Source organism: Oryza brachyantha, chromosome 8 (genome assembly GCF_000231095.2).
Source record: "Oryza brachyantha chromosome 8, ObraRS2, whole genome shotgun sequence".
Classification (NCBI taxonomy): domain Eukaryota; kingdom Viridiplantae; phylum Streptophyta; class Magnoliopsida; order Poales; family Poaceae; genus Oryza; species Oryza brachyantha.
This window is the reverse complement of record NC_023170.2, coordinates 13,467,805-13,519,213: the sequence shown is the minus strand read 5'-3', so window position 1 is coordinate 13,519,213 and position 51,409 is coordinate 13,467,805. Positions and strand designations below refer to the sequence as shown.

Genomic DNA, 51,409 nt, shown 5'->3' with positions numbered 1-51,409 from the left:
CTCCTCTAGTTTTTGTATTTTTCCTGCAGCCTATTCAAACAATTATTATATATTGTTGATATGTTTTTTTTATTATATATTCTTTTTTTATTCCTACGTTTCAACTCGTGTTATTTTTGTCAAAATCCACGTTTTTCTTCTTGATGCGTTTAAAAGAGACCCTCGTAAAGGGTCTAGACCGCTTTCCGCTTTGTTCGTTACGTTACGTAATCGGCGCAAAAAGATACAGTAGTGAATAATTAATTAATAGTTATATAAAACATAAAAAATAATTTGATAGGATCCTTTAACGTAACCGATCTGTAGAAAAATTTTAGAAAAACAAAAACATGTTCTTCGATAGTTTAGAAAACGACTAAGAGAACTCGGCCGGGGTACCATTGCAACAACGAAAATTACAGCAGGGCACTGTTACTGTGCACAGTCAATCCCAAAACTGCCTCTGATCGGATCGGACAGTTGGGTCTCTCGAGCAAAGCCCGTCGTGTTCCCACTGCCTTTTCTACCTGTCGGATCGGAAAAAGAAAAATCGCCGGCGACACAACTCCGTCAGAGTAGAAAGGAAAGAAAGACCCAGGTGGGTTGGTAGGCATGTGAAAATCTGAGCGACTGACGGCTGACGCCCACCCCAGCTCGGACGACGGGCTCGATCGAGCAAACAACTACTCCCTCTCTCGGTTACAAAGTTTCAAAATTTATACTATTTTTTATATTATACTTCTATGACTTTTTTATTTTTGTCTAGATTCATTGATGTATCAATATTATGTTTTATATATGTATCTAAATTTATTAGCACATATATGAATTTAAACAAAATTAAAAAGTCTTATAATATAAAATAGAGGAAATAAGTCTTTCAAGCATTATAAATTTATTATAATCCATCTGTTCTATATTATAATACTTTTTAAATTTGTCTAGATTAGATTTATCAATGTTTCAATGTATATATTTTATATATGTGTCTACATGTATTAACATACATATGAATCCAGACAAAATCAGAAATATTATAATATAAAAACAGAGTGAATATAATTTTTATATATATATATTTATTAGTATTTATATAAATTTAGACAAGTCAAAAAATGTCTTACTTATTTTAAGGTAACCGTATTTTTTAATCAAAATATAACTATTATATATTATTATAGTAATACCTGCATTATCAATTACTTTTCATTTAAACTATTTTTATTTTATCTCTTGTATCCATATCTATTCCTTATCTATTAATAATTAGTACAATTTTTCTCCTCCACCTTAATTTCTGCTAAATAATATAAAAATAATTATATTTTTACGAAAAAGCTACCACTAATTTGAGCAGCCCAACACAACAACTGTCAGAAAACGCCCGCGAGCACGTCCAAAATCGTCACTTTCGTCGGCTGCTGCTGCACCCACGGCCACTGCCTGGCTGGCTGCTACCCATCTTTTCATTATGCTCAGGGGCTTCCCGAGGCCTGTGCGAGGCAGACGACCGGGTCTCCAAAAATTTTGGGCCTCGAGATTTGTAAAGTATAGGAAAGTACATATAATAATTTTGGAGTTTTTTAATTAAAAATCAAACTAAGTTGTCTTATTGTATAATAAGTATATATAACAGTTTAGTTCTTCAAGATTTTTGTTTCACAAGAAAATAAAGGTCCGGTCTAAATTCTAAATTTCTTGAAACGGCATCAATGTTTTCCCAATACCACCATTGCATAAGCGTCATTAGTTTTTTTACTCGATATTAGACCTATACTTAGTGCTCTAAACCGAGCCTCATATTTTCACGGGACGTCGCTGATTATGCTTATACTTTTAAAATTTAAATTTTTAACCTAATATTTAGAGATGGTTTTATAATTTTTCACCGAAGCTTATTTTTCAGTTTGACAGAATACGTACGTAAATATTTATTTATATATTATTTTTCGTTCCGAATATATAGTTGGACCATGAGTGCAACAGGTCCATCACCCTCCGCATCATCGCCGGAGCCGTCCGTCGTGCAGCGTCGGGGACGCGCGCGCCTCAACGCGCGGACACCATCGGTCCATCACCAACCGACTGACCGGCCGGGAGCCCGCCCGACCCGCGTGGATGCTTCCCCGCGCACGCACGGTTGGTGAGGACCTGACCGAGGGGCGGCGTCACCGGTTGTTGTTGTTGCGGTGTGGGGGTAGCTGCTGCTGCTGCTTCCAGCTGGGTCAAACGCTCACCAACCATCGCCCTGTTTGGACTCCTCCGTTCAGTGGAATTGGAACCGGCACAACGGCGGCGCAGCTCAGATTAAAAAGGCAGGTGCGTTTTGCAGACCAGAGGGGATATACTGTGTGTTGTAGCGAGTGACCGGGTGAGCACCGAGCCCACTCGTGGGATTACGTTCATGTGGATTTTTCTTTTGGTAAGAACAGAGTCACGTGGATTTAGTGAGATAAATTGCTCTAAAATATAGGTAGCATTGAAATTAAGCACATACCGTTAAGAAAATTTATGAAATTAAATAGGAGATGTTATACGGTATGATTGGTTAATAAAAGGAAGAGTGTGAAAAACTTTGATGGTAGAAGCTTCTGATTAGTTAAAAAAATATGGGTCCATCTAGTGATCAAATGTTTAAAAATTTTAATTTCACCAATTAAATTCTATCACTACTATTGGATGATAATATGAAAACGTGCATGCAAGTCAAAAAAAAACATATAAACACCCTCTCCTAGCCTCATGTATTGGGCACGTGTTTGACAGAAGAACAAAAATCAAACGTTTGATTAATAGTAAAAGTGAAAATATATATATATATATATATATATATATGCATATAACTTTCATGCTCGAGAGCCTTACGAAGAAACGGTTGTTTCTGGTGCACACAAGGTTTATCAAACTATAGTCGATCATGAGACCTAATGTTATATGTAGAAAACTCTGTCGATGCAAAGACCAATCTGTTTAGAAGGGCTATGACTGATTCTATTGGAAAACAACATCGACAACCAACACAATGAGATTATCACATTTCTTACGTATCCATCTCTTAAGTTACTGTTATCCCCCTATTATAGAACTTCCTGCCTTGCAAATATTCATATATATGCTAATTAATCTAAACATATATACAGAATCAATGCATTGATATATAAATAAATCAAATAATTTAAATGGTCTTATAATATGGAATAGAGAGGGTACAAGTTAGTAATACTATTTTAAATGCCAAGTGATTTTAATTTATGCTTTTAAAAAAATTGGTAGAATTTTTTTACTTTTTAGCAGTCTAAAAATGGAAACAATGGCAATGACGAACAAAATCCCTAAGATTAAATTCTAATTTAAAACCAGGTTCTGATTTACCAGCTGAGCAAAATCTTAGGGCATGCTCGGAGAACTTTTTCTAGCTGCAGCTTTTAAAAAAGTTCCCCGAATAATCTGTAGTTATAGATTCTGGAGAGTAAACTAAGAATCAAGAATATGAAGAAGCTGATTTTAAGAGTTTTTTCAAATTCTCATAAGCTGGCTACCAAATAACTGCTTCTCAGAATTTATAAGCTGTCCAAACATACCCTTAGTTTTATGACAAAAGATGCGTTCACGCTCAGAAGCACGCGTTGTACAGTGTGAAATGTATTGTTCATGCTGCTTAATTGGAAGATTAATTTAACTTAGCCACAGTCTCAGCAACAGCAGCAACTACTCATCCTTGGACATGGTCCGGCGAATTGGTGATCTGGTCATCATCTTCCCAAAGAAAGTGAAAAAAAATAGTAACACCACTAGTTCAAGCTCCCCACCAAACACCATTGCCTCCACTATAAAGCGGAACTCTCCAGCTTCTTCTGCTCCTCAGGAGTTGGCCATTGTCATCGCACGCACTCCCATTCCCGCACACCAACCCACCGGAGAAGAGCTAGTCGCCTCGTCTTGCCGCTTCGCCGCCGTCGCCGCCGCCGACGCCGGAGAATGGGTTCTTTGCCGGAGCAGTTCGTCTTCCGCTCGAGGCTGCCCGACATCGCCATCCCGGACCACCTCCCGCTGCACGACTACGTGTTCGAGCGCCTCGCCGACCGCCGGGACCGCGCGTGCCTTATCGATGGCGCCACCGGGGAGACGCTCTCGTTCGGCGACGTCGACGCGATGTCCCGTCGCGTGGCGGCTGGGTTAAGCTCGCTTGGCGTTCGTCACGGTAGTACGGTGATGCTGCTGCTGCCGAACTCGGTTGAGTTCGCGGTGGTGTTCCTCGCGTCGTCACGGCTCGGCGCCGTCACCACCACGGCCAACCCACTGCACACCCCGCCGGAGATCGCCAAGCAGGTGGCGGCGTCCGGCGCGACGGTCGTGGTCACCGAGCCGGCGTTCGTCGCCAAGGTGAGCGGCCTCGCCGGCGTCACCGTCGTCGCCACCGGGGACGGCGCCGAGGGGTGCGCCTCGTTCGCGGACCTCGCCGCCGCCGACGGCTCGGCTCTGCCGGAGGTAGCCATCGACGTCGCCAACGACGCCGTGGCGCTGCCGTACTCGTCGGGCACGACGGGGCTCCCCAAGGGGGTGATGCTGTCGCACCGCGGCCTGGTGACCAGCGTGGCGCAGCTCGTCGACGGCGAGAACCCGAACCTCCACTTCCGGGAGGACGACGTCGTCCTGTGCGTGCTCCCCATGTTCCACGTCTACTCGCTCCACTCCATCCTGCTCTGCGGCATGCGCGCCGGCGCCGCCATCGTGGTCATGAAGCGGTTCGAGACCGTCAAGATGCTGCAGCTGGTGGAGCGCCACGGCATCACCATCGCGCCGCTCGTGCCGCCCATCGTGGTCGAGATGGCCAAGAGCGACGCCCTCGACCGCCACGACCTCTCCTCCGTCCGCATGGTCATCTCCGGCGCCGCCCCCATGGGCAAGGAGCTGCAGGACATCGTCCACGCCAAGCTCCCCAACGCCGTGCTCGGACAGGTAACCAGACCTTCCTCCCCTCTCGTCTCTGACCAGACAACACGAATTTGAGTATTTGACCAGACCAAATTACAACTTTTTTTTAACATAATGAGACCAAATCACAACCAATATATTATGATCTATTTCTATATGAAATGAATCTGATGTGAATCTGTTTGAGCAGGGGTATGGGATGACGGAGGCAGGGCCGGTGCTGTCAATGTGCATGGCGTTCGCCAAGGTGCCGTCGCCTGTGAAGTCCGGCGCGTGCGGCACGGTGGTGAGGAACGCCGAGCTGAAGATCGTCGACCCCGACACCGGCCTGTCGCTGCCCCGCAACCAGCCGGGGGAGATTTGCATCAGGGGAAGGCAGATCATGAAAGGTACGCATCAAAATTCACATTTTTGTTTAACTTCACGAAAAAAAAGGAGCATTTTTTTGACTGGTCGAAGCTGACACGTTCCTGGTCATGGCGGGTACGTGCAGGGTACCTCAACAACCCGGAGGCGACGGAGAAGACCATCGACAAGGACGGGTGGCTGCACACCGGCGACATCGGCTTCGTCGACGACGACGACGAGATCTTCATCGTGGACCGGCTCAAGGAGCTCATCAAGTACAAGGGGTTCCAGGTAGCCCCTGCCGAGCTCGAGGCCATGCTCATCGCCCATGCCGCCATCGCCGACGCCGCCGTCGTCCCGTAAGTTCCCCGGCGTGATCAACTTCGCACATGCGTCCACGCACGACACAGACTCTGAACATCGGCTCGACTGAATCATGTCTGAATTTCTCAACGCAGGATGAAGGACGATTCGTGCGGCGAGATCCCTGTGGCGTTCGTCGTGGCATCCGATGGATCAGACATCACCGAGGACGAGATCAAGCAGTTCGTCGCGAAGCAGGTGAGACCATGATCAAACTGATTGTCCCTGCAATTAGTCATTAACCTTAGCATCTGATCAAGTTGAACTAAAACGTCGTGTCTCTGCGTATCAGGTTGTGTTCTACAAGAGATTGCACAAGATCTTCTTCGTGAAGGCGATCCCGAAGGCGCCGTCAGGAAAGATTTTGAGGAAGGACCTGAGAGCGAAGCTTGCCGCCGGAATTCCTGCGTGCTGATGAAACTGGCATGAGCTGCTTTCCTGAGAAGTCCAGCTACCTCTTCTTTTTTTTTTTTAGTTTCGATCATACTTAAAAGATATAGAGAAATTTGAACTTGATGTAGTCCGCAAGGCACACTCCCTCTGGATATATATGAAAGTTTATGAGGTGATTTCACCAGAAACACACAAATTTGCCGCTAACCCTTTTTCTGTCACACGCATATGAATGAACTGAAGCCATTTTTTTTTCGTTTGAGAATTGAGACTCGAGAGTATATTGCATTCAGTAGAACTGTTACAAAATTACTGAATTACATACATCCTTATTTGACATCAGATATGTTGTTTCTTCCTAAATTGGAAGTAGTTGGAACTGTAGGATTATATGTTATGGGAGGGAAAAATGTGCAGTACCTGAGTCAAATGAACAGAACTGGATTGCTCCATGTTACAAACCAGGATGGGAGGGTAGCTAGTTAATCTAAACAAAAGAAAGTAAATGTAATAACAAACGAACAGAGCTGGTCAGCCGCCGGAGTGACATGCTGGTGATGTTGTAAATTGACCATCTTTGAAAGCATGAATGAACTGCTGGGGTAAAGAATGCTCGGCCTGCAAATGACAAACGAGGACAGATGCAGTGGATGTTATGCTGCAATCTGAGAAGATAAAAGTGATCATTTCTAGAAGTTGGACATTTCAAATGTCCAAGTAACAATTGATATTGGCTCAATTGGTAAGAGATTGTGGGTATACCCTCACCCAGGTTAAGACTTAAGAATGACTAAAATTTAGGCCCCTTTCTACTATTTTTCTCATTGAGAAGACAAAAATCGTTCCTACTAAGTTATATTTCCTCTTAAAGTCTAAGTGCGGCATAATTTTGACTCGGAAAGAGGGAATATTGATATATAAGGTTCAAATATAAGAGGTTCAAAAGAATTTAGAGAAGTACTCACCCAATCACCATCGCTGTTTGCATCTGGAACAAGAGCATTAATTTCACTAGATTTAGCAGTCGTTATAGATGTCTCTAAAGATTCCTTGCTTAAATAAAGTTGGCAGCCAGAAGTATTATCGATTGATATAGTTGGAACTGAGCCCTGAAAATCATTAAATAACATATGAGGCTGTTTTCATCGATGAGGCCAAACCCCAACTACTTTATGCAATAAGTATTTGATATCAAGAAAGCAGATCTCATCTACCTCACATTGGACCTCTACACTGTTACAGTTTACAATTTCACAAGCGGCAACAACACCCTGAATTATACGAAGAAAATTAATAAGGAAATCAATTTGCATTAAAGGTGGTCTATTACTCAATAATATACCTTGAACAGTAGTCCCATTTTTCCACACTTATCAATAGTTATGTTGTTCACTTTTCCTGCATAACATTATAGAGAAGCGTGCTTAAGCAGTTCCTATAAAAATGATGCATCTAGCAAGTTCTTTAAGTAGATTGATGCAAAGTACCTTTGACTTGTAGCACACAATCCTTGCATCCAAATACATATACTGATTGCTTGGTGTCACAATCTTCAATTATTAAGTTCTTGTTGCCAATGTGGTGTTCAACGATCCATCTGAGATAAATGTGTGAATGATGTGAGATTATTTTTCATCCATTTTCATATTTCTGGATACAATAATTCAGAAAGGGAAAGTGTAAATACTTGCGACCCATTTGGAGTTCCAATCTAGCAGGGGATTTGGTTGAACTTGAGTAGGGTGCCTTGTGAGCCTCTTTACGCTCTTTTCCTTCAGTGGCTACCACACCAGTTCTATCTGTTCTATTTTTGCTCTTCATGTCAGCTGTCACCGTCCTAAGACCTGTAGAAGATGAAGCACTATTCATCGCATAAGAGTACATAAATCAAGAAGGTGAAAAATGTGACCACAGAAAGTCAAACGGAAATCCAAATTTATTGACCTTGTGTCATTGATTTCCCGGAGCTGATTTCAGCAAAAACAGCCGACATTCCAGTTTTTGGCTGAGATGACTGAGATGAAGAGGTGAAAAGAGACGCAGAAGGAGGGCAGGGAGCAGAAGGTGCCTTGCTTGTTGAACTCCCAGGAGGTAGCCACACGGGACCTAAAGGGTAAAACTTCTTCACATAGTCACGCAATGTGGGTACAAAGAGCTCTTTTAGAGCTTTCGCCCACTCTACATGATCAGAATCCTTATTTTTGTACTCCACAAGCACCTGAAAAAAAATTGCCGTTTGATACAAATGAGATCAAACCTGTTCTACTATGAGTCTAAGTAATACGTGTACATGTGCCGGTCAGCCTTTAAGGGTGAATTGATGATCAATGCACCATTTTCTCATCTTTTCATCCAGAAGTTATTGTCATTTTCCTTATATTTTGAGCAAAGGAAACATCTAGATTATCTTACTGTACTGCTGTCTTCCACATTAAAATTAGAAACAAGAAAAATAATAGTTTCTTGTTAGTTTTTAAAGCTCTGAACAAAGGAAAAATATTGAGTATTTATTGTAGGATTTTTTTTTATTGTTGTACAATGTTTTGTCTGATTCACACCAATCCTCCCCTTTAAGTTAAAAACAGTAATACTATTATACCACTGAAATTTAACTCCCGTTCGGAACCAGAACCACGAGTTATCTAAAACTGATTTACCTTATTGCTGTAAAACTCTGCCATTTGCCAACTCTCTTCTACATGGGCAATTGGAAGTGGCATACCTGAAAAGAGAAATCCACAAACCAATTAATCCACAATGATCGAGCCACCGTATCAAGAAAATATTGGCTTGCTTTAATTGAACTTGAAAACCTTGGCCCTACCAAAAGGTTGGAACTTGACACTAACCACAATCTTTTCCGGTGTACCCAATCCACGCCAAAGCGGACAAGCTACCGGCGGCTGCTTTCAGATGATTGCCATGGCTGGATCTCGTCCCCTCCGCCAACGCGTTTGCCTCCAATATTGCCTCATTCAGAGGCCCCATGAACGCTGCCATGGAATCCATGGTTGGTTTCTGTGTGCCGAATCGATCCAGCACACAAAACACAATCAATCAGAACAATGCCAATGTACATATACTCAATGATTGACCAAATCGGTGCCATCTGCGACGAATTCGATGGAAAGAAAAAAAAGAGAGAGATTGGGCGAGCAAGAAGCACACCGGAGTTTCCTTGGTCCTGACAAGAAGGTCCTTGCCAACCAAGAACGCCTTCTCCATCACCCTGGTCACATCGGCGACCTCCGCCCCGATCTTGCCCGCCGCCGCCGACACCCTCCCGACGGCTCCGGCGACGAGCTCCTCGAACGCCAGGACCGCGGGGTCCTGCTGCGCCGCCGCATGGTCGACCTGGCCGCCGCCGCCGCCGCTCACCGTGCCGGCTCCATTGAGAGCTTCGAGCCGGGACACCGCGGCCTCCAGCCTGCCCACCAGGGATTCCTCCATGACGCCCGTCCGTGCGCTGCGGATCGCTAGGGAGCGGATGATCGGGCGCGCATTTGAGAGGAGAGAAAATGGCGAGGAAGTTAAGCGAGCGAGAGAAATGGCGGAAGCTGATCCGCTGCCGGGAGAGCCGGGCACGTGGACATCTGTGCGTACCTGAGCCAACAGAAGGGGAAACTGTTTTAAGCATTTCATGAAAATCGACTCGAATTACATATTATTTAAATAGTCATCAAAAATATAAAAAAATTTATAAAGATATATTAATATGTGATATATCAACACATAAACATGCAAGTTAAAATATAACTTCTATAGTCCATAGCAAAAATAACAAATATATGATTATGAGTATGTGTATATTATTTACTGTTTAATTTATTATTTTTTTATGAATTGTACAAGTCATATTTTAACTTGTATGTTTGTGTGGTGATATATCACATATTAATCTATTTTTATAATTTTTTTATATTTTTATAACTATTTGATATCATACAATTGACGAGAAGCTGATAAGCACATGTCCACTCGAGAGTTTAGAATCCACACTCAGGTGCAGCGTTCTCTCCTTTTTCCTTTGTTTCCAAATATACTATAATTTATATACTGTTTAAAACAATTTAAAGATGGAGAAATAAACTATAATGCCTTTTAGTTATATAAGGAGAAAAGAATGTTTTGAGTAAAATGGGAAAAAATTCATGGAAGATGATTAATAAGACGTATAGTAAGGAGTAGTGTATAATCCAATATGTTGTTGATTAACAAAATTCAAACTTTAGAATATCTTACGTACAAGGACCGAGGGAGAAAGTAGCATTTCCGATGTCCGATCTATACGGCGATTGCAATGGTTGTCACCAAAAACTACTGATACGTTTTGGATTATTAAAATTAAAATTTAGTTTGAGTTTGCTAAGAGGTTTGCTAACTTGGGATGTAGTAATTGATTAAAAAAATACAAACAATTGAGTGTTTTGTTGGTTTTGTGAACCTGCTCCCCAGGACGTGGTGGCATTGGTTTTTTAATAGAATGGTCTACTTTGGAATAGATTCGATTTTACCTGATTTTGGTGGAAATTAAATAAAATCATGTGTTTCAAAGAACCCTGATATGCCGTGGGATGAAATGGTTAAGTGACACTTCCTCCGTTTTATATTGAGTTTTTGACATCTTTTTTCAAATATACTCCCAAAGAGCGTTGTTTCTACTTGGAGAGTGTACAAATATCCTCCTTCCATTTCATATTATAAGATATTTTTATTGTTTTAAAAGTCAATTATTTTAATGTTTAACCAAATTTAGAAAAATGTAGCAACATCTAGTCATCTACTGTACTAAATTAATTCTATTAAATAGAGCATTGAATATATTGTGAGAGTATATTTGTTTTGTTGTTTCTACTGGAATTGGAGATTCTTGGATTTAGAATGTTTGTATATTTTTTGTTGGATAATTCATGATGAAATGGGAATGTACAATATGACGCTCTTGTCTGTTATATTTTGTAGGCAACATGGAGCTCAACATATCAAGGAAGTTTGGTATTTAACATGAAGTCATGGAGCTCAAGGCTATGGTAACTTCAATCTTGAACTAATGGATACCTGCAACAGAGCAACTACACTCATTTTTTCACTTCTACTTATATTTAGAAGTCAAATTTAAAATTTTCAACCTTAAATTTGTTAAGTTGATTTTAAGGTCTTTTATCATAGTTTATTTTTCAGCCTTTACCTTTTAGATTACTAAGAACATACACATATAAGTTTTATTTATGAATTATTTTTTGTTTGTAAATATGACATTTGAGCTTTTCAAAAGAAATACAACAAATGACCCCAATGTATCATCTACTTTTATTCTTATATTCATTTCCAAACAAAGAACTCAAAAGGTAATATGTTGTAAAATGCCCATTACATTGTGGGTATACCCTAACAATTCCATTGTCTTTACACGCAAACATCGAATAAAAAGGTTTAAAAGATTGGGGAACTTTAACTATTTACAATTCTTAAAAATGACAACTCTTAAAACACTACTCTTAGATTTGGTCTTATATTTTTACCACTAAAGATAGTAAATTACTTAATATTTTATCACTTTTGTCTGCGTAGCATGACACATTACAATACCATAGACACGATACTACAAAAGTCTAACATAGGACACGGTACTTGAAAAGTCCAACATGGTAGTACCAGCTAACAAAATCAGGTGGTATTTAGTTGGCAAAATTTTTTGGCAAAAACATCACGTCGAACGTTTGACCGGATGTCAGAAGAGATTTTCGGACACGAATCAAAAAACAAATTTCAGATTCCACCTGGAAACCGCGAGACGAATCTTTTGAGTCTAATTAATCCGTCATTAGCATATGTTGGTTACCGTAGCACTTATGGTTAATTATATTATAATTAGACTCAAAAGATTTATCTCATAATTTTCCTCGTAACTATATAATTAGTTTTAATGTTTATATATATTTAATGTTTTATTTAAGTGTTTAAAGATTTGACGTGATGTTTTTGGAAGGTCTCGTTCTAATTTTGGGTCATTAAGAGATCGGAAGTTCGGAACCACTGAGCTGTAGATGAGCATAGCTAACGAGGATACCTGTAATTTTGGTTAGGTTCACCGGCGAGACGACGAGAGGAGAGGAGACAGCAGAGTATCAGAGAGTTCAGAGAGGAGGACAGCACCAACCAAACCCTGCATCCAAACTGCCCCTAAACAACTACGAGTAGTACGCAACGCGGCCCAGGTCGCGAGATCTGGATTGATTCTGAACCACGCCGGCGCCGCGGCCGCGCCGCGCCGCTGCTCTTCCCCCTCCCCCGCCGCCGATGGAGATCCCCACGGACGCCATCCACCGCCTGCGAGCCTCCTTACGCGAGTCCGCCCCCACCGCCGCCTCCGCTCCTCCCCCGCCCTTCCCCGCCGTCCCCGACGCCGTCGCGGCCTTCGACGCCCGCGCCGAGGGCCCCTCCGCGCTCCGGTGCGCCCGCTGTGGGGCCGCGGGGGGCCTCCTCCGCGGCGCGGCCTCCGCCGTGTGCGTCTACTGCGGGCGCCCCAGGCGGGAGGAGTGCGGCGGGATTGCCTTCCGCGGCAGTGAGGCCTACCGGTGGCTGCTCGGATCGCTCGGGCTGGACGGATCCGTGAGCTCTCTTCTCCCTTGCTCATTTTTTTGTCCTTGGTTGATCTGCTCCTGTTGCAATATCGTTTCGATCGCATTGAACTAGGCAGCAACTCATTGCAATCTGAATCACAAGCAAATGCCGAACTTCTGATTTGGGCTCTAATTAGTGACATAATTCAGTGGGATGAATTAGTTACCATGAAATAGGGAGTGGTTAGTTGGGGGAAAATGCTTGCTGGTAAATCTATAAGCCTGGGCCTTTGTTTTAAATGAAGAAAATTTACAAGGTGGAAACTTCAGCAAAAGTTTTGCTGAAAAGCAGTTGGGCAATACCTAGTGTCCTTTCTAAAAGATGTAAATTTCCCATATGGAACACTTAATTCAATTTGTATACTGTATGTTGCCATGCTTACTCCATATGGACGATTCAAAGCTACTTAGAAAAAGAACATGGGTAATGTATATCTGTATGGATATTAGTAACCTTGAATCTGCCAACATGATTTATGGATAATCTGAACCAGTAGAAATTTATGCTCATCTATCATTATCTTTACTTCCCCTCCGTTTTCAAGATTTCATCATAAATAAGGTTATATATTTCTTTATAAATTGCAACATATCCATGTTCAGGTTTCTTATTATTTCCTTTTTCCCATTCAGGAGCTTGTAGAATTTGAAAATGAGTCTACTGATTCAAGTAAAACCAAGGAAGCACCGAAGAATGGGATGGTCTTATCTGATCTACTGGACCTTAAACTGAGTTTCCCTCCTGAGAATAAGGAAACACATGAAAATACCAAAAGCAATGAACAGTCATCATCTGCATATACACTAAATTTGTCTGGTGTTAACCTAGACTCATTTTTCGCTGAAAGAATGGAGAACACAACCGCCATGGTGGTTCCTACTCAAACACATACTGTGGTGCAGGAAAAGCAAAGCACAAATAGCAGAAGTCATGGTTCTTCCAGCTTGGAGGTGCACTCTAAAGTCATTTACTCAACTGGAATGAAAACAAGTTCCCAAAACACAAATCAAATAGAAGTTACTCCAGCATTTGCAAATTGGGATGCTGACTTTCAGTCTGTTAGTTCAGAAGATGTCAGCAAAGACTCCAAGAAAGCTAACCTATTTAACAGTGCTTTGACTGTCAAGACTTCTAATTTTCCAGCACCTGTAACTTCCATCAACCCAGTAATACCTAGTGGTAATGAAACAGATATGAAAAGTATGAAGCTTGAAGATTCGAAAGATTTGGCTTCAGCAAGTGGCAGGTTAGTTAAGGATGAAAGTAACAGTGGAATATTTCCTGAGAACAGTTCTGCTGAGCTAAATGAATCCTCCCTTAGCAAGAGTTCAATGCAGAGTGATCAATTGCCTGTAAGGGGTGATACTGGAGCCAGTATAGATGAAGCTTTTGACGACTGGCAAGAACTTTCTGGTGGAAATGAGGGAAGCCTGTCAAATTCAGGAGAACATATGGAGGGGCCTATAGAGAGCAATCCTTCTGAAATAAAAACCAAAGATACCTGGCTGGTTAGTAGCATGGAATCATGCAATAATGTTAGTGATGAATCTGCTGATGACTGGCAAGCTTTTACCTCCAGCTCTGGTCAAGGAGGAGATTTGATGAAGCCAATAGAAGGACCAGATGCTGGTCAAGGAGGAGGTTTGGTTAAACCAGTTGGAGAAACAACTAGCATCTCATTGGAACATTATTCAGAAGCTAATCCTGTTGATTTGTGGCCTGTGGACAATATTAAAGAGCTTCATAATACAGAGGTGCTGAAGGAAACTAATGATTCTTTCGATGATTGGCAAGATTTTACAACCTCTGGTCAAGCACAAAGTGCATCACATAATCAAGTTGGAGGCATGATGGAAGTCTCACATGCCACTCAGAAAGAAACAGATGATGACTCATGGTTCACAGCAGATGTTAGAGGAGAAAGAAATAATGATTTACTGAATTCAAGTAATGTTGTGCTGGATGATGTGCAAGGCTTATCTGGTTCAGATCTAGCACAGCAAAGTTCATTGAACATAAGTGGAGAAATGATGAATATTTCATTTGGGCAGCATGAAGTAACTGATACATCGCAATCATGGATGGATAGCAGCAATAGCATGGGTACAAATATGGCCACAACAAATACTGAAGACAATTCATTTGACATTTGGCAAGATTTTACCACATTGGGTCATCAAAAAGAAAACTTTTCTAAATTTGAGAGAGAAACAACTACCACATCATCAGAGCCAGCTAAACAATCTGATCCAATGGATTTGTGGCTAACCAGCAATGCCCAGGAATCTAATAGCAGCAAAGATGCTAATAGAATTGATGACTCTGGTGGATGGCAGGATTTTGCTAATTTTGGTCAAATACAGAGTACAAGTTTTCCTGGGGTAGGACACTCCTTGAAAGATTCTTCAGGAGCCGAACCTTTGGATTTATGGGCCTCAACCAATGCTGCTGAACTTAAGAACCATGAACAGACAACTGAAGATAGTGACCCATTTGATGACTGGCAGGATTTCAAGAACTCACGCCCACTGGATACAAACTTGCAAGTTCCACCAGATGCTTCAATATTCGATAATCCTTCAGTAGTGAAGCCTGATGTTCTACAAGGACTGGAATTTGGGAGCTTTGCACAGTTAATTCCATCCCAAAGCCAAATAGATAATAAGGACAATTCTAACGAAGCAAATACAGTTTCATCTGATGAGCACTTGGGAAGGTCAGTGGTTTGTAACTTTGTATATAATATTAGCTTTTCCACATTACAATGCATTTTGATTTATGTCTGAGGACCAAGATGGATAAACCCAAAGTATCAAAATTGAGGACCATTTGTTGTTTGAATTGTAGATGTATTTATGAAGTTACTCTAATTATGATAGAAATTCCATGTTCAAATTCCACCTTGAGAGAAGCAACAATGAGACAATTCTGAGAAACAATAAAATCAAAAGGAAAAAGAAGGGACAACTTTTAGTAACTTAAACGTTTTGTTTTTGTTTCTTCCAACATACCTGGAGTTGAGCCTCAAATTTTAAAAGTTAATACTGGGTTAGCTCAGATTACATCGATATTTTTTGGATGTTGATTTGCACAAAATAGAAGTCTCTGGTGCGGTGGTGCCTGTGACCAAATGATGCTTGTGCATTTGATATCTAGCTCTAACTACTTGGCAACGTTGATTGGTTGGAAGATGATTAGTCTAATCTATGTGGTAAAGGAAATGTCATGATTGTTTCCCTGATAAAGGTAGCTGCTTTTTTTAGAGGATTAACTTTCTGCTGCATGTTAATACATTGGATCTTCATTAAATTTCAATCTTCATCCCTGATCACCTATACCCCTTTTAGTAACATGTTTACTCTCTGTTATTTTTACCTTTATTGCTCTTTTGTTGTTGTACTCCCCATTATTCCTGAAATGCTGATTGTTTGTAGGATATATGCAGTTCTTGTTGCATAAGAATTCCATTTGTTGATATATTCTTCATCACATAAGTATATAACGTTTCCATCATATGCAGGATGAAAGGCGATGTCGATTCGCTGTCTTCAATTTGGCCAACTACAAGTCATGACACCCAATCTGTTTCAAAACCTGAGTCAGTTGATGCAAACGTAGAGAGACTTCTGTCACAGATGCACGATCTATCCTTTATGCTCAAAGTTGAACTGTCGATCCCTGATAAACCTGTAGATCATTCTAAGCCTTGAAACCATGTGCGCTTTGCTACGTTCTGCCAAGGTTCACCGATGTTGGAGTTCCAGCCTTTTGCTTGTGGAACCTAACATGGGAAATAGCTCGCTGATGTAAGTGAAGTGGCAGGCAATCTTGTTCTCACTTTTGCAACAGCCCTTCTTTTGAAACCTACGTCACTGCATTGACTGGCAGAGATATGTATTGGTATTCTCTGTTGTTTGCATTGGTTAGCAGAGAAATGCAGCACCTTGCTCCTTGCTCCTCGCTTCAGATTCAGATCCTAAAAATTGATTACTGCTTCATTGAGGCGAGCGACGCATTGTTGTTTCTGCAATGTGTATGTATGTACCAATTCACGGCATGTATAAATCGTGTATGAAACACAAAAAATGAGCTGTTCAATTCATTTTCCCCCCTCTCCTGTAAGATCGTTGAGTATTAACATTACTTTTGTTGACCTTGTTACACCTTACCTTTAATGTTTGCAGCTGACATCTTGCACCTTGTCGGCATCGTCATCCTACGCAAATCATGCTGCTGTCTAAAGATTATTTTTTTTTTCAAAAGGTTCGAAAACAACACAAAACAAATTAGTCACTAGTCAAACTTTAATTCCTCTCTTCTGACAGTTGTATCGGGGAGCAAAATCCTTTCGCTGTTTGCCACATTATCTGGTTTATCAATCGCACCTGAAATTTAAATTCCAAACTTAATTGTTTAAGTCGTTTTAAAGGTTTTAATCATATTTTAATTTCTATCCTTGATTTTTATAATACATAAAATACAAAATAAAAATTTTACCCATAAATTATGTACTCAGATCAAATGAATTGTCTCTTAGCACAAGCCTTAACATACCACGTACGATTAGATAATTAGATAGATATCATGGATCAGATAGTTAGAGCAGGGAGCCACCGCTCATACATGAGAGAGTTTTTTTTTACACAAACTCCAATAAATAAAGAGATAAGTGGATTGTGTCCAAATTAATGAAATAATTACAAATGGTGTATTGGGGTTAGTGTATTAGATATAGTGTGTGTTAATTTATAATTGATAAGTAGATATGAATAAAATTAGAGGTAGCAATATCTCTAGTATAATATTTCTCTATCTTATTATTAGCCGTAGCTCAATCAATCAGAGTTATGTATATTATTTTATATTTGTTACCATTAATGCCTGATCATGCACGTACTTGCGGTGGTGGACCAGGTTGTGAACGACGTTCGCAGTTTGGAAGCATTTGCAGGACGAAGAGGCATGTTGGTTGGGGACCAACCAAGAGGCTGCAAAATACCCGCAAAAATGGGGAACCAAATTGATTCTCGTTTATCTTTTCTTTTTGGCGTTAGTTAGAACATCGCTATCTAGTTTGAACTCACGCTTTTTGGCCCAACTAAAAAATCCAGGTCAAAGTAAGATGGAATTGCATTGAAGGATTTGGATGAGAATTTCTGTCTGAGGTGGCAAATATTCTAAACACTGTCACACAGGCTTCAGCCTTCAGTTGAAGCTCAACCTGAGTTTTACCTGGTTTAAGGTCCGGGAATATGATTTTGAGTCAGCTTTTAAAAGGTTTTGCAAGAGTACACTCCATAGCACTTCATTTTTTTTTTAAAAAAAGCTGAGCTCGGAATAATACACCACTATAATATTGCTTAAGAAAAGAAATATTATGCAACCTTGATCAACACATGACTATAGCTTTCATAGAAAACTTGGTTATGGTTATTTTGATTTAGATTATTATAAGGATTATTCTCGTGAATTATTGATTTGATTAAAATAAATTAAATATTTTGAGAAATAATCGTAACGAAAAGGTTGAAACAAGTTGCTCATTAATGCAAAGGAAGAGAAGTTTTTTAATATCATATTTTTCAAAGCGTAGAGTAAATAATTTTTCTATGAATTGAGCAAATTATCTTACTGAATTTCTATTAGGCAATGGCTTAAATTTGATACAATGTCAGTTTCTATGTAGTAATATTTTCTTTTAAATTGATCAGATTAAATCTGCATATAACAGGGCACAGATGGGAGATGGCAAACCGTGACAACCGACAAGCAACCAAACACAACAACGTGCCGCATGCTTGCAAAAGTTGATGCAGCGAATCAAGCACACGTTCAACTCCAACGGCTGCATGTGAAGTAAACCCAAGACAAAACTCGGTTGACTTCAATGTCCCCTAAAGTCAACTAATGAGACTAGGAGAACATCTTAACATGATTTTCTAAATTATTACCGTAGATTATCTAAGAATAAATTGAACATCAATAAATAAACTTGGCAGACAAATAGAATAAATGATCTAAGTCGAATAGAAGCATGGATGAACAATTAGCACCAATAATTCCGATGAAAAGGATAAAAAGGAACATTGTTATCAACAAATAACTAAAAACCCTTGTTAAATATCTCTGAGATTTAGAAGCACGCCATCCCTATCCTAAAAAAATGGGTGTTTCTTTAGCATAAGAAATACTATCTCCATTTCATAATGGAAGATGTTTGACTTTTTTTGATTGCAACATTTAACCATTCGTCTTATTTAAAAATTTAGTATAAATATAAAAAAAATCACAAATCGTGCTTAAAATTCTTTTGATAATAAAGTAAGTCACAAGCAAAATATATAATATTTTCATAATTTTTTGAATAAGACAGGTGATCAAAAGTTACAAAAAAAAAGTCAAACATCTTACATTATGAAACATAGGGAGCACTAGTCATTGCTGAACTTATCACCGTATGATCCCAGTCATCACGACTATAACAAATTCTATGAAAAATGATCATCATCTAATACTCTCTTTGTTTCATATTAATGATAATAAATTTAGACACATATATACATTAATTTATAGACAAAATAGGCATAAAAACTTATAATAAATGCACGAAATAGAATATTAGTGAGCCTATAAATTTATATTGATTTGATGTTTTAAGCGTATGTTAAGAGATACCTGGTATATGCACAGTAATAGTGTGTGCTATTCTTTCGTACCACTCGTTTCAAAATATTACCACATAATTCGATAACGTGCTAGAATATATGTTTATGTCTCAAAAGAAATAACTTTATGTAGTAGATATTTAAAATAAAAGGTAAAAGTTATTATGAGAAAGAAAAGGTAATATTACGAGAAGGAAGGAGTAGCTAGAAAAAAAGAAATCTGTTTTCTTTCCCATTGAAATTGATTTTCTTCCCTTTCGTCGCCGTCATCGCAACAGTACAATCATTGTCACCTTCCCTGGCCCCTGCTCATCCCGATGCTTCTCCCTCCTCAGCTCCACCCTCTCTCTCTCTCTCTCAGGCAAGCGCTCCTACCTTGCCTCCGAAGTAACCACCGCCATCGCCACCGCGGCAGCATCTAGGTCACCGAGCCGGGCGGGCCCACACCCTCCCCTCCCCCTCGCCGGATGATCGCCGCCGGCGCCGCCTCGATGGGCCGCGCCACGACCACTCCGGCACCCGGGGCCCATTCGCGGTGGCCTCGCGCCGTCGCGCGGCTCCGCCTGGCGTTCCGCTCCCCTGCGAGCGGCGGCGGCGGCGGCGTCAGCGCGCGGTGGACAGGCTGCTTCCGGCCGGCGCCGGCGCCAGCGTCGGCGGCGGCTGTGAAGGAGGCGAAGGGGAAGCGGCCGGAGGTGGAGGAGGAGCCGGCGCGGGGCGGAGGGGAGGACGTGTGGAGCGCGCAGGCCGAGGCGGAGGTGGCGCAGGGCGGGGAGTTCCCCGAGCATCTCGTCGTCATGGTCAATGGCCTCGTCGGGAGGTGGATCCCTGTATACTGCTTGTTTTTTGGTCCGTGCTGTCCGCTCATGGCATTGATTTGCAGTTCTAAATTGGCTTACCTTAGTTTTTTTACAGTGCGGATGACTGGAAGTTTGCGGCGGAGCAGTTCGTGAGGCGGATGCCGGAAAAAGTGATCGTGCATCGTGAGTATACCCAAATCTGCAGGCAAATCTATCTTTTGCTCAATTCATTTCTCTCTGAATCGTGGGTTGCAATGAGAAGTAAACGATTTCCATTCGTGTGCCTGTTTGCATATTTTGAGGTGATATGAAGGAGTACTGCCACGTCTTTGAAGAAATAGAGTGTAGGATGGACAATGTCCAGCAGTTGTTTTTGGTGATCAAACTGATGCTAGAGTGCAGGCTGTGATGAAGAATTCGTTTGAGCATGCGGGGTGACAACATGTAACAGATACTTATTCATATAGGGAAAAACTATTATCATGTGCATGCTCCAACTTGCTAATACTACCTCTGTTCTAAAAATACTTCATCTTTGGCTGATGTTGTTTGTCCCACAAAGACTCTATTTTTTGAGAAATTATTGCATTGGAGTTTGGTAAAGTAGGGGACAAATGCGCTGGAATTTGAAAAAGTAGGAGTCAAATGCATTGGAGTTGAAAAAGTGAAGGGCATTCTAGTGCATGTTTGTTTCCCAGGGACTTTTTTTAGTCCCTGTCACATCGAATGTTTGGACACTAATTAGAAGTATTAAATATAGACTATTAATAAAACCCACCTCATACTCTGGACTATTTCGCGAGACGAATCTATTACGCCTAATTAGTCCATGATTAGCGAATGTGATGCTACAGTAAACATTTGCTAATCGTGGATTAATTAGGCTTAAAAAATTTGTCTAATGAAATAGTCTTTATTTATGCAATTAGTTTTGTTATTAGGCTATATTTAATACTTCTAATTAACGTCCAAACATCCGATGTGACAAGGGACTACAAAAAAGTCACTGGATCCAAACAGGCCCCTAGTCTTTGTAGCTTAAGAAAAGTATATGTAACGTAGGCTAAAAATAAAGTCTTTTTTGGGACGGAGAGAGTAATTGTGTAGTAGGGCCCAGCGGAAAACTGTTTAGTTGGGTGAGATTGTGGGAGGATTGGTAGTTCACAATTTTTCATTACATGTATGCTTAAGTCACTATTTGAGAGAGAAACATAGTGATATATCCACCAACCAGTGTCACCAAATACTTGCGATTCTGTTGGAAGATAATTACATCTAATAGCATAACTTGGAACGGAGATGAAGTAACAGAACTTGCTAAATACCAGCATAAAGAACAGTAAGGATTGCTATGACAAAGGCTGCATTGGCCGATGTTAGCTTCATGTTCTTTATTCCCATGTTTTCCATCAACTAGTTTCATGCCAAATATTAACTCTGTTTGTCTATGCCATCTATCATTAGAATTCTGTTCTTCTCATTCCATTGAAAGAAACTCTTCAAGCTCATCGTCTTTATTTGCACTCCTTTTTTTATATTGTTTAAGTTGCTATTCTTGTTTTCTTGTAAAGAGAGATTTAGACTGCCACTTTGCATGCAGGAAGCCAATGCAACTCAGCTACCCAAACATTTGATGGAGTTGACCTGATGGGTGAAAGGTTGGCAAATGAGGTACTTGTTGATTTACTGCTCAACCTTTTACATACTCTACTTTTTTTTAATCAATCCATGGTGCACTTGGCTATTTATTTTGTCATTGGATATGCCATATAGAGTTCTGCTTTTGCTATACTCATCTATTTATTATACTTTCTTAGTTTGTATATGATAGATGAAATGCTGTCTGGTCTGTAAGTTGATCAATTGAAAACTAGATATAGTTATTAGGCAAAAACATAAGATGATAATGGTGAAGTTGTTGCTTTTTTAAAGTTTTATTCTACATAATTCATTACTACCATTTGGCTGAAAGCGTAAACTCAATTGATCTACATTGATCCTATGATATGTGAGTTTGTTTTCATAGTTGAAACTTGTATGCGCTATATATTAAGGCTGCACCATTTCATGCTGGAAGCTAACTGAATTATTATAGGTTCTATCAGTTGTAGAACAAAGAAGAGGCGTGAAGAAGATCTCATTTGTGGCACACTCTCTAGGTGGCCTTGTTGCTAGATATGCTGTAGGGAGGCTTTATGAACCTAATAACAGAAATAAACCTTCTTCCGGGAAGAGCAGAGATGACTTGGAGGGTTTCATTGCTGGATTAGAAGCTATGAATTTTATAACCTTTGCATCACCACATCTCGGTTCAAGTGGAAACAAACAGGTAAGACTAATATCCTTTATTGTTTATAGACCAGAGTTAGATTAGTATACCTCCTCTTTCCCTTTTTAACTTCACATGACTACCCACTTAAGTTGCCTCTTCAATAATGGGTTAATTGGTACCACCTGTTAGTTGCTACTATTATTTAGTTACAAATCTGAAATTATTGAAACAGTATGTATCTGGTTCAAATATAAGGTATGCCATAGTTTTGGAGACAAAATGGTCTGAAAGTTCTTAATCATCGTACTACCACATAAAGATTAATCTATATGAATTTTGTTTGTTGATTTTAGCTTTCCTACAGAGCATTTGCAAATATCTGGGTACCTTGGTTTAACCAGAAGTGTAACAATAACATTTAAGTTTTTCAGTAATGTTAGTCTCTGGTTTTAATTGTTTGCTATGGCATACTTTTGTAGAAAAAAAATATTTCTGAGGTAGTTAATTTTTCATACAACTCAATAAGTTTTTCTTTTTGGATTTTATTATTTTTCTCTTTTAGATTTCTTATAGAGTTTGCAAACATTAATCACCTTGGTTTAACCTGAACTAGAACAAAAACATTTAAGTTCTTCAGTAATGTTAGTCTCATGTTCAGATTCTTCCACCAGCTCCCTTTCTTATGCGGCCTGCCTTTCCTGGAAAGAAGAGCTTCGGAAACTGCACATTTGCTTGTTGGGAGAACTGGAAAGCATTTATTTCTTACAGATAATGATGATGGAAGACGGCCACTTCTCCTCCGAATGGTTGACGACTGTGATGATATAAAATTCAGGTTATTTTCTCTATGCATTATGTTTGTTCAGTGTGCTTAAAACAATTGATAAATGTAGCTGCATAGCAATGAAGTTCATTTTTTGTTCCTTCAGTTTCCCCAAATAATTCAAGTGTTTAGGGTATCATTTCTAAAAACAATGTATTCTTTATGCAGGTCAGCGCTGCGCACCTTCAAACGACGTGTAGCATATGCTAATGCAAATTTTGACCGTATCCTTTTAACAATTAACTGCTTCACTATTTACTCTGAATTCTAGTTTTTTATATGATCTGCACTTAACTAGAAAAAAAGATATGGTTGGGTGGAGAACATCATCAATCCGCCGCCAACATGAGCTGCCAAAGGTATGTGCTACAACTATGCTCATACTTAAAAACCCTACTGACTTAATATATTTTATATGTTTTCTTTCATTGTTGGCTTACCTTTCTTCTGGCTCTTTCAGCATCGACTTCTTGTTCGTGATGAGAAATATCCCCATATTGTCCATGTTGATAAGGGAGTGACAAACAACGATGAGGCAGAAGCTCGTTCTGATCTTTATGACCCAGAAGGTATATTTGTCACTATGTTTAGTTTGTTAACATCAATAATTAAAATATTAAATGTACGTAGTGGTGATTTTGATGTGTTGCTCAATTTCTTGCACATCCAATGTAAGCTTCATTTTGTTTTCTTCTGATTAACTGTTAGTTATCCCAAACTGTTGAAGTTGATTGTTATCAATAGCTGATAAAAAATCCTTGTTTGCAGAGGAGATGATTAGAGGCCTTACACAAGTACCATGGGAACGTGTTGATGTGAGCTTCCAGAAAAGTAGTCAAAGATTGGTTGCACATAACACAATCCAGGTCTGAATTTGTTACTTTTCCAACCTGCAGTGTACATTTTGAGCTAAGTTGTGTTCCCTTCTACTGGTGTCTAAAATTTCGAATAGATAATTGCTTTATGTGACATCTTTAACTGTGCTATTCTAACAAAGTTGGGATATGCACTAAGAATGCTTCAGCTTTTGCGTGGTTATGAACTGCATCTAGTGAAGTATTTTGTGATAAGACTTCACAAAAAAGATAGTATTTGCATGGAATGACCTACTTCATGCACGAACTGGAGAAATTCGTTATTATCCTTCAAACTTTCAATCTGGATGTAATTGATAGCCACATTTTTACATCTTCACATGAAAGAAGAAAAAAAAAGTGAAGTGAAAAATGATCAGCGTAGGGGCATCAGGGCATGTCTTCTTGCATGCAAAGATGTCATCTGTGTTGTAGTATGTTCCTTCTTACAAGCCCATTAGTACTGCTAAAGTCTTTTCTGTCTTGAATCTTGGGAAACTATTGTCGATACTTTAATCCACGTTGTCAATTCAAGCATGAAAATAGCATGGTCTGTCATCATTTTGTTCCACAATATTGCCGTTAGCTGATCCATCATTTTATATTGAAACAACCTGTTCTGCAAATATATATTTTTTTCAAATCTGACCATATTTCTATGTACTCTGACTGCTATTCAGGTGAAGAGCTATTGGTTAAACTCAGACGGCGAGGACGTTATCAATCACATGATGGATAATTTCCTCGTCTAGCCCATGAACTCCACGTCCCTACACTGTAGCAATATTCATGTGGAGAATTTGAGAGAGTGGCAATTCAATTTTGCTTAGGTATTACTTTTACTTGTAGGTTACAGTTCTCATAGCTAATATGATTCAATTCTTTAGGTTTCACTTCAAATGTTTCTGATCCTCATTCCTCCCCCTTTAACTTAGCTATCACATCACATCCAAAGTGTATCATAAACCTGTACCCTCTACTGTATTGAACTGGAGTACAATGAATGGAACTATAATCGATATTCCCCGTTGAATTTTATTCGAGTATTTTACATGTGCAAACCGTTCCACAATTGTCAAACATGTGAGCCCATGTCGTTCTCCTAAAGATAAGTAAAAACATGAGATGTGTGGAAATGGATTGAATTCAAGTTGTCTGATAGGCTCTGTTTTTGGGGAGCTTATTGTGATAAGCAACCGGTGAGAATACAAAGAAGCTGTACAACTACCAATCCTCAAATTAAATCTAAATATTATTTGGGGAGCTGTGATGATATTCTATGAGAAGTCATAGTATTAAATCTATGTGTTATTTGGGGGAGCTATGATGATATTTTCTGTAAGAAGTCATAGCTGCTAGAAGTTCCCCAAACAAAACCTAGTATGCATAAAAAGTCTTGCTTTTGGGATAAATGTTCCAAAAGGGAAACCTGAGCCGAGTATTCAGCTAACTTTTTTAGTGCTTACTTCGTCTCAAAAATAACTATATATAGGATTCAATTTTCATCTCGATGTACAACTAGTTCTCCACGACTCCACCTACATCTTGAACAAATCACAACCTTTTTCTATTTAATTTCTTTATTATTTTCTCATCTCAACTAATCAGAAATATCGTTAAAAAAAGGCATAATCCCAGTATTCTTCAAAACACTCATTAAATTACAGATAATAATATATCAATGTGTAACTTTATCAGGACCTTTTGTGGACTCTACTAGACGCCTATCAACTAATCAAAAATATCTCTAATTAAAACCTTAATAATTCTTTTAAAAATGGCATAGTCCCAATATTCTTCAAATCACTCATTAAATTACGGATAATAATATAAGGACCTTTCCTGGACTCTCCTAGACGCCTACCAAGTTGGCTTCTTCCCAAGCCATCCGGCCCACATAGTAATCCGGCCCGCACAAGCCCAGCCCATTTCCGAATGCATACATATCCAGCACCTTCTCGCACCGCTTCGCCAGAGAGTGTGTAGTCTCCTCCTCCTCGCCGCTCCGCGCCGCGCCATGGCGACCGCCGCCTCCGCCTCCACCTCTGGCCCCTTCCCGTTCTCCTCCTCCCGCTGCCGCCCGCCGGACGACACCCTCTTCTACGCCGTCTACCCGCTACCGCTCCCCACCGGCCTCCCGCCGGCCGACCTCCACGCCGCGCTCCGCTCCCTCCACCTCTCCCTCTCCTCCCACCTCGCCCCCTTCCTCGCCGCCCACCTCTTCCACCGCGACCCCTTCGCGCTCACCGTGCCGCCGGCCTCCTCCTCCTCCCCCTGCGCGCTCTGCGCCTCACCCCCCGTCCCGCACCTCCACGGCGCGCTCTGCTTCGGCGACTCCCTCGCCGACGAGTGGCTCGCCGTCTCCCTCCTCTTCGCGCTCACCCGCGCGTTCCCGGGCCTCGCCGCGCGCGCCTGGGACTCCGACGGGGAGTTCCTCCTCATCGAGGCCGCCTTCGCGCTCCCGCGCTGGCTCGACCCGGACACCGCCCCCAACCGCGTCTTCATCTTCCGCGGCGAGCTCCACATCCTGCCGCCCTCCCTCTTCCCCGATACTCCTTCCCTCGAGGCCGCTCTCGCTGCCGTCCATGACGACTCCGTCGACACCCGTGCCCCCGACGCCGTCCAGGCCGCTATACAGCGTCGCATCGCTGGGCTGCCTGAGAAGGCATCGGAGAACCTCCACACGGCCCGCGTAATTGTCCCGGCGCCCGTGGCGAAGGTGCTCAAGGAGGAGCCTTGCCTGATCGCGCGCGCCGTCGAGGGGTTCTATGACCGGGACATAGACACCATGAAACACGCGGCGAGGATGGAGAGGTTCCTGAGGGGACCTGGCGGAGATGGCGTTGAGATGGTGAGGACGTCGGTGCGCATGACGCGGGCAATGTATGCGCAGCTCGTTCAGCAGAACTTCCAGGCACCGAGGGGTTACCCCATGCCAAGGAGGGAGGAGGGGCCGGAGAGGTGGATGGAAGCAGAATTGGGGATGAAGATTGCCTGTGGATTTGAGATGATGTATCAGGAGAGGCGGCGCGAGGGGGAGGAAGGGAAGGGGAGCACGTGGGAGGTTTACAAGAAGAGCTTGGAGGCAACAGGGTGCTTCGATGGTCTGCTTCCTGGGTCAAAGGAGTATAAGAGGGTTATGGAGGATGCAATGCAGTATTACAAGAGCTCTAGTTTGTTTTCGCGGACAAGGTAGTTTTTGTATATCTTTTCTAATCTCATGAATTCAGCTATCTATTTAATTTTTATGGGGAGTATAATCTGCAACCATTTCAAATATAAGTAATTTGATTTCATTTCCCACTTTCAACCCTAAAATATTCTTGTATCTTGATAACTTGATGATCAGTTGTTCATTTCTAATAACAATTTAAGCTGCTCACTATCAGTAATCATGCCCATGTGAAGTGTGAATACTAGCAGTGTTCTAATAATGTTTATGGTATGCCAGGGAGATCCTAAGTGCGCCTGTCCGTCGTATTGATGAAATCCTTGCCATGCCATACTCAGCTGAGGAGTTTGAAGGCAATGAGCTTCCTCCAAGTGATGATGACTCTTGGTTGTATAACGGGGAGGATGAGTTAGCTGCAGAACTCCGTGAAAGGCAGAAGGAAATGGAAGAGTATGAAGCTGCAAAACAAAACAGAAAGGGTCAAAAGAAAAATGTCCCAGGCAGTTCTAGCTCTCAGCCAAATGAGTTTAATCTTGGAGAGATTACAGAGTCCATGCAAGAGTTTGTTCGCAAAATGTCAAGCTTTGAGGGAGCTGAAGTTCCTGCAAATAGGTTTTCTTCTACACTTAGTGCCCCTCTTTCATGGTCTATTCTATTAAATTGAGGATGATCTATATTAGTGATCCAGCTTTAATTGTCAGTTAGTCTTTTTCTTAGTCCCTCCAGTTCGATAGTTCTCATTGTTTTGGACAATGACACGGTCTTCTAAATCTATCTTTGACTATAATTTTCTATTAAAACATATGGGAAAAGTAAACAAATGTTTACTTTTATTAAAGTACTTTTATAATTCATTTATACATGTTGTTTTCAAACTAAATATTTTAAAAGTTATTAATAGTCAAAGTTTTAAAAAGTTGACCACACCCTTGTCCAAAACTACAAGAGTTATGGAATTAGAGAGAGTAGATAATTTAGCTTTTAATTTTATGGATATCAGTGCCACATTTTTTAAATATTTTGCATTATCAATAATTCCCCTTTTGCACTTAAATTCGACCACAAGCCAAAATTCTAAACCACCATCAGAATAAGTAAGTGATGAAGTCTGTGCTAACATATGAAGTATGCACTTTCATTTGTCAACAGAAGAGATGCACTATAGCATATCAAATCCTATTATTGTGAACCTAAAATGACTAAAGTGTGTACTTCTATATGATACCTGGAAAGTGGAAGTGTACAAATTTTGTAATTATTTAAGTCTAATTTTACTGCACCTTTGTAAATTATATTTTGTCTGTTTTCAACTGATTGAGTGAATTACCTAGTTACTATTTGTATATGATTTTTCCCTTGCTTGGAACCTACTTCATGCTTCTGTCTGCTGATTTTATTCGATGCACTTATATAGAATTTTTCCCCTGAGAAGCACATTTGACTTTATCACACATTGTTAGGCTAGGTTGTGCTTGTGCTAACAGTAAACCACATTTTATTGTCCATATCCATTTTAAACAGTTTCAGTTTTCCATCTCGCACTTTGTATAGCATGTTCCTAATGGAATATCAAACTTGAGCATTTTATTGAAGAGAAGAAAGAAGAAAAAACATATACTACTTGTACATTATCTTATGGGTACTTCAGGGATGGCAATATAATTGCTCACTAGGGCTTTATTCTGTAAAAAAAATTACATACAATAACACTTTATATTACTGTTTTATGATACGCCTGAGACATGTCCTACTGTAGATGTTCTTTCCTCCTTGGGTATTCACCAAGTCATTTTTATTAATGTAGGAAAGACATGGAATCAGTGGATCTGGATGTCAACCAGTTCTTCAAGGCCATGGAGTCCGTGCTAGGTCATTCAAAAGATGACGCTGTCAATGAAGCCAGATTTGATGGAAATTCATCATCATCTGACATGGACTTTGGTATTTCTTTTCTTTATGTCATGCACATGCTGTTTTATTTTACCGCATTATTCTGCCATGTGCTAACTCACATAGCTATTTGTATTGGTTGGACTGGTAATACCTCATGAACAGACTAGTTTTTTGTTCATCTTTCTTTGGCTATATGTGTTATGGGCCGTGATCTGTGGTTTCATATGATTCAAGGAGTGCTACTGAATTTCAAACCGAGAACTGAAGCAATAGATATTAACTTCATTTTTTCTTATGTCTTCTTGGTTGGGGTTACCTGATTGGAGATCACTAGAACGGGCGCACTGAAATCTTCTGCTTCTTCATTGCACATTTTGTACTACCAAATACAATGGTCAAATCTATGTCATACCAATCCTATTTCTTTGTTCTTGACTATATAACTGGTAACTGGACAAATGTTTCCACTGCTTAACTGCGCAAAGGGTGATGAAGTAATCTGTGGTTTGTTTGGGATGGGTGGAGCCTTAAGATGCAGCTGTATGGATAGTTGTCTTAGACCATGAATATACATAATCCACAAATTTCTTATTGATTAGTCGGTCACTTCGTATTCTGGTGTGGTGTGAACTGGATCTTACTAATTAAGTATGCTTTTGACGGTGCAGAAGAAGGTTCTGATTATGAGAGTGATTTTGCTAAAGAATCTGGTGAGAAGGATGTAGATAATGCTTTTATGGAATCATATTCTGATGCACTGAATAAAGAGCTCAGTATGACCACTATAGAGAAAAGCTTTGCTCGTGTGCCACACCCTGATACCAGCAATGAGGTAATTCTTTCCCATTTTATCTCATGATCTCATCCTCTTATGTTTAGCACATTCAATTTCTGAAATTACACAATAAGTTTTAAAAACCATAGTTGGAAATGCATGTTATGCACATACTTGTTTGTTTTAAATCATTCATGGATGTTTGTTTATTACTCCCTTCGGTCAAAAATATTCTGCCGTTTAGGACAAGATTTGTTCAAACTTTTAAAATTCCGACAACCAATTTTTCGTTAAAATAAACTTATACAATCTAACAATTTTATGGTATTATGATAGAACTTTCGAGGAAAATTTATGTATATAATTTGTTTTGCATATAAACTAAACATTTAAAAAGTTATTGACAACCATAATTTTAAAAGTTTGACCAAATATTGTCCTAAACTATAAATATTTTTGCCTGGAGATAATACTTCCTAAAACACTAAGGTTAATTTGTTTTTTTAGGAAAAACAAAGAATTTGGATTCCTAAGAAATAATTCATATGAGTGCCATTCGTTTTGTAGGAACAAATTATCGGAAACCAAAAGAAGCCTTTTTTATAAATTGTAGAGATAAAACAAAGGAAATTTTACATCCACTCTAATCTCTTAGAAAATTTCTATGGATTGATGTGTGTGTGTGCATTTCTATTCTTTTTCTATTTCTATGGGTTAAAATTGCTCCAAACCGAATAAGCCCTAATAATATTGAAGGGTCCTAATGACTCCCACAATATTCAGCTTTTATTTCCTTGTGAGTAGTGAAAACATGCTGTAAGCGGTCAATGAAGTCCAAACAGAATTAATCTTTCTCCCGCTTTAAACAAGTTGGGATAATGTGATGTCTGCTGTATCAGACTCTCAAAAGGAACCTGTTTATAATATGGTTTTTTGTATTACCCTGTTTTGTTTGACTAACCCGAAGCAAATTTCTGGTACATTTTGCATTTCAGGGTCCATCAAATGCTGCAGATACTGATGGGGAGATGATCCCAGTTGATGTGGACCTGAACCTTGTTGAGAGCTTTCTTAACTCTTACTCCTCACAACAGGGTCTTCCAGGCCCAGCTTCTAATCTGCTGGGACTTATGGGTGTAAAAGTACCTTCCGATGCTAAAAAACCGTGATCCTTTGATCCTATACGTCTAACTTCAGGAACTATAGGAAGAAGAGAACACACATGATATTTATGGAAAAACATAGGAGACTATGGTCCAGAGTAGTTTCTCAACTTTGTTGTGATACGCTATCTTGTATTTATTCTCAACACTTGTTCAAACCTCAGAGGGAAAGAAATGGGAAGTATGGCATGTGTGAGCTCAACCGATGGTCTCTCAACACAACCACTATTTGGATAACTAAATACTTTTGGCCCGATAAGGATAGTCTCATTGGGGTTTCAATGTTTCATAAAGGTTTCGATCTCATTAAATATTATGGCGTATAGATAAAAATGGTGGTATGATATAGAATTTATGATGAGAGAGAAAAACTGAGTTTCATGTGAATGAAACTTGATATACATAGTTACTTAGATTATGAAATCTTCACTAAGATTAATTTGTTTTATCTTTGTACATTTAATCAACTGCTAATCGTCCTTTGGATACAATATTTAGCATATAAAATTATAAAGTGAAATTTTGTATTGAGAGCATTTGTTTTATTCATTCATTTAAATATATTTTGATAATATGTCACTGTTGAAAATCGCACGGTAAAATTTCGCACTAAAAATGACCTAATCGTGTTCAATTGCTGTATGTCTCGTACTGCACTCTGGTATCATTGGAATTCGGAAGTCGTTTAGCTCGCTGTTCAGACAACGGCCGCGTGCCGCAAAGCATCCTACTAACTCATCTTCCCTCCTTTTTCACAAACATGCTTTCTAAATTATATATTTTTTAAATGTTATATGTAAAAAATGCTTTTAAAATTTAGATTAATCTATTTTGATGACCGGCACTTGTATGGTGTTACCTCTGTCCTACAGTAAGGACAACTTTGTAGTTGAAATTTGAAATATTATCTTATGTCTTATAATGAATACATCTCTACAGTTTAAAAAGAGTTGTACTTTACAGTGAGACAGGTAGTGATTGTACTTATTGTGAGACTCAGGTAGTTGTTGATATTGTGAAAGTATTATATAACATGTCTCTTCAGATTTGGCATGTATAGCGAGTGGTTGCTACAGTTACTGCATAATTATGCAATTCTTGGAGTAGCATGTATCACCTGGGGTATAAACAAGCCTACGCTACATGACACAAAGCATTCTGTACTCGTACCGGTTCTGTTTGGTTAGTGTGCATTAAAACGCAGATAGCAAACGCATCTTTTTCATGTTCTAAAAAAAACGCATCTTTTTCATCTCGTTGGGAAAAATAATTATCTCAGCGCATAAACTATTGCTAGATAAGCTAACGGGTACTCTACCTATCGGTCAGTGAAAGGCATCCTCATTTCATTTAGTAGTAGAAAAGAACATTTTTGGACATACGCGAGTAGTAAGTCAATTACACGTGCAAAAACTGCGAGAGCGTTGGAGTGGTAGCTGTGCAATGCGAGAACATTTTTGTACCAGAGTATCTTTCGGAACGATCTCGTCAGACAAAAGGAGAAGAGAAACAGCTGCAACTAGTCTAGCTCCCTGCCTCTTGGGCGCGTCAGGGCTTGCACAATGCATCTACCTGGCTTGGAGCCTCAGCGATTTTCTCCTCCACGTCGGACGGCGTCGTCCCTCAACCAAGCCGTTCGTGCGGAACGATTGCCTCAAGCGCTTTTTGCAGAGAAGACAGAACTTTGTCAGAAAGAGCAAGCAAACTTTGCCTCCGCGAGATGGACGCCGAGCTCCAGACGTGGCCACCGACGGCCCCGACGCGCCGCCAGCGGCGGTGCCGAGATCCTGGACGTGGCCGCCGCCGCCTTCACCGAGATCCGTCACCGGCGCCAAGCTCCCGGACGTCGCCGCCGCCGCCCCCACCAGCGCCGGCCGCCTTGTCGCGTCGCGCCGCGTCGCCCGACCACCGCCGGCCGCCGCCTCCGTCCGCCAGATCCGCCGCCCCCTACGCGTCGCCATGGCCGGCCGCCGCCTGCTTCGTTGTTCCGCGGTCGTTCCGCGCGGAGAGAGAGGAGAGAGGTCGGGAGAGGAGAGAAAGAAGGAAGGAGAGGGTGAGCTCTGAGGTGGTCCCCGGCTCTAAAGAAAAATAGAGAAAAACTTTTTATGGGTTTTATAGGCATGTACTGTAGAGCTAGTATGCTAGAGCTCCTCATCTGAGGAAACAGTGCATGCCCTCGAAAGGATGCAGCCAATCCCGTTTTTTCTGCAGCAGCCGGAATCTAGCCGAATCAACAAAAGAGACACTTCAACAAAAGAAGTTAAAAACTCTCTCCTGCTAAAACCAATGCGACATCGTTTTCAACTGAAGTCCAATATGGCAGCTATGGAAAAGCTCCCTGAAGATCTGGGCACCTCAAGTTAAAGGGAAAAAAAGAACAACTACGAGTCACCAATCCGGTACAACACCACTACGACCGGTTTAAAACCTTCGAACATTTTAGACTTTTGGATTATTTAATTTTTATAATAACTTTTAGAGGATATAAATGAATATATTAATTGATGCAGAGTTAAAACTTTTTTTAAAGATAAGATGAAAATTCTTTCGATACATTATTTTTTTTACAAAATATGTCATTTAAGCTTTCGGGAAACATGTCCAAAAAATTAAAATCTTCAAAAGGAATGAAATACAAAAACATGGCCGTCGTCTTCAGATAATATTCGCACTGCTTCCTGTCGTCACGTACGCGGCCAGCGCATTTTCCCTTGGACAAACCATTGACGCTACGTAACGTACTGCACTAGATAATCAGACCTGCATCCAAAGAACATACGATACTGTACTACTTGATTTTTTTTATCGCAACTTTTAACTATTTATTTTATTTAAAAATTTAGTATAAATATAAAAATTATAAGCCGTGTTTAAAGTTCTTTTGATAATAAAGCAAGTCACAAGCAAAATAAATGATATTTTCATAATTTTTTAATAAGATAAATAACTAAACATTATAAAAAATCAAACATCTTATATTATAAAATATTATAAAACGGAGGAAGTAACATACATGGCAAAGTAACACATGAGTAGATTAGTCAGCCATGATGTATGCTCGCTTGTATTTATTCCGTATTATACACACAACCACACCAATCGATCCAATGATCAATCATCCTTTGCGCTAAATATATAATAGAGAGGACAATATCTATTTTGCAACCGTAGTCTCCCCATCCAATCATATATATCCATTTTGCCATGCTGGTGATGCCTCCCAACTGACAGTGCTGGATGGATTTTAGGGGTATATAAGTAGGTCATCTCGCGAAATCACTTATAATTTAATTAGGTAGATAACCTGCTATTTATAGTTTAATCAAGTGGGTTATTTGATTTAATTGAACTAAAAGTGTGACGCTAACCTCACAAGTATGGCTAAATTAAATGGGTAATTGAACTATAGTTGGATTCATGTGCCATGCCACTTACACCTATAATAACGTTACGTTAACCTCACAAATATATCTGACAATACAATATTACCTTTTGTACCTGTATGTTTACTAGTACTCCAGCATGCAAAGGCTGACTTTGCAACTCCAATGCCGGAAATTATATGTTACCGCTATAATATTTACATATAGGAGTATCGTTTACTCTCATGTGAGCACTGACCATCACTCACCTCCTACTTTTGATTTATAAGCTGCTGCTACGATTTAAATTTTAACTGAAATTTAGATTTATTTGTGTATGTTTTTATCATATATACTTTACTTTTTGGCATTTACTTGTCTCTAAAAACACCTGTATAAAAGCTATATCTATAAAATATTTTATCACTAACAAACCATTACGATATACGGTAAGATGCATATCAAATGGCAGAAGTGCATGATTCCAATAAACCAATCAGTAAACCAACTCCGAACGGGTACCAGGTGGAAGGTATTTCTTTTGCGGGTGCTGAATGAAGGAGGACAAATATGGTTTTGAATAAAATTTGAGTCCATTTGAAAGTTAAAGTTTAAATTAAGGCCCCTTCGGTTAGAAAAACATATAAATTTTATAGGATTTAAATCCTATAGAAAAACTTTCTATTTGGTGCTGGAAAACAAAGGATTGAAACTTCAGTATTCATACGAAATTCCAATAGAATAGATCGAGACAAAGAGATTTTAGAGTAAATTTAATATGGGTCCAAGTGTCCAACATCATGGAAATTTTCATTTGAGTCTCTCTCTTTTATAATTACCATGTTTTTCTTGTTGTCCATTAAAATTCAAACGGTCATATTGTATTTTTCTTTCTTACTTGATCCTTTGATTTGCACCTACAATTTTGCTAAAATCCTACACATTTCTATTTTCTTTTTTTTTTCCAGCACTATGTTTCAAGGGACCCAAATAATTATTTGAATATATTACATATCTCAGTCAAACGGCAAAAACACTAAGGATATCGGGACTATCTACATATCACTCACTCAAATGAATTTTCCCCCTTAAAATCTCACGATTGCAACTACATTATAATTATAATTATAGTGTATTACAATATAACTAGCATGTAATTTCAAATATACATAACTAGTATTTAAGTCTCGTGCAAATAAAAATATCCCTAACTTAGTGCTATTTACATTAAAACTACATGCTTATATAGTTATATAATATTTAATTATACCACACTATACATACTTATATTGTGGTTACATTTCTATAATTTTAGTGAAGAAACCAAATGACAAATGTTGGGTGGAGCTAAATAGGGTAAGGTGGCTCCTAGGAATCTGGCTTAGAATTTTCTTTAGTTATAGTTCATATTTTTTACACCACCACATGTGCACTCTCTTTAGTCACAACTCAAAACTCAGGCTGTGTTTGGTAGTAGGATAAGTAAACCGTATGGAAAACGTATCAATAGATTAGTATATCATTAATTAATTATTAATAATAAAAATTAAAAATAGATTAATATGATTTTTAATGTAATTTTTCAATAAAAGTTTTTTAAAAAACGCACCGTTTAGCAGTTTGGAAGTATGAACGTGGAAGAAGAGAGAATCTGGCTCGGTTAGCACACCAAACAAATGCAGCCTCAGTTATCTAGAGTAGCCTAAGGCCATGTTTCTTTCAGCTTAAGATTATTATAATCTAGATTATTGAGTCAGATTACTATAAGCTAGATTGTTATAATCTATAGTAAAATAAGCTGTGAGTTATTTCTTTTCTAGATTATTGGGTTTGCAAGTCTAAAGAGGAAGTGGGTGGCATGATGTGTAACTTTTGACCCAATAACCTGGAAAAAGCTCATCTAAATGACTTATCAGATTTTAATAAGTTAGGCTCCGAATTATAATAAGCTACTTCAATAAGTTATCTGTTTCTTTTAGCTTAATCTCAATAGTTTAGATTATAACAATCCCAAGCTGAAAAAAATATGGCCTAAGCTTATTTGAAAGTAGAGTAAATCAAACGAGTGACACTTCTTATTTTCTTCCATCTTCATCCATGTGAACATACGATAAAACGAGAAAACGGACAATGTGCCACTCAGTTTGTGTGGCTTTGTGTGGCTTCGATGAAATGCCACTTCTACAATAGAACCGGATAAAATGCTCTTCATATGTTGTTAGTTAGATATTTTGTCACTCCGAACTAGTTTAAACCATTTTATTTACAATTTTATTGTTTTCTTCTCTCTATCATACGCGAAATGACGTAAATGTCGTCGGCCTGCCGCCTCGCCATCGGGCCCCGGCGCCGCCCAGCGCCGCCGCCGGCCCCACCTGCTCGCCTCCCCGCGCTCCTCCCCCTCTCCACCTCCATCGCCGGGCCCCACCGCTGCCCGGCGCCAGCCGCCAGGAGCCTCCATCGCCGACCGCCGCAGCTCCATCGCCCAGCCCCGCCGACACCCGATGTCGCTGCCTCCATCGCCGGCCGCAGCTGCTGCGTCCACGCTCTCCCCTCTCCTCTCCACCTGCTCTGCTGGCCGGGCGCATCCACGTCGGCCGCCTCCACTGCCGGCCACCGCGGCTCCATCGCCGGCCACGCCGCCGTCCGACGCCTCCACCTCCATTGCCGGCCGCATCTACTTGCCTCCCCTCTCTCCCTCCCCCTCTCAACCTGCTAACCGAAGGTACTAGGTTGGTCGCTTGATTCCAGTCGGCGACCTGCTAGAAGGTGAGAAATTAGAACTGGAATATGTGGAGATTTATATTGTTTGTATTGACTAAATTGCATTAAACCCTAATTGTTTGTACAGACTAATTGCATGTGTTGATGTTTGGGTGAATGCAATCCAAACTTAAGCTATCAAATTTTGTGTTTGCTGCTTATTTTTTCTGCTCATATTTTGGTGCACTCACTGGTGGTAGAGAACACCACAGTGATCTGTTAATTTGGTGGCAGAGAACACGCACAGACAGAGAGCACAGGCAGACCACAAGCCTGCATGCATACAGCGATCTGTTGATTTGCCTCGAGAGCATTTACGTCATTTCGTGTATGATAGAGAATTTACGTCATTTCGTGTATGATAGAGAGAAGAAAACAATAAAATTATAAATGAAATGGTTTAAAATAGTTGGAGTGGCAAAATATCTGGTTAATAATATATGATATATGAAGTGACATTTTATCTGATTCTATTGTAAGAGTGGTATTTTACGAAAGACATGTGAAGTGAGTGACATATTATCCGTTTTCTCCGATAAAACTGATGCACAATTATGTAAGCCTCTCTCCATCAGCACTGCTGTATAGCTCCTGTCGCTTTTCCTCCCAGGTGCACGGAACCACGTTTCCGCACGCGCGCGGGCGACTTCTCGCCGCGGAGAGAGAAAAAAGAACCCCACCCCTCCTTCGCCTAGATCACCATCAAATCCCCACGCCGTGACCGCACCACGCGCAAGCAAAAGCACGGAAGAAAGCGAGAAGCATGGAGTCCACTTCTCCACTCGAGATATTTTTTATTTATTTTTTTGAACATTTTCAATAAACATTTTTATATTAAATTTTGAAGAAAAATATTTTCACCATATAAATCTTCTGCCCCGTCAAGACCACGCCAATCAACTTAAATAGCAGTGTTGTCTGACCACACCAGTGTTGGTTATGTAGCTAAAATATTCGTATGATGAAAATATTTTCTTTCAAGAATTAGTAGTGAAATTATTTATTAAAAATATTTTAAAAGTAAAATAAAAAAATCACCACTCGATCCGCTTCTGGTCGCGGCGGCTCACTGCCGCCGGCCGCGGCCCGCCGCGCATGTGTGCCGATCCGACCCAACCTCAGCGCGGTGCCTACGATGCTTCGTTGGGGACTTGGGGCGGAGAAAATTGCGTTCACTTCTTGTCCTCTTCTCTCTCGACGGAGACGGTGATGGAGATGGAGATGGGCTTGTAAAAGAAAAGAAGAGGAAGAACTCTCTTTTTACCCGCCTATATCTTTGATTCCTAGTGCAACCACACTGGACGATCTTTTACAGCTTATATGTAAAAGTAAAACAAATAACTTCTCACCGGACTCTAATTCAGAAAATAAAAAAAATTTACGGAAAAGTCTACTTGTCGCTCGGACGGTATACACTTTATACACTAGCTTACTTATGTTATCGAAATGGCGTCTTGCAGCTCCTTCTCCGACCACTTCTGTGAGGACAACAACTTCGTTTGGAGGCTTGCCGCCAACGGCTCCAATGACGACACTCGCCTAGGAACTCGACATCGTCTCTCCCACGTTCGCATCGCTGTGTCATACTGTATCCCCGCGCCGCACCGCTCCCCTCCACCGACGCCGATCTCCACGTTGCGACACCGCCGGCACTGAACTTCGTCCACACTACTCCCCTCCGCTGACCTCACCGCCAACACCGATCTCCGTCCGTCCTCCATGCTCTTCCCAAACATCGCCGCTCCATCCGTTCTGCCCTTGTTACCCGACGACGCTCATACTGTACCAACCGATACTAATTGGTATCATCTGGTATCACATACACGGCAGCATACGGTGAGGGTGGCACGGAGGATGCAACGTGTAGTTTGACATCTAGCATGCGGGGTAGCATGGAATAGAGGAGCAGCGCCGTGCGGCGAGGTATCGACGGGTGAGTGAGGCACAACAGAGTGAGGAGGCACAATGGCGACAAGCACGTAGAGGCGTATGGCACGTGGCGACGCGTAGAGGCATGCGGACATGCGGAGGCGTGGACGCGCAGGGCAGCGAAGGCGTGTGGACATATGGTATTTTTTAAGACATCCCGTGATTTTTTATCAATTGCTTCGTAATATTAGCAGCCCTCATCCTTTTTGGAAAAAAATAATGTAAATTTAGAGTAGATTTTTAGGTTTTTTTATCATAGTTTATTACTTTATTTTCATCTATATATCGATAAGAACATGTATATAAAAAAATTATTTATAAATTATTTGTTTTCAATCATCCTATGCTTCTTCAAACAAGACCGTAAACAAACATGATATGTGGCTTACTACGTGATCGTTCGCGGGGTATTTGGCTAGCTGCAACTTGAATCTCGAACAATATTGTTAGCAATGACTGTACTAAGACTTTCTCATCTTGTCTAAATTTATCAATTGATTAATATATATAATTTATACATATGTCTAAATTTATTAATATTCATATAAATCTAAACAAATTTATAAAATCCGCGAGCAGACGAAAAAAACTCGTAAGCAATTTGCTACTCCTACAATAGCAATGCTTAATTTGGTTGGTGTGCCACACACCCTGCTCCCTCCGGCAGGTAATTGTCACACCTGACGTCATTCCATCCTTTCCGGTGCACAAATCGTGGTGTGAGATTGTAAGTCAGGCCTGGTTTAGTTCCAAATTCTTTTTCCAAAAACATCATATCAAATTTGTAGACACCTAAATAAAACATTAAATATAGATGAATCAAAAAACTAATTGCACAGTTATGGAAGAAATGAGATGAATTTTTTTGAGGCTAATTAGCCCATTATTAGCCATAAGTGCTACAGTAACCAACATGTACTAATGACGGATTAATTAGGCTCAAAAGATTCGTCTCGCAGTTTCTAGTCTATCCGTGAAATTCATTTTTTCATTCGTGTCCGAAAACCCCTTCCAACATCCGGTCAAATATTTAACGTGACATTTCTCCCAAAAATTTTCTCAATCTACACACCACCTCAGTGGCGGATATTCGCGGGCATAATTTTGGTCGCATACTCACATGGCACAACCGCAGTCAAATCTTTTTCTTATGCTTATATATTTATAAGCTAAAATTTAAAATTTCAATTTTAAATTTAAAATAGTTTTTTTACATAGTTTATTTATTTGTCAGTCTCGACTTTTAAATCGATAAAAACAAACATATAAAAAAATTATTTATAAACTATTTTTTATTTAAAAATATGTCCTTTTCTGATTAGTTCCGAGTACGGACGATTAATAAGCACTGCTTAGGCTTTCTTTTTCCTTCTTTTTTGATAGGAATGAAGTGAACTGCCCTTTTTTTTATATGTACTGTAGATTATGTGAAAAATGATTATGAGTAAATTGTATTATTGGTGAAATAACTTGAGTGTGATTTAGTGCAAGAATATAAAAACTAACCATACTGATAAAATGACTTAACTGGTGCGTGCAAAATGGTCAAAAGATATGCCATGTAGACCTTTCACTGGATGGTATTGGGTAACCAATATCTAGGGATGGCGATGGGTAAATACCTATTGGGTATTGCTATCATATACTCATACCCACTAGTAAAATTTCGTACCATTAAAATACTCATACATGTTACGGGTAAGAAATTTTCCTCATACCCATACCCGCTTGGATAAACCTTACCCGTCGGGTCACCCATATACCCGCAAAAGTTCGAAATAATCTAAATATCACGGTTTCCATATAGTATATTACATAGACACTAGATACTTAGTACATCATATATTCATATAGTATGGTGGAAAAAGTATGGATGGCTTAAATACCTATGGTTTTGGTTAATTAGGCTAGGCTAATTTGATATTAGGTCATGACATGCACTTAAACTTGCGGGTATTTATTACCCATGGGTAAACGGGTATGGGGATCATAAGAACGTTTTCATACCCGCGTACCCATCGGGTGAAAGTATTTGCCTAATTACTTACCTACGGGTAATATATTTAGCTCATACCCATACTCTAATGGAGTAAATACCCATCAGGTCTTGGGTTGCGGGTCCCCGTTGCCATCTCCACCGATATCCATAACTAATTTCACAGATACTCATTTTTAAGAAAATTACCCATACTCAAAGATATTATCCAATGGGTAAGAGAAGAAATACGTGGGTCCATGTGTAAAAATTGATTAAAATTTACACAAAGTTATCTTATACGTAATAAATCATCCTACCAAATTTCAGTCAAATTTAATAAAATTTTATAGTGAACATGAGTTTAAAAATTTTAGTTTTGAGTTTAATACTAAATGGTATGAATAAAACAGACAAAATAGTAATATTATTCTTTATCCATAACCTAATCAAATGACATGAGTATGGGTACGTTGGTGGATAATAAATAACCGGTGGCAGGTCTAGGCGTACGTGGAATGGTTTCCTTTAACACAAAATTCAACAAAAGCCGGCACTCGTTATCAAAAGGAAACTTTATGGATTAACACAATTTGTGTCGTAAATATTTGGCCATTCAAACATATTTCATGCTATCTGCAGCTCTTAACACAGCATAAAGAAAAGCACATACAAAGATTATTAGATAAAAGACCTAACAGATAGAATCTATAAACCAAGATCTTGTTGTTATGTTTAGGGTATAGAAGAATGAAACATTATGAATCATGCGTCGCACAGGTTGGACCAAAATGCACGCACTAGCCAAATTATGCACGTACATGTTCAGTATTTCAGGTTCCTGCAATAGATGCATGGCACCCACCTGCCAACTTTCTTGTACTGCGAGCGTAATTAACTCCCAAAAATTATGTCACGGCGGGTCCGATATGTCAGAACACTCGAACATTATTTTTTTAGCAAGGTAAATGATCAAACGTAAAAATAAAAACCAACATAAAAACCAACGGTATCCTATATAAAAACATGGAAGGAGCATTGTTTACTAACGGTTTATCAAAATCCTTTGTTGGTGAAAGTTTTGTAATTTTTTAAAATTAAGTGCGTATATATATCAGTACTGGTTTCTCCAGATTTCCTATAAGGTATGGCCTCACGTCTGATCTAGCAGCCGGAGCGAATGTTCAGTGAAACTTACCAGTACATTTGGATAAGCATTTCTCAATCAAGGAAGCTTTTGGACTGTTACGAAACAGCTAGCTGACATTGCAAATTAATATATTAAATAAGATGTTTGATTTTTTTTATAACATTTGACCATTCGTTTTATTCAAAAATTTAGTATAAATATAAAAAATGATAAGTCGTGCTTAAAGTTCGTTTGATAATAAATTAAGTCACAAGCAAAATAAATAATATTTTTATAATTTTTTAAATAAGATAAATGATCAAATATTGCAAGCTTTTGTTTTTGCTTTATGCAATGATACACCTGCTTACCTCATTGATGATATTAGCCAAGCTCGTTTGATTCCTTTTGGCTGCTTTACATGTGGGGCTTGTTGGCTGTTGCCCAAGGCTCCACACACTAATTTAATTAACTAATAGGAGTATATGAAGAACTAATTTAGGCCAAACAAGGTTAAGGCCATGGCATTAAATAGAAGTCTTTATGGTTGCAAGAAAGTAATTAAAAGGGCATACAAACTGAGAGCATCAAACAATTAAGGCCAGTTCAGCTAGGTTACTAAACAAATTCAGTTCAAATGCTCAACGCATGCATTTTTTAACAAATTGTCCAACTAAAGGATCAATTCTAAAATAATTTAACAACGGGGATCTAGATTACCGGATAGAATAGAAAGTAAGCATCAAGATGGCCGGCGTACGTCAGCATCGGCAACTACCCTCATCTTCATCCTGAAAATGAAAAAGGACAAGAGTTTCAATTTGATTGCTATATATTCTATTTAAGTAAACATGGGGGCTAAGAGAGGTACCACTCCCCAAATGGCTGCCATTAATTAGGAAAGGCAAGCAATTCATTAAAATTGCTAAGAGAGGCTTATTGTTCTATCAGTCTAACAATTCATATGTAAAATGCTCCAATACTACACATCTATCTTTATCCGGGCAATTTTATCGTTCTTAAAAGATACGTTGAGATAATATATTTTTTATGTAAAACCTCGATACCTTGAGATAATAAGTATCTGGAGATACTAAAATTTTACACTATAAATGAAATATCTCAAGATACTTTCTTAAGAAATATAAAATTTCTATTATCTTGGACACAACCAACAAAACTCGAGATAGACTGCAGTAGAAAGTGTACGTTCTTTTATAGAGGACAGGGCAGTAGCTCTGCCATTTGAATTGTGAATTGTGCGGACTTAGATCGACGATTATAACATTTAGAGTTTTAGTCTCTGTTCATTTTTTCTTAGCTAAGTTGAACCATGATTTAGACGAGAGAGAACTGGATTATCCAGTACCAAAATTAAAGAAAAAATACCGATATATGAGCGTTATTTCCATCTTTTATTTTGTACCGTAAAATACTAAAATCCTCACTCGTGTTATCCAACTCACGATTAGGTTAGTACTAAAATCCTGACTATTGGTGATGATAGATCAAACGGTCACGATTGTATGGTACCTGAAGGTACAAGCTTGGTCATGAGGTAGATAACACGAGTGCGATATTAGTACTTCACGGTACAAAAGAAAGAATGAGAGTAAAGCTCCCAATATACAGTGGTTCCAAACTCTTTTTAACAATAAATCCTTGGATTATCGGCTTTTTTATGTGTTAGGGTGATAAATTGGAATCACATTTGTTGAAGTTTGGAGAAATATATATAGGTTGAAGAATTAGAATATAAGATTCATAGCAACACGCTAAGTTATACACATTTCCTCCCAAAAGCTTATTTCCTTAAATCTAGACATATGCTAACTTCAAATGTAGAAATTGATTTTCTTTTAATGGAAGAAGGGTGAGGATGAGAATAGACGGAGAGGAGAGATTAACAAGAACTGGACAGCCTTGGCGCCAAGCCGTTGGAGAAAATAGCCACAGAAAATCACCACACTGATTGAAGGTAGCATCTGGACTCTCAATTAAGAGCGCCTCTTTAGAACAAATAGATTTTACATCATTTTCACATGAAACAATTAATTTCTTTAATTTCATTTCTCCAAACAAAAGAGGGAGTGATCGATAGCTTTGTATCGATGATACCACATCAAAGGCAAGTTAGGCCTGTTAGGGAGGGTCCGTACATGATTACTTTCCCCATTCTATGTTGAGCAAAACATTTGTACCTTTTCCTAATAAAAAACATAGTACTGTTTTTATTCCATATTATAAACTGTTTTAGGGTTTAATCCTAGAATAAACAAATATTATGTTTTATATACGTGTGTAAAATTATTGGCAGCTATATAAATTTAGAGCCCAAATGTCTCAACATAAAACAGGTATAATAGTAGTTTACACTGAAAATATTTGTTTTTACCATTTATTTGATTTGGTTGACGTTGATCCTCCCCATTTTAACCCAATAAATTCCCTATCCAGCTAACATCGAATTGAGACAGGTGCAGTCCCAGTTAACAACTGCACGCAGTTTTAGCCGTATATTTGAACGATCAACGGGCCACAACCGTTGCTACAGTAATTTTATAGGGGTAAATAGTGCTACACTATATTACTACAGTGTTTTTAAACAGTACACATGCATATTTCCCTCATCTGATCTCCACCCTAGGCTGATAGCACCTCGCACACAAGAGCAGGTATAATAGCATACTATAAAATATTTATAAGCATATTTTTAGAGAATAAGAGAGTAGAGAGAAAAGCAGCGGGCTACAGACTTATAGCCAGCTGTAGCACGGACTCTAAGACACATCTATATAGAACCAGATATTAATTATGTAGTATATGTTTATAGATATCTATTGTATAAATGAGCTATTAAGTTAGCTATAGACGATTTGGAGCGAGCGGCCGATACTATTAAACTTGCTCTACTCACAATAATAGACTATAAGCTGGATATAAACAATTTAAAGAGAAAAGAGATGAGAGAGTAAGTTATTAATTTATAGCTAGCTATAATAATGCTCGAAGACGTTTAGTAGGTATGATATCTGGGACTATGTATTAATATTTTGTAGCTAGCTGTGATATGAATTGACTGTATAGATGATTTAAAACTAATAGTTCGATATACTGTTGAACTTGCTCTAAGCAGCTGGAGTCACAGTAATTACATCCGGATTCCCAGCTATCCTATGAGCCTATCCAAAACATTTCTGTTGCCAAAAATAATAAACTCTACCCACACCGATCCCGAGCAATAATTCCCGGCCCCACCTCCCCCGTCAATAGAAGAAAAAAAAATTAAAGCCCTCCAAAAATAACCCCACCAACCTCCCTTCTCCGACCTCCAACGATATAAACCGAGCCTCCCTCCCTCCGCCTCCATCGCGCACAAATCGAACGCCGAAAATCACCAGCACGAGCGAGCTCGATCCGTTCCATCGGAGATAATGGCAGCCGCCGCCGCCTCGCGCGCCGTCCTCCCCGGCCATCGCGCCGCCGCGGCGGTGCGGGTTAGCGCGGGGGCGCGGGCGGCGGTCACGCTTCCGCGGCGGCGCCTCCGTGCGCGGTGCGCGGTGATCTCGTCGTCGTCCGCGGCGGCGGTGGCGGCGTCGGAGCCGGCGGGGAGGATACTGGGGTCCGGGACGGACGGGGCGCTCTGGCCGAAGCCGGCGGTGCTGGTGGCGGAGAAGCTGAGCGAGGCCGGGCTGGCGGTGCTGCGGCGGTTCGCGGACGTGGAGTGCGCGTACGGCATGTCCCCCGCGGAGCTGCTCGCCAAGGTGGCGCAGTTCGACGCGCTCATCGTGCGGAGCGGGACCAAGGTGACGAGGGAGGTGCTGGAGGCCGGCCGCGGGCGGCTGCGCGTGGTGGGCCGCGCCGGCGTCGGGATCGACAACGTCGACCTCCAGGCCGCCACCGAGGCCGGCTGCCTCGTCGTGAACGCCCCCACCGCCAACACCGTCGCCGCCGCCGAGCACGGCATCGCGCTCCTCGCCTCCATGGCGCGCAACGTCTCCCAGGCGGACGCCGCGCTCAAGGCCGGTGAGTGATTCGATCGACTCCTACAAACTTGTTGCTACCATTTCATTCGTTGCTCGCTATTCAATAAGCCAAAAATCATGTCATTTTACTAGTTTATTAGTGGAGGATTGATTCAGATGCGACCAGGTTGTTTGACGTCGACGTCGTCTTCGATTCTGAAGGATGGTAATAGCGAACAAAGTTCCAGACAACAATTATTTGGGCTTAGTGATCGATGCTGCAAACTAATTGAATTTTATAATCAAAATGCGCTTCTAGTTAAATAATCCCCACTGCTGCTTCTGTTGTCTCTCAACTTGCACAAGCATCACGACTTTGGACAGCATTAGTTTCTTTTTGTCGAGAACAACATTTGGCATGATGGCATCCGTTTCAGCATGTTGAGATGGGGCTGTCAAGATATTTTTCTCTTTTCTGAGGGTCCCATATCATTTCTTTGTTCTACAGTCTATAGCCACACCACTGCTTGCACAGTTGCAGTACAGAAAGGCACAGACAGCAGGGACGCTGGTGGGCGATGAGCACTAGTGAGCTAGTGGCAGTTTTTGGATAAAAATTTTCTGGCATGTACGTAGGAGTAGGTAGTACTAACTCTGGTTCTCTCCTACTGTTGTGGATATCTGGGTGGAGTGCTGAACAGTGATGCCAACAGTTTGGTGTTACTGAAAGGTGGGAAGGTTCAATGAATCCGGTTTTACCTAAAGTTTCTTGTGTTGCAAATTCGATAGATATTTGAAGAACATAAACTTATAAAAGAAAGTCATGTGGATCTAGCAGTACAATTATAATTTGCTCAACTACTACAGTATGGGCATAATAGATGTAATTATTGTAGGCAAATGAATCTTGCTTGGTGTCTAAAGTAAATTATTGCATACTATGAACCACTCTGCTTGTGCACCAACAAGACGCATGGCCCCAGTAGTATGCATACGTCGTTGTCACCAGTGTTCCTACGTGTAATTATCACACAATCAAAATACTTGTGTGCCCCTTTTGGTGTCTCTTTTTCTTTGCCAACCCTTTCTTTTCTAAGGCATATCCTTTTGCTTCCGTTGACATAATAAAAATAGATTAAAAATTGAGAATACATATAATGGTTAAGCTTGGCTCAGATTCCGAAATGATTAGTGAACTGAACCCGTAAAATACGAGTTACTAATGGCTGCCTGCCTGTGAGTTAATTGTTTTTTTTTGCAATAGTAATTTTACCGATGGCTTCTCTGATTGTCCAGTGGACTTAAAGAACTGTTTTGAATTTGTGTTATAACCCAGAAAGCTTAAATAAATTCAGTACAATTCTTACTGTTCAAGAAGAGTCATTTTTTACAATTAATGTTTTACCCTGATTGTTTGGAAAACAGAAGGGTAAAAAAGAGTAACGTGTAGCAGACTTCTGAAACTAAAACCACTAGAAAGGAAAAAACAGGAAAGAAAGTATTAGGTAAGAACTTACAGCCATCAAGTTGATTCACTTGATTGCGATGTCCACAATCTATCTATTGGGGTAATTGATTGGCATAGTCTATTGTCTTTTCCAATATGCAAAGTCTATTTCAGAAAATGACAGCTTATCAATTTGACCAATACAAGTGGATCATAACTCTCGGTGATGTGAATGTCTTCTGCCGTTAGTTCAGATAGCACAATTATGTTAGCGACTTCGCTAATCAGAATATAAGAACAGAAATTAACCAAACCTAGGTAGGTTGAGTTATGTATTTCTTGTTTGCTTCAAAACAAGACTTGCTTTCTGATGGACAGATATTCGAATGGTTCCGCACATCTAAATATGGTATATCTTCTACTTGAATTCACCTAATGACGCCTGTTGCTTACAGGAGAATCTACGAAGAGAATCAGATCTATTAGACTTGTTTAGTGTCTTCAATGACATTCATGGAATTAGGCTTGTTTAGTGTCCTGTGCATTTTCTTTCTCCTTTTTGGTGGCCAGTTTAAGTAAAAACTGATGGCTAGATGTTTTGCACTCTAGAGGATGTTTAGTGTACCTTTATTATATAGTAGATATAATGAAACGATCAGTCTTAATAACACTCTAAATAACTAAATATGCATGGTTTGCGCATCATGGTATTTTTGGCACATTAGCCATTTACTAAAGGCATGGCATTTACTAAAGGCATGATCCTTCAATTTAGTGGAGAATATGATCCTGATCAACTTTAGTGAAATTGATCTTTCAAGAGAGGAATGCCTATTTGCAAAATTCTCCTAAAAAATGTTAGTTGCTGGAACAAAACTTCTATTGGATATTCTGACAAGCAGCTATTTTTTGGTACTTATGAGTTATAGCGCTGAAATGTCTTTGGAAACTGTATTCTGTGTATGTATGCGGGCTTAATTTCAATTTGAAAAGGCAAGGGTGGTAATATTCTATAATTGTCTGCAAAAACTTGTTTATAAGAGTTTTAAGTAACTAGTAGGATTTTGCATCATATACCATAGTTACTGACAAAAATTCATCATTGAGCTGTGCATATAAAGATCTACATCTAAAAAATGGACTGGAATCTGGAGAATCAGATGAACTCTGTTCCTATTTTCCTTGTGTTTCCATGTAAACGGTATATTTACCCCTCTATCTTAACTACGGAATACCGTCCTTCAGAAATAACGGAGATACCAAAACATTTACAGTCTCTGCTTCTCTGGTCATGCTAATGAAATGGTGTATATCAGCTTATCATTCAAGCTCTTCAATCTGTCCGTTCTTTCTTGCTAATTGCTATCAAATGTATTGAATGAACAAACCTGTCATCTGCCACAGGTAAATGGCAAAGAACCAAGTATGTCGGGGTTTCCCTGGTCGGGAAGACACTTGCAGTCATGGGCTTCGGCAAGGTTGGTTCAGAGGTAGCCAGGCGAGCGAAAGGGCTCGGTATGCATGTGATTGCTCATGATCCGTACGCCCCCGCCGACAGAGCTCGTGCCATTGGAGCTGAACTGGTCTCTTTCGACGAGGCCATTGCCAGGGCGGACTTCATCTCCCTTCACATGCCACTCACCCCAGCTACATCCAAGGTCTTCAACGACGAATCCTTCGCTAAGATGAAGAACGGAGTTCGGATCATCAATGTGGCCAGGGGTGGAGTTATCGACGAAGATGCTCTTGTCCGAGCCCTTGACTCCGGCAAAGTTGCTCAGGTGATTTGCAATTTCCCCACATGTACTCGGTTATCTCCTGAATTATCAATGTGAGACTGCTCTGAAATTTGGATCTTTTTCTCTGCCAAATGTGGATCAGGCGGCTCTTGATGTCTTCACAGAGGAGCCCCCAGCGAAGGACAGCAAGCTGGTGCTCCATGAGAATGTCACTGTTACACCCCATCTTGGAGCAAGTACAGTGGAGGCCCAGGTCTGCATCTCACTTACAACCATCTACTCCATTGATGCAAACCACTCGCCATTGTCCCCGATCGATGTACTAACTTCACTTAACTCACCAAATCTCAGGAAGGAGTCGCTATCGAGATAGCCGAAGCTGTCGCCGGTGCACTGAGAGGTGAACTCGCAGCAACAGCCGTGAATGCTCCCATGGTTCCAGCTGAGGTAAGAACAAACCTCCCTTTCTGGACACGTTGATCAATCATGGTCGCACTGTCACACTTCAGTCATGCAAGTTTCTTGGACCATCTCGATCGATCTTAATTATGGATCTTTAAACTTTCACACATATGGCATTGGCAGGTCATGTCAGAGCTTGCCCCCTATGTTTCACTGGCAGAGAAGCTGGGCAGGCTGGCGGTGCAGCTCGTCACCGGCGATAGCGGCGGCATCAAGGGCGTCAAGGTGGTGTACACCTCAGCCCGTGGCCCCGACGACCTCGACACGAGGCTCCTCCGCGCCATGGTGACCAAGGGCATCGTGGAGCCCGTGTCGAGCACGTTCGTCAACCTGGTGAACGCCGACTACACGGCGAAGCAGCGCGGCCTGCGCATCACCGAGGAGCGGGTCTCCCACGAGAGCCCCGCCGCGGAGGCGCCGCTGGAGTCCATCCAGGTGAGGCTCTCCCACGTCCAGTCCAAGTTCGCCGGCGCCATCGGCGACGGTGGGGACATCGTCCTCGAGGGCAGGGTCAAGTACGGCGTGCCGCACCTCACCCTCGTCGGGCCCTACGAGGTGGACGTCAGCCTGGAGGGCAACCTCATCCTCTGCCGGCAGGTCGACCAGCCCGGCATGATCGGCAAGGTCGGCAAGATCCTCGGCGAGAGGAACGTCAACATCAGCTTCATGAGCGTCGGCCGGACCTTCCGCGGCAAGCAGGCCATCATGGCCATCGGCGTCGACGAGGAGCCCGACAAGGACACTCTCGAGAACATCGGCCACATCCCGGCGATCGAGGAGTTCGTCTTCCTCGAGCTATGATGAACACCAGCAGCAGCAACTCGTCGGAATTCGTAGGATGAGCTTAAGCTAAGTAGCACGTAATTTGGGCCAAGTGGCCACAGGTGGCAAGTGACGCGATCCCAGTGGTCTGGTTGGGACTTCTGCATTGCTCTTCTTTTTTTTCCTGTCACGAGTATATATGTGAAGGGTGCCTTAGCTTGGCCCCTGTTTAAATAAGCAGTTTAAGCACGATATATGTCTATATGTATGTGTATATTCGATGTTGTAACTTTGTATTACTGTCGCGTAATGCTTGTGCTGTATCAGACATATATTGTACTGCTTGATGCTATAAAAGAAATAGTCGCTAGTACTAATGCTTGGTCTTTTGATGATGGAAAGATAGCCAAATTCACTACTGAATTGCTATCTTCAAGAAAAATATTTTCCAATTATAACCATCACATTATCACAAGCATAAAAGCGGCCTCAAATAGGAATGCTTGACAGCCACCAAAATTGTGTGCATAAATCTACAGTGGTGAGGGCGTTGCCTTACCTCAAATTCTTGATGGAATCCACCAACGGTGGAGCGTACCAAAGGGATTGCAATCATACTGCAGGCTTAATCTTAGCTTGAAGTTATTCAGTCACGATCTCGCTGCCATTGTTGCACACTATCATCTTCCCTGCAAGAGGGAGGAAAATGGAAATATCCTTGTCCAATGTCCATTATTAGATGTTTTTCTTTTACCGAAAAGTATCTCGGGGTAACAAAAGTTTTAGTGCAAAATTCTGGTACCTCAGATATATTGTACTT

General features: G+C 40.4%; 6 protein-coding genes across 7 annotated transcripts; 5 read left to right on the top strand and 1 right to left on the bottom strand.

Annotated features, from left to right (window-relative positions):
* Positions 1-3,848: 3,848 nt before the first annotated feature.
* On the top strand, positions 3,849-6,113 carry LOC102700731 (probable 4-coumarate--CoA ligase 5). The gene is made up of 5 exons (XM_006659398.3): positions 3,849-4,938; positions 5,105-5,303; positions 5,408-5,621; positions 5,721-5,823; positions 5,918-6,113. Exons 1-5 carry the CDS (start codon positions 3,958-3,960, stop codon positions 6,038-6,040), a joined length of 1,620 nt encoding a protein of 539 aa, XP_006659461.1. The 5' UTR covers positions 3,849-3,957; the 3' UTR covers positions 6,041-6,113.
* Positions 6,114-6,243: 130 nt separating this feature from the next.
* Positions 6,244-9,524, bottom strand: LOC102701014 (cyclase-associated protein 1-like). Its single transcript, XM_006659399.3, has 10 exons — positions 9,187-9,524; positions 8,868-9,036; positions 8,676-8,740; positions 7,963-8,236; positions 7,706-7,862; positions 7,506-7,615; positions 7,361-7,416; positions 7,233-7,289; positions 6,984-7,127; positions 6,244-6,636 (listed from the first exon to the last, which is right to left on the bottom strand). The coding sequence occupies exons 1-10, from the start codon at positions 9,466-9,468 to the stop codon at positions 6,550-6,552; spliced, it is 1,401 nt and encodes a 466-aa protein (XP_006659462.1). The 5' UTR covers positions 9,469-9,524; the 3' UTR covers positions 6,244-6,549.
* A 2,552-nt stretch (positions 9,525-12,076) lies between these two features.
* On the top strand, positions 12,077-16,857 carry LOC102711456 (dentin sialophosphoprotein-like). Its single transcript, XM_015840136.2, has 3 exons — positions 12,077-12,630; positions 13,275-15,358; positions 16,163-16,857. The coding sequence occupies exons 1-3, from the start codon at positions 12,319-12,321 to the stop codon at positions 16,350-16,352; spliced, it is 2,586 nt and encodes an 861-aa protein (XP_015695622.2). The 5' UTR covers positions 12,077-12,318; the 3' UTR covers positions 16,353-16,857.
* A 2,776-nt stretch (positions 16,858-19,633) lies between these two features.
* Positions 19,634-25,107, top strand: LOC102711177. 2 transcript variants are annotated; one of them, XR_005812360.1, is made up of 10 exons: positions 19,634-20,124; positions 20,220-20,287; positions 21,705-21,775; positions 22,200-22,433; positions 23,048-23,211; positions 23,368-23,423; positions 23,498-23,558; positions 23,660-23,768; positions 23,968-24,065; positions 24,734-25,107. XR_005812360.1 is itself a non-coding variant. In XM_006660112.3 (10 exons), the coding sequence occupies exons 1-10, from the start codon at positions 19,775-19,777 to the stop codon at positions 24,803-24,805; spliced, it is 1,275 nt and encodes a 424-aa protein (XP_006660175.2). In that variant the 5' UTR covers positions 19,634-19,774; the 3' UTR covers positions 24,806-25,107. The 2 variants fall into 2 exon arrangements, 1 of the variants encoding a protein (XP_006660175.2); XM_006660112.3 differs by having other exon boundaries at positions 23,506-23,558.
* Positions 25,108-26,070: 963 nt separating this feature from the next.
* Positions 26,071-31,410, top strand: LOC102710898 (protein ecdysoneless homolog). The gene is made up of 5 exons (XM_006660111.3): positions 26,071-27,245; positions 27,505-27,837; positions 29,030-29,166; positions 29,787-29,950; positions 30,889-31,410. Exons 1-5 carry the CDS (start codon positions 26,071-26,073, stop codon positions 31,060-31,062), a joined length of 1,983 nt encoding a protein of 660 aa, XP_006660174.2. The 3' UTR covers positions 31,063-31,410.
* A 14,121-nt stretch (positions 31,411-45,531) lies between these two features.
* On the top strand, positions 45,532-50,966 carry LOC102710613 (D-3-phosphoglycerate dehydrogenase 3, chloroplastic-like). The gene is made up of 5 exons (XM_040526915.1): positions 45,532-46,240; positions 49,031-49,407; positions 49,508-49,618; positions 49,717-49,812; positions 49,951-50,966. Exons 1-5 carry the CDS (start codon positions 45,649-45,651, stop codon positions 50,626-50,628), a joined length of 1,854 nt encoding a protein of 617 aa, XP_040382849.1. The 5' UTR covers positions 45,532-45,648; the 3' UTR covers positions 50,629-50,966.
* The last annotated feature ends 443 nt before the right edge of the window (positions 50,967-51,409 follow it).

What these genes read in the sequence shown, in the direction of transcription:
- LOC102710898 (XM_006660111.3), top strand. Translation starts at nt 26,071, where the DNA reads ATGGCGACCGCCGCCTCCGCCTCCACCTCTGGCCCCTTCCCGTTCTCC. An exon ending in ATCATCTGACATGGACTTTG is followed by an intron (nt 29,167 to 29,786) that starts GTATTTCTTTTC and finishes TTGACGGTGCAG; the next exon opens with AAGAAGGTTCTGATTATGAG. An exon ending in ACCCTGATACCAGCAATGAG is followed by an intron (nt 29,951 to 30,888) that starts GTAATTCTTTCC and finishes TTTGCATTTCAG; the next exon opens with GGTCCATCAAATGCTGCAGA.
- LOC102700731 (XM_006659398.3), top strand. Translation starts at nt 3,958, where the DNA reads ATGGGTTCTTTGCCGGAGCAGTTCGTCTTCCGCTCGAGGCTGCCCGAC. An exon ending in GGGAAGGCAGATCATGAAAG is followed by an intron (nt 5,304 to 5,407) that starts GTACGCATCAAA and finishes GGGTACGTGCAG; the next exon opens with GGTACCTCAACAACCCGGAG. An exon ending in AGCAGTTCGTCGCGAAGCAG is followed by an intron (nt 5,824 to 5,917) that starts GTGAGACCATGA and finishes TCTGCGTATCAG; the next exon opens with GTTGTGTTCTACAAGAGATT.
- LOC102710613 (XM_040526915.1), top strand. Translation starts at nt 45,649, where the DNA reads ATGGCAGCCGCCGCCGCCTCGCGCGCCGTCCTCCCCGGCCATCGCGCC. An exon ending in GGACGCCGCGCTCAAGGCCG is followed by an intron (nt 46,241 to 49,030) that starts GTGAGTGATTCG and finishes CATCTGCCACAG; the next exon opens with GTAAATGGCAAAGAACCAAG. An exon ending in ACTCCGGCAAAGTTGCTCAG is followed by an intron (nt 49,408 to 49,507) that starts GTGATTTGCAAT and finishes AATGTGGATCAG; the next exon opens with GCGGCTCTTGATGTCTTCAC.
- LOC102711456 (XM_015840136.2), top strand. Translation starts at nt 12,319, where the DNA reads ATGGAGATCCCCACGGACGCCATCCACCGCCTGCGAGCCTCCTTACGC. An exon ending in CGCTCGGGCTGGACGGATCC is followed by an intron (nt 12,631 to 13,274) that starts GTGAGCTCTCTT and finishes TTTCCCATTCAG; the next exon opens with GAGCTTGTAGAATTTGAAAA. An exon ending in TCTGATGAGCACTTGGGAAG is followed by an intron (nt 15,359 to 16,162) that starts GTCAGTGGTTTG and finishes CATCATATGCAG; the next exon opens with GATGAAAGGCGATGTCGATT.
- LOC102701014 (XM_006659399.3), bottom strand. Translation starts at nt 9,468, where the DNA reads ATGGAGGAATCCCTGGTGGGCAGGCTGGAGGCCGCGGTGTCCCGGCTC. An exon ending in CAGAGTTTTACAGCAATAAG is followed by an intron (nt 8,237 to 8,675) that starts GTAAATCAGTTT and finishes ATTTTTTTTCAG; the next exon opens with GTGCTTGTGGAGTACAAAAA. An exon ending in CGGGAAATCAATGACACAAG is followed by an intron (nt 7,863 to 7,962) that starts GTCAATAAATTT and finishes CATCTTCTACAG; the next exon opens with GTCTTAGGACGGTGACAGCT.
- LOC102711177 (XM_006660112.3), top strand. Translation starts at nt 19,775, where the DNA reads ATGATCGCCGCCGGCGCCGCCTCGATGGGCCGCGCCACGACCACTCCG. An exon ending in GTTCAAGTGGAAACAAACAG is followed by an intron (nt 22,434 to 23,047) that starts GTAAGACTAATA and finishes TTCTTCCACCAG; the next exon opens with CTCCCTTTCTTATGCGGCCT. An exon ending in TGTGATGATATAAAATTCAG is followed by an intron (nt 23,212 to 23,367) that starts GTTATTTTCTCT and finishes TTCTTTATGCAG; the next exon opens with GTCAGCGCTGCGCACCTTCA.